Here is a 72,089-nt window from a genome sequence, read left to right as displayed (position 1 = left end):
AGAGCCAGCATATGAGGAACGTATGGACTTTTTGGGCATACGCTGAAACATGCTAGGGGTACTCTGGAATACGTTTCTAATACGCCGGGGTATGTCGGTGTACGCTAAAGTACGCTGACGGCCAAAATGTTTTTTTGAACATGTACAAAAATTTTCAGCGTATGCCGACGTATGAATTTTACGCTCCTCATACGCTGAACACGCTAGAGGTACGCTGAAGGTACGTAACTCATACGTCGAGTACGCTTCTCATACGTTGAAATTGAGTGGGTCAGGAAACCTAGTGTTTGAGGAGCGTATAATGAATGCGTGTCTGACGTGTGTCTAACGAATGGCTAACGTCACGATGGTAGTTTTAACGACAGTCTAACGTACTCAACTTATGCGTAACGTATTCTGAGCGTACAGTCAACTTCTCCCATGTGTATTACATGCGCATTTCCAGCGTATGGGGGATATATATCTATGTAATATGGACTTATATATAACACGGACTTAGATATATATATATATATGTAACACAGACTTAAATATAGATATATATATATTCAATTTATCAATGGTACGGGAACACTGGGGTCAATGGGGTCACACAGGTGTGTGCGCGCGTATGTATGACTTTATGGTATAAACAATTTTTCGAAATATTCCATGCGTTCCTCATACGCTAGCTCTCTACGCTAGAGTGTGACAGCGCCTTTACCAGTACACAATACATGAAGGCCAGTTTGATCTCGGATTGGTCCTTTTTGCTGAACTGGTATAGGGTAACTGCAATCAGACGGAACGGCTGTCGATTAGGTTATACAGAAATATCTGTACCTCCGTATATAATAGATCAGACATTTTTAAAAACACCATTACGTCGAAAAAAACTGAGCTTAAACAACATCTCCATTGTGTGTTCTATTGGAGTCTACATCTTATATTACGGGAATAGTTTGAAATATTTGTGATTTGATAGTCATGAAGTTCTTTACGTTACCGTGTGCACTTTTGATTGTTACTGTCTTGCTTCAAGGTAAATGCTTTCTTTCTTTTTACATTTCCTTTCCAAAATAACAGCGTGTTTATACTTCTGTTTACGGTTGTATCATTAAAGATACTCAACTTCGTATCTATTATTTCGTGTCCAATATTGCGTTCAACAAAAGTCTGTAAGAATAGCAACAATTAATGAGTCCCAGGAATCTACCACTTGTCTTCTCAATTTATCTGTTTATCTATTCAGTATTTTTTTTAAAATTTTTATTTTTTTCTTACTTTTGATTATTACATTATCATCAATTATCATTCGGATCTAATATATGATGTGTTCTATAACATCAAAGATATATACATATCAATACCGCTGAGGAAACTCTTCGAAACTGAAGCCGCCTGCGTACTAATCAAAACTGACGAGCAAAAAAATATAGAAATTGTGATGTAAACATTGCTTCATATAATCTCAAAACAAATCAACATTTCATACTTGTAAGTATTGAGATGATGTAAAGATAACACCCGAAGGGATAAGACAGGTTTATGTACCTGATCAACATTTTGCTGTTGTATTAATAATCTTAATATTTTAGGAAAAGACGTATCACATTTTAATCAAAGACAAAAGGCAACGCGTACAATCACTGGATCGCTGTAGATGGGGACCTTTACCTGACTGAGTGTAGTAAATTATTGGTTTATAATGTTGGTACACATAAAATAGTTATCGTGAATAATACCTTTTTCGAAGATTCTGATGTTCACTAATATGGCTCCAGTTTGAAACCCGCTAATTGACTTTATGCCTCCATAACTTTCACATTCCATGTTAGGCAAACAACTAAATAATGGTCGAATCCTAACATTTATTATCTGGATGGTGAAGTTAGCTGAAGTGTGGTACGAGGTTAATTATACTGTGTAGACAAGGTCACATTGGCGTGGATCCAGAAAGAGCAGCCCGAATAAAACACTGATGTTAACTTATTGTTTCGTTGTTCCCGTTACTAACCAAACAAGATGTTAAAGGGACTATGTTTTTTGTGTATCATATTACTATAGACATTGAAACGCCGTTGTAAACAGTTGTATATTGTTAATAGAGCATTTCATGTCGTTTTAAAACCCCTATATAACAGCTGGTTAAATACCTTAGAAATATATAGTTCTTAACAGCTTCCCAATAGTATGTATTCGAATTGACGTGTGTAAGTTTGCATTTCGGTGATTCATACTTTTGAAATGTTCTTGTAATTTAAAAACATTGCAGCAGATATGTTGGGAATAATTGAGAAATCTACAACAATATATAACCTTTTGTTTTCGACCTAATGATGTTCATCAATAAATGTTGATGAGATCTTTAAGACAACTCCGCCCAACCAAAAATAAAGTAAGAGGATGCACGCACATACACACAATACAAGAGTTTAATTCATCCTGACTTTTGCTGCTGTATATTCGTCTTCATATATTGTTGTTGTATCTTGAAATATTAGACATTTGTCATCGTTTTGTTTGCAGATTTACAAAGTGCAAAATCGCAGTAAGTAGCTTATAATTTGCCATGGTTATATACTGCTGAAGTCTTTAACGCTACAGCTGAACATCAAACGTGTGATTTCTAACTAAACTGACATGAATTCTGAACAAGTTATTTCTCACGTATTAACTTGTTTACCATATCATTTGTCACATGTGAACTTGTTAACCATACCATTTCTCACGCCTGAGCTTGTTACCCATATCATTTCTCATGTATGAGCTTGTTAACCATATCACTTCTCACGTATGAGCTTGTTAACCATTTCATTTCTCACGTATGAGCTTGTTAACCATATCACTTCTCACGTGTGAGCTTGTTCACCATATCATTTCTCACGTATGAGCTTGTTAACCATGCCATTTCTCACGTATGAGCTTGTTAACCATTTCATTTCTCACGTATGAGCTTGTTAACCATATCACTTCTCACGTATGAGCTTGTTAACCATATCATTTCTCATGTATGAGCTTGTTCACCATATCATTTCTCATGTATGAGCTTGTTCACCATATCATTTCTCATGTATGAGCCAGGTTAACCATATCATTTCTCACGTATGAGCCAGGTTAACCATACCATTTCTCACGCCTGAGCTTGTTACCCATATAATTTCTCACGTATTAACTCGTTAACCATGCCATTTCTCACGTATGAGCTTGTTAACCATATAATTTTTTCACGTATTAACTCGTTAATCATGCCATTTCTCACGTATGAGCTTGTTAACCATATAATTTCTCATGTATGAGCTTGTTAAGCATATCATTTCTCACGTATTAACTCGTTAACCATGCCATTTCTCACGTATGAGCTTGTTAACCATTTCATTTCTCACGTATGAGCTTGTTAAGCATATCACTTCTCACGTATGAGCTTATTAACCATATCATTTCTCACGTATGAACTTGTTAACCATATTACTTCTCACGTATGAGCTTGTTAACCATATCATTTCTCACGTATGAGCCAGGTTAACCATATCATTTCTCACGTATGAGCCAAGTTAACCATACCATTTCTCACGCCTGAGCTTGTTACCCATATCATTTCTCACGTATTAACTCGTTAACCATGCCATTTCTCACGTATGAGCTTGTTAACCATATGATTTTTTCACGTATTAACTCGTTAATCATGCCATTTCTCACGTATGAGCTTGTTAACCATTTCATTTCTCACGTATGAGCTTGTTAAGCATATCACTTCTCACGTATGAGCTTATTAACCATATCATTTCTCACGTATGAGCTTGTTAACCATATCACTTCTCACGTATGAGCTTGTTAACCATATCATTTCTCACGTATGAGCTTGTTAACCATATCATTTCTCACGTATGAGCTTGTTAACTTTATCATGTCAGATTATTGCCCATGAATTATTGCATCAACCAGATTATTTCTTGCGAAATATCTTATCAACCAGATTATTGCCCATGAAATATCTTATCAACCAGATTATTGCCCATGAAATATCTTATCAACCAGATTATTGTTCATGAATTATCGCATCAACCAGATTATTTATGTCTGCATTGTCTTTAAAACTTGCTTGCTGGATGAATCTTTCTCAAATTACATACGTAGGTGCCTCATGTCCCTATTACTAGCTTTGCCATTTTTTAATCGAGAACTAATAAAAAATAAAATTGCCGATAACCGACCATTATTACCTCTTAAAAACCCGTGTTGTTAAATATACCCTGAAACTGTCTTTTAGATGGTTCGAATTGATGTTATGATTAAATATTTTTTAGAGATTTCTTTCACTTCATCATTATTTGAAACATTTGTCCAAACTGCTACGCATGTTCAGGGAGAATACAGTGAAACATGATGAGGGGTAGCAATCGAAAATTACTGAAACAAAAACAACAATGTTGATATCAGATTTACCAGGAAACCCCTGTAAAATTAGGATAATAACACGGTGGACGAGTTATGAAACGGTTTGATTAGAAAATCTTTCATGCAAGGTAACAAATTACAATTAGATACTTTTATGAACCTTTAAAGTTGTGTGTTAATTACCATGTCTGTATTGAATTCATCAGATTCATGCTTATAGAGTTTAACATGTCACATTGTATTTGATACATGAAAACCTGAAATATGTCAAATTATTGTGTAATATGATTCTTCACGGTACAAATTAGAACAACGACCAAATCCTCACAATAGTAATACCATGCTGCTTTCGTAATGTTTACATAGAAATCTCATCAACAATCCTCGTTTTCAACGTAATTAGAAAATCAAAAGCATATGTATTTATATTTCAATCTCTTCAGAAATTCTTTCTTTCTTTTCATTCATTTCAGAACTGTCGACTTTAAGTGAGTATGTTTTTGGATTGCATTCTTGAACTGGTATACAACTTTAATAAACATTTTTGATTAAACGATACTTGATACAAAGAGTACACACTCTTTTTTCTAAATTCCCTTCTGTTTTGTATGATGCATATTAGATCATTATTGTGGATATATAAGTAACCCTAACTTTTATCATCAAAGAGCCATAATAATATATAAAGAAAATATAAAAATCAAAAATTCTTAGCACGTTTATTTATTTATTTTTTTTTTTTTTACAAAATAACGGGGTTTGTTATATTAAGCTGAAATAGACAACATATATACAATGTTACAGCCAAACCAGCGGTGGAGTTAAGGTAATCGAATGTACCGAATCCAATGCCGTCGGTACAGCTCTAACAGCCATCAACGGATCTCCAATTGCAAATTTGGCTACAACTTTAGCATCTGCTATTATCAGCATCTGCAGGTAGCGTTGCTTTGTTTTTAACTTTTTATATTGTTATAAAGAAGTATATAATCCCCATTAGCCTATACATTGTATCTAACATTGCCGTTAAACATTGTTTCATTTCACTTACCTTGAGTTAGTCCGAAGGACAGCATATTAAGTTTTATTGCACCCAGATTGGTAACACAGGGTGTATCCCTATAAACTGGGGATGCAAGCACATTCATGTAATCCGTACTTACAATCCAAACCATGTGACAATATCCACTCACTAGTTTAATCACTATTCAACGTTCCAGCCAGAAATTATACCATCTCGAACCAGGTTTGTAAAATTTACTGCAAAACAATTAACCAGTTCTTAATCCTACAGTAACGATTGGTTACTATTCAACAAAAGAATCTAATACAGCACAAGTGATTGGTATTACTAGTGTACATATTAAATAGAAACCCTGAACATCACTTATTTACATTATACCAACAAAATTGAACTAAACCCACTGATTCATCTAAAACCTGTTGTTGCACAATACCGGTCATGCCGACGTGACATCATGTATGCTGATAGGGATAGCATCAACGTTATCTAATCTGTCATTGTCGACCAATCAGACAGCATCCTACAAGGTCGATTTTTAAATGAATGATCTACCACTTTATATCGACAGAACTTATCCACATAAAAGAAAGTCTTACAAGCAAATATAATTTTCATGCCATAATAAGGTGAGTTGAGCATTTTAAATCTTTCCTATAACTAAGCAAAAGCTGGAATAATTCGATGCAATTGACTTGTATCATGATGACTTTGCTTTCATTCTTGAACTGATCAATATACACACACATAATTTCTTCATGAAAAGTATTAAAGTAAAGAAAATATCGGGGTCATATAAAAAATGTACAGTAACTCAAACTTTAAAAAATTCATGAATTTTATAGATGTTTCAAATGTTTTATTTGCATCCGCATCACAAGTCAGTGCCCATAATCATCATGACGCAACAATGATGGGACGCTGAACTTTTTCTTTAAAACTGAAGTCCGACCGTCTACCAGTGAGAACGGGATAAACACTTGTCCAGAAGTCTTATAAATATCTGACGATAGCATACATGCTTTTGTTCTGTTTGATTTTTTGACAGTGCGGTGGAAGCCTACACCAATTGTTTGACTTCTGACGTGCCACAGTCGACAAACACGTACGACATGTTGGTGGACAATACCTTTGATCTTTCTGCTCTTTCATCACTGGGCAACGACCTCTGTGCCGCTGCAACTAATGCTGATGACAATAGTAAGTTACAAGCGAAACTAAAATTGCCATAACCTTAATGTCAGATATTAATCATTTTAATAGTGGAACTGTTCAGAATATATCCATATTCTTTATTGAATTTTGGAATTAATGTGCCTCTCCCATTTGGGTTTTGGCATTTATTTCAATCAAATTGGATTTCCCTCGACCGCTTCTTAGCTTTCAACAACTTAGGCCTTTAACATCACTGACGAGTCCTTGGAGGACGAAACAACTGTATGATGCAGTTTTATTCTATTTTTGGATCATTGTACAATCTCCGTATACAATTACCGTTGAAATATGTACAATTACAATGTGTCTGTACGAAGTATCAGAAACAGTGAAGACAGATCAAAAATATCGAAGTCTATGAGGCCACTGAATAAAATCCAACGTGACCAAAAGTTATGTCAAATTCTAGATGGACAGATGCACAAGCACCATAACTTTATAGATTTCGAAATTTTCATGTACCTGATGATTTCATAAGAACGATAAGTACATGTGTGAGATTGAAGATGAATAAAATTCCACCTGCAGTGTTTACCACCTATTTTTTTTCTAGATCGAACGTTAGATGAAATAACTAACCTGTCACAATAAAATCAATGTGCTTCCACTGATTATCGTCGACCCAATTATATTCTTGATGTCGATGATTTTTTAAAATATATTTTACAGATCTATGGTCAAATGTTTTGATTCCGTTAAAAAAAGCGTCCTAAAAAAACCCTATACTTCCATCAATACTGCTGAACAAGACTGCACTATATCATATCAATTCTAGAAGATAGAATAATTCATCATACTTTTAAAAACTTCATCATTTGTCCAGACCACCAACACAAAACAATTCAGTTTTACTCAATAAGTACTGATATCTTTTTCAAAACAAAAAAAAAAATCCTTTCCCGATACTCGAGACAAAAAATTATGACATAATTTAACAAACGATTTGTGAACAAATTAAAGGTTGTCCTACCATTTTATTGATTCGTTGTAACTGTACGAGAGGACAGTGTAATACGTTGGCTGACTTTTCCAGGGACTAGTCTCCTCGTTAGCTGTTTTGTCGCTGATAGCGCAGGAGCAGACCTGCTCGGCACATGCGCAGCAACCCTTGCGACCACCATACAAAATGGAGCGAACCTGAACAGTGTCACGATCTCATGCGAGTAAGTGATATCGCTATGGAATTCTCAGCAAAGTATACTAATTTTCTCTCTGTAGAAACCCTAAGCCAACTTAATTATGCTCCCCTTCATCCATATGTTGCTTATGTTTATTTAATACAAAGAGGTCACGATCCTCGATGGTCACGATGGACGGTAAGTTTCCCCCCTCCATAAATCCTAAATTTGACAAAAAGGGTTTAGGAAATCAGACTTCATAGAGTATTACAAGTTACAGGAGAGGACAGGAATGAAAAGCTGAATGAGAGGATTAAGGAACAAAAGGCTAAATGAAAAGACCTAGAAGTGAAAGGATTTTATGAGGATTAAAGGAACGAAAGGATGAAATGAAAGGAAAAGAATGATTTATGAGAGGACTTGAGGAATAAAAAGATGAGAAAAAAGCGAGGACTTAAGAATAGGTGCATAGATTAGATGAATACAAGTGTAATTGAATGAAAGAATAAGAAATAGTGGATTCAATGAAAGGGATTGAAGAACTAAATACATCGGAGGCATTTGGTAATGAACGATTAATGATCAAATGAATAAAATACAAAAGACTTTGTCGAAATATCGAAGTGACAAACTATCAAGGATAGTTATCGACAATACGATAATAGTGATTAAAAACCTCATTTATTTGCAGAGCCATAAATACATTTATCGACTGTGCGAGAGATGCCGCAGCCGCTCAAGCAAGTTGTTCCTCTTCTTATGTGACAGACTTCCTACACGATCAGCTGTCCCTCCCAACCATAGCCAAATGTAATCCGAGCGGAGCCACCCAACTGACGTCCTTCGTTTCCGTCGCAATAGCATGTCTCTGTATGCTTTTCGTTATCAGTATCTTCTAAAATGTTAATTTCATTAATTTTGACTGTAGAGGCGATCAAGATGTTTAGTTTCCCTGCGATCTGATATCATACTGACGCCACCGCTGCACTGTACATAATTTATTATCAGATCAGTAGCCAATGTCTCCGCAGGCCACCTCTTGTGCTAAAATGGCACTCTTCCACACAAGTTACTCTTCCACACAAGTTACTCTGCAACACAAGTTATTCTACCTCACATGGAACTCTACCACACATGTAACTCTACCTCACATGGAACTCTACCTCACATGTAACTCTACCTCACATGGAACTCTACCACACATGTAACTCTACCTCACATGGAACTCTACCTCACATGTAACTCTACCTCATATGCAACTTTACCACACAAGTAACTCTACCTCACATGTAACTCTACCACACATGGAACTCTACCTCGCATGTGACTCTACCTCACGTGTAACTCTGCTTCACGTGTAACTCTACCTCACATGTAACTCTACCTCAAGTAACTCTACCTCACGTGGAACTCTACCTCACGTGTAACTCTACCTCACATGTAATTCTACCTCACATGGAACTCTACCTCACATGTAACTACCACGCAAGTAACTCTACCTCACATGTAACTACCTCACATGTGACTCTACCTCACGTGTAACTCTGCTTCACGTGTAACTCTACCTCACATGTAACTCTACCTCACATGTAATTCTACCTCACGTGTAACTCTACCTCACATGTAACTACCACACATGTAACTCTACCACACAAGTAACTCTACCTCACATGTAACTCTACCTCACATGGAACTCTACCTCACATGTAACTCTACCTCGCATGTAACTCTACCTCACATGTAACTCTACCTCACATGTAACTCTACCTCACATGGAACTCTACCTCACATGTAACTCTACCTCACATGGAACTCTACCTCACATGTAACTACCTTCACATGGAACTCTACCTCACCTGTTATTACCACACATGTAACTCTACCTCACATGTAACTCTACCTCACATGTAACTCTACCTCATATGTAACTACCACACATGTAACTCTACTTCACATGTAACTCTACTTCACATGTAACTCTACCTCACATGTAACTACCACACATGTAACTCTACCTCGCATGTAACTCTACCTCACATGTAACTCTACCTCACATGTAACTCTACCACACAAGTAACTCTACCTCACATGTAACTCTACCACACATGGAACTCTACCTCGCATGTGACTCTACCTCACGTGTAACTCTGCTTCACGTGTAACTCTACCTCACATGTAACTCTACCTCACGTGGAACTCTACCTCACGTGTAACTCTACCTCACGTGGAACTCTACCTCACATGTAATTCTACCTCACATGTAACTCTACCTCACATGTAACTACCACACATGTAACTCTACTTCACATGTAACTCTACCTCATATGGAACTCTACCTCACGTGGAACTCTACCTCACATGTAACTCTACTTCACATGTAACTACCACACATGTAACTCTACTTCACATGTAACTCTACTTCACATGTAACTCTACCTCACATGTAACTACCACACATGTAACTCTACTTCACATGTAACTCTACTTCACATGTAACTCTACCTCACATGTAATTCTACCTCACATGTAACTCTACCTCACATGTAACTACCACACATGTAACTCTACTTCACATGTAACTCTACCTCACATGTAACTACCACACATGTAACTCTACCTCGCATGTAACTCTACCTCACATGTAACTCTACTTCACATGTAACTCTACCTCGCATGTAACTACAACACATGTAACTCTACCTCACATGGAACTCTACCTCACTTGGAACTCTACCTCACATGAAACTCTACCTCATATGGAACTTGTACAGGTTGCTAAAATCACAAAATACAAATATACACTATTAATCAGAGAGCTGCAATCGTAAAACATCAATGTAAAGAATGCAGCATTGCCTGTATTGAAAGTTTAAATGGGTGAGTGTATATCTAATTGATATAGCCAGTAAATACTCTCATTATCTAATACGGTAATTTTTAAATATTAGAATGCCCCTGATACCGGTAACCTGTCAATGTAGATATTGTATATGTTGGATAACTCTTTAATAATACTAACAACAAGAAAGTGTAATAAGCCGAGTGGTGTACAGCATATAGTATTTGATAGTTTACATATATCACAAATAAAGAATTTTCTGATCACATGGAGTCTGTGTTAAGTGTTTTACATACACAATACCTCACACAGTATTGACAATTGTTTACTCATACATTGCGCATGGTAATCTACACAGTAGCACAGCGTAGTATATTGTAGATATCAGAGGGTTTGAATGACCTTTGTCATCAGATCTTCGTTACTTGTAAGTCACTTTAACCATTCAAAAGCCTGTTAGTATGTTGATAATTAATATCTCTTCAAATGACTGTCTTTGTTTCGATAATGTGTCAGCTGGACCAAGACAAATCTATTCTTTCATCGAAATTAAATATGCAAAACCAAGCCTTTAGTATTTCACAGCGAAACAAACATAGGATCTTAAATGAGCTTTCGTTTTAAGAGAGTTTCTAAAACAAAATTTAGATTTAAAAAACACGCCGTAACATATGTAATGGCAGAAAATAGACATTTTATCATGTAATTCGGAAAGGCTACATTTTGACGGGTTTTAAAATGAAAAAAATACAAAGCAGATGCAATCAATGATGATTCAACTTCATTGTCTCTTGATATCACCGAGCCAATGACAAACACTACAGAGTATATTACACTAGTATAAATATGAAAATATTATATAAGCGGGTTTAGTGGTTAACAGGCAAATTTTATGCTAAAAGATTTCAAGATTCACTTTCACTTACTTTCACCAATCAGATCAGACTATTTGCAGTGAAAGTATCAGTGTTCTTCTCTGAATTAATTGCAGTTCATAACGAAAGGCAATTACGTGAAATGACTGTATTGTAATAAGTCTTAATTGTCTTAGATGTGAAAATATTATATATAACAATCTGAACAACCTAATATCAGTGAAACGTGAGAAATATCTTATTTCATATCGTGTAGTGCAGGAGACGGAAAGAATATCATTGTTGTACCCACAGGGTAACTAAATGAAAACATCAATTATTCAAATAATTTCGCTTTCAGAATTTCAACTGGCCACCAAATGTGTATTTGGGAAAAAGTGATAACTAGATATGTCAGTATGACATGAATGCCCCCTCCTCGCCCAAACCCAACTAATAATATGACATGTGTTTTTCCATAACACATACACAATATTTAATAGTCTTCAGTAATAACAAACATATTTCACAAGTGTACAGCACTTCCAAAGAATTGAAGGGCGTGTCAATAGCTTTTTGATTTTGTGTTTTTGGTAACGAGCTTTTTGATTTGTCCATTTTAAAAAATGATTTGTGTCCTCTTTTTTCATCGGCTTTAGTCAGCAAAAGTGTTATTGTTCACTAGTGAAAAAATAACACGTTTATCAATGAGATCTTTCTCTATATTTCACCGACAAAAGTGTAATAAATGTATATACCAAATCTAAATTAAAAATGTCTGACTGACATAATGAGAAGGAACTTTAAGTTGTTTGAGGGTTTGTAAGTGCAAGGGGCATAACTCTGTCGAATAAATTCAAGCTTTAGTGACTACTCTTAAAATCAGTGCAAATTAAAGCTTGACGTAGATTTTTATTTGTGACATAAAAAATACATTTAATTGTTGAAAACCCTTTAGAAGTTAGTGCACTGAAATCTGATTTCAAGGATTGCAATGAAAAACTTAATTACATTAAATTTCATTAGAGTACTCAACGTATATGGAGAACAAATGTTTAAAGGGTATTATCATGAAGACATGTGCTGCTCTGTAAGAAACTGTATACACATTTTCACTTGACAATATTTCTCCAGAAGAATTAATTTTACTTTTCCATGTTCATTGGGCATGGATGTCCCAACATATGGAGTATTTTTTCAAGCATTCTTACACCAGAAGAGTATAGGGAGATAATATTTCTCCACAACAGTTTTCATTTCATTTTTCCCCGTTTTCATTGGACATGGACGTCCCACCATATGGAATATTGTTTGGGCATTTTTATACGAGAAGAGTGTAGGGAAACACCACTGACAGTAGTAGAAAGAAGCTAATACAAGTGATATTTCAGTCTTTTAAAATCAAGGAGTTTAAGCAATTCAAAACACAAGTCCAGTGTCATGTGGAGACTACAGGGCACTAGGATACACTATGGAATGGTCTGATAAGTATGTAAGGAAGACTCTACTTTCAGCTATTGGATAATCTGTTCTACAGAATACTTGTTCTGATGTTGACGTTCTTTGCCTTGACTTCTAATATTTCAACATAAATCCAAAAATATCACTTAATTCTGTTGAGGCATTCTAATGTTATGATGCGGAAACCGAATTCGGACGGAAGGACGGACGGACGGAACGGATTCGGTAACACTATATGTCCCCGTCACATTTTCAATGGCGGGAGCATAAAAAAAACAAGGTTTGATATATAAAAGAGAAATCCACATATTTGGCCAGTTCCACTCCTGAAAATGAAATTATTTGAATAATAGACATTTTTGTTGAGTTAGCCTCGTGTGGCTGTATCTCACTGCACACTCCCTACTTAAAAAGAACTTTCTGGATGGACCGTCGACAGATTTTATTAATGCTCTTTACATTTGGAATCTTACTTAAATCAACATTTAATGCAAATCTAATGGCGCTTGTATGGGTTATACAATTTTAGTAGTAAGATATATTCACACCTGTACAAAATCTGATTTGTTAAGAGGCAGTTTATAAAGGTAGGAGGAATGAATTGCAATCCAGTATTCCTTATCTCCCTATGGTTGAACTCCCAGGTTTATAAGACATATGCAACCAATATGCCGTTGGGAAGATATCGTTGGTAAGATTCAGCTAAAGATGTGATTCCGGGTGAAAGTGAAAGCGTAAGTCATAAGTGACTTCACAGATTCAATCACTTCAATTTCAGAGACGGTGGTCTTGACAAAGCGATTGGTATATAAGAAGCGACGTCGTCCGAAAACTGCGCATGTCACATGTTGCCTTTCGTTTCCCACCGTTGTTTCTCTTGAAACCTGCAATGACATCGACATACAAACATGTAAACTCGGACATCGGTAGCCAAGTTTCAGACTTCCCATGACGCTCTTGTACCATGGAAAGCTAAGTTTCAGACTTCCCATGGTGCTCTTGTACCATGGAAAGCCAAGTTCAGACTTCCCATGGTGCTCTTGTACCATGGAAAGCCAAGTTTCAGACTTCCCATGGTGCTCTTGTACCAGGGAAAGCCAAGTTTCCGACTTCCCATGATGCTCTTGTACCATGGAAAAAAACAGAACCACCATCAGCAGCAGTGATAGCAACAGTTGGTTTGTTTACTTTGTATTTGACTTCAAGGTGGAGCATTAGCATGGCATTTTGTATTCAATTCCGTACAAATTAACAGTACTTCAATCTCCAATCTTCATACGTACCCCCAATGAAGGCTTTTCTTTTTCTTTGACCGTTTAAATTCTTCCTCTTCCTGAAAAAACATATCATACATTGTGTAAAACATCATTCTTAAATTACTGCTATCATTATTACATAAAGCCTAAAATATCAAATTTTTTAGCAACACAAAGTCTCAATTTTAAATAAAAGTTTTGCAAACTTTCACAGACAACACATGCCAACGAATGTGTGTTTGTAAGTACTGTAACATATTTTAATTACAACTTTAATTACCTTTCTTCTTTCAACATATCTGTGAGCATCGAAAGCTTTAGCTATCTTGCTTCCGAACTGAAAAAAAAAACAACAGAAAATGTAACGTCAATAGTACTATTGAAAATAAATGAAAAAAAAAATTTAACCACAAGTTGAGATACTACGTCATCAATATATTCAAAGATGGTTCCATCATCTTCTAAAATTCGTCACAAGGGCAAATCTAAACTTTTCATCAATTCAATTCACTCATAATTTCGGATCAACTTTTACTAAGTGAAATGACCAGATATATTTTAGGTGAACATCACCTAAGTTTAATTTCCTACAGGTAAGAAAATTAAAGTAGTAGCTGAAATCGACTCCTTTATCGTTAGGCTTCACTAATGGTAAGTGGTAGATGATCAAGAAGAACTTTTCCGATCATGTCGACCAGATATATATTGGATTATCAGATTCAGTGCTTCAACAGTAACAGCCCTGTTTCCACATCATATCGCAGTTGATTCGACATATAACGGATTTTCGAGGAAATTTCTCTACTCTTGTAAATAGTTTTACAACGTTGGTGTATAATGCTGAGTGTGCTATACTAGAACTTATCCATAGATCATGAACTGCTTTTAAGTTGGCATTCATGGGCAAACAGATAAGGGAAAATCACACATGAAGTGCGTGCCTATGAATGCCAATTAAAAGTAGTTCAATACTTATTTTCCACTATTTTCCATTTTCGTCTTGTGAAAGACTGGAAGGAAACCTCAATTTGTTTACATTATTTGCAATATTCCTACGCCGTTAGCAGTTCATGAGCTGGTTATACGGATTCTGACAAGTTGGAAGAATGGTGTAAGCCATGCAAACATACTTTAACTCTGAAATCATATCGATTAAGTCAGAAAAGGATGCTTTTACTGTGCCTAAATACATTGCTTTGGCACGGACTTCTTAGTAAGTTGTTTTGGCCATAGAAACCTATCGTTTTGGATACCATATACATTTCGAAGTCATATTCTCTCTAGGTTTACATCGACAGTATTGCATACAGTTACTATCTTATATTGTATTATTATTCCAATTTAATTACTTTTGGGTCCCGAATTCCGGAATATATACATTAATCGTCCCTGCTCTTCGGACATACGTAGATATGTATAACCGGACCGAATCGATGCAGCCAAACATATTGAAGCACACAAGCGTTTGATGGACGTTGAAAGAGGAAATCCCCTATCCTATTTTTAGAAAATAAATTATACGGGGCATTCTGCGTGGTGTTTAACGGTAAGTCAAATCATAAAAGAATTTTTAGTTTTTACACTTTTTAATTCAGTTGACTAGCGTACTTCTGGTTATTTTTCAGTACTTTTCACTGTATGATAACTTATGTTGACCCTAAACATGACGGCTCATTGCTTTCTGTAAGAAACACTGTAAACCCAGTCCACTATATTTTGCTTGGGTTGTTTACGTTCCAGATACAGACGCCTACACAAAATTACATGAGTTAGGGTCTTGTAACTTAAACAAGATAATTTAAATATAAATACTATTAAAGTATTTGTAAAATGGGCTATTTTCTCCTTCTAAACTTGCATACTTTCCAGAACCCAGACACCTGTGCACACCATACTTTATATGTATGTGCCACACATAGACAAAGCTGCAGAGAGGTAAACGAAATATGTGTATACACGATACACTTCTACATATACAGTGCAATAGTTTGCAACACAGTGACTGTCAAAATTCTCCTGCTGTGTAACAGTGTTAAACCTCTAAAATTTGTGGCATAGTAATATGATATAGTGTACAAGTCATAAACGTTAACACATATACTTGTGAACAGGTACTTGGATGTGTGTAACTTTGTCAGCTAACATTATGAATATACTAGGTTATTCAGTTACAGGTTGTAATTCAACAAGCCTTAATACTGAAAGTGTCATTTTGTGGTACTTTTACAGGAAAAGATGTGAAATAATGATTGAATCATGGATCTCAATGTAACAATTGGTATTTGTATTTATAATGTAACTGTGTGTTACTAAGGGTCTCCTTCGTTTTACGAAAACTCCAACTCCTGGATCCATTTCAATATTTATTGTTGATGGGTAAAAATTAAGGGCAAACATCTAGCAACTGGATATGAGAAATTGAAATCTTCAAGGAAAACTACTAAAGCACGTCTGTCCTATTCAGGGTCTTATATGAGAGCGCACTGACCCACGGTCAGTTTGACATATAAAAATAGATCTGACTTATGAACCTAGACAAACAGGTTTCATGGGTGCTAAATAAAAATACATACACAGTTATGTAAGAGTTCACTCCCTTTCATTAAAAAATACGCTAGTACATGTAACTTAATATAATTATATAAACAATACTAATATTTGTCATTAAATAATGATACTGTTACAATAATACAACCAGACTGTGGTTTTTATTCTTTTTTTTTGTTATACCGTAACTATTTCTTAAGAAGTTCTGGATGGATCTCTATAAAATTCCATATGTAGGTTCCCTTTGGTCCCTAAATCTAGTTGTGTCTGTTTAATTTTAAGACTAATCAAAACACAAAATGGCTGAAAGTGGTCACTTTGGATTTTGACTATGAAAGTTTGTTATTGCTATTTTTGAGAAGTACTGGATAGATCTTTCTCAAATTTCACATGGACCATCATTACATTTGAGATTGCACTTAAACAAATATTTATCAATATCTGAAATATCACTTGTAAAAGATCAATATGGTTTAACCATATACTTCCTGGGCCCACCTCAACCAAGCTCACACATATGCATACTGTCTTATTTTTACCATTATATGGCATTACTATGTTATAACTTTACCAAAGTCATTACCAACTCATGAAATGCCAACTGCGTAAAAATATTGTAATGTAAACAGATTTAGGTTTCCTTCTAGACATATAACAAGTGCCACATTCCCCTTGGTCCTTAGCTGTGACCGTTTGATTTGAAGACTGAACAAAACAAATGTATAAATAAGGCTGACGATATCAGTTTCCTGACATTGATTATGGTTGAAGGAAGTAGGGCTACGATAGCACGCAAACAGCGTAGTTTGATCTGATATTTGAAATGGCAGTAAATAAACAAATTAATTTATCCTACTCTCTCCTTTTAGTGTTTATTCATTCAAATAGCAAAACGTGTAATAACATCTCCAATCAAGTGCAGTTGTACTCACGTGTACAATAGTCAAATCCTTACTGACCAGGCACATGTTCATCATATATTTTACGGAATGACATAAAACGAAATGAAATTTGCATTTGAAATGCTACAAGAAACGATGTGTGAAGCCACAGATCATATCAATATGACTTTATTATGATTAAATAAACATATGAAAAATGCGGCACTAGAAAGTTTTTACCTGTGACAGAAAACATTGTACAGGCATTGACGTAACAAATCATGCCCAGATGTAGACTATCAATGAAAAATAGTTTCAGCACTTCAATGTCCAAACGCTAAATCTGGCAAAGTGCCCAATAACAGTCCTTTAGTTCACAAGCTCAAAATTAGTTTCTTTCTGAACTGTGGGGATCAGATTTCGTCACATAGTTTGTACTAGTTTGATGGTTTCATTTTTATCATTCCTGAATATGCAAGCAACCAAGCTAAATGTTTTCATGTTTTGTGTGAATGCACTACTTTATTTTAGCGTACAGGTAAGTCACTGCTACCGAATGGTGACACTAACTAAGAAACCAACCTTTAATTCCATAATTAAACTAGCAATTAATCATCAAGACACCAAGTGTTGTGTATACAATGGACCGATACGCCGTAATTAGCCATGTGTTACACACAAGTGACTTTCTACTCTGTATATGTATTGACCAATTTCTTCAGAGGATGTGCCAATGTTTTGACAAGAATTAATCTCAAGACAATGAATTACCTTTCCCTTGCTTTACAATTGAAGGGATTGAAAAATCACTTCAACTCAACCGAAGTTTCGATATAGAAGAGAAAATAATCGGGACTCAAAATTTATTTCGACTCAAACAGAATTTCAACTCAAGCAATTTCAAGACAAGTTTCAACTGTATATTATCTGTGCATTTTTTTAACAGTGTACCTACATACAGGTACATGTGAATATGCATGTACATGAGCCTGAGGTGAAGGGAACATACCTTGGAGTTACAGTTCATCTGAGACTCTGAATTGATCAATGTTTTCACAAAAAAGTTTCAAAGTTTTCATTTGTAAATAAAAAACTCTAACATTGGTCAACTTTATTTTTCAGCATGAAATAAACACTTCGGAGCTATGGATTTGCTGTCAATCCTGCAAAGCAATTTAAGTCCTGCCAAGAAATTGGAAACTGCCATCCTACAAAACAATGTAAACCTGTTAGAGGAAACTTTACAATCTGGGATTGATGTGAATGGTAGAATACAAGTACAGGGAGGGAATACTGCACTCCACTTAGCTTGTCGACAGGGTTTTCTTCGCTGTGTTGCCAAACTTCTTGAATATCATGCTGACCCTGACAGGAACAATGACTTCAACAAAAACTCAATAACTGTGGCCTTCCAGCAAAAAAATTCCCAGTGTCTGTGGTTACTTTTGGAGAAAAGTCGTGGATGGATTAATCTCGATTCATTTTGGTTAGAGGATGGTGTTGCAGGATTACTGTGGAACACCACACACAACTCCATTGATACACTAGTGTCTGTACTCATAAAAGCCACTGCAGATTTGTCACAAACTCGCAGCAATTTAAAGCAAAATTTATTCCTCATGTGTAAAGACACTAACTTGGAAAAATCTTTGAAAATTTGGAGAATGGCAGAAGATTTGGATAGTGAATCATTTGTTACAAATCAAAAATCTCGTTTTAATGAAAATGATGACTGGCAAAAACATTTTGTTAAATGGTTGACTGAATACAACAAAACACCAAAACCATTAACACATTACGCAAGGCTGGTGATTAGGAAAAGTTTTCATCCAAACTGTAACGTGTGTTATGGAGCAAGTCAGCTCCCCATTCCTTTGGCACTGAAACATGATGTGATGATGACATATGATTAGACAACCCGTCTACAAAGACCAATTTTACCTGTGATAACCATCAGAGGGGGCTTCTACTGTTTTTGTGAATGACAAAAGGAAATGGGAAATTAATGATCAGAAACATTCCAAAAGTCTTAATCATGATACCATTCCTTGATCTTGGATTAAGAAATCTGTTTGTACATGAGTGATGATTTGTGACTAGACAGGCCTGAATGTAATATATCCAACCTACGTTTGTATATCCTTTTTTCAGCACATTATTTTCAGGTTATTTATATTTGGTCACCTGCTGTATGTAATTTATCAGTGTTTGCTAAATGTCTTACTTTATCATTAATCACCTTTTTTATAACAAGACAAAATTTCTGATTCTACTGATATGTCACCTCAATCAATTATTGCCCTTTGTTGATTTTCACTTATCATATTTCTGTACCTTTGTACAAAGATAAAGAGTACCAGGGCAAGTTCACATTTGTGAGAGCATGTCCCCTATATTCAATGTAATGGACGTATCTTATTCATTTTATATGTTAAAGTGTCTTCGGCATATACTTTATTACTATTTAATTTTGATAATTTATGTATAAGGTATAGCAGTAATGTGGCACATACATATAATAAAATTATATTGGCCCATGGACCCTGAATGACTTCTGAAATCTTTAAACCTTAACACACTAGTAATCATGATAGACAACAACAGTGACCACAACAAGCAAAGCCGCCTTCAGCTGTTCCCCAAACAGTCCGTTACACACACTACAATTATGTTGATGACCATGTATATAACTCCAAAATATCAACTACAGATATTTAATAAGTTGGCTATCTGGTGGGAAAGGTTTCAAGTAGATTATTTTCAGATATGAAGTATATTTATATATACAAAATGTACATGTAAACAGGAAATACCGGTATCAACAGGACAAAATACTTGTGTCACTAATGTTTCCAAGCTAGCTGACTCTCTTCTGGCAATTGTTTTTGTTACTAAGAGTAAAAAAAATATTTTGTCCTGTTAATATTTTCTGTTTACATACACAATGTTTTCAAGATGATGTATATATATTACTTATAAGGTATCTGAACATCTATTCAATTAACTTTATATATAGGTACTCAGTGCTTACTGTATGTTAATATTCTCCTACGATACTCCTAGGAATTATAAAAAGATGTTCCTATATCATTTAAGGACCACAACAAGCCGTGTCTATTCTTGTTAGAACACAAAGAAATAACATTATTATGTTAATATGAATACATGTACAACCTGAGTAGTAGGGAAACCCTACCACCCTCAACCTTTAATATATCTTTTGTACTTTAGAGAGATTTACAACAATGATATGTACAATAGAAATGTGAAATTGTTCAATATAGTGTTAAATAATGTTTTGTGTTAATGTTTAACATCAGACACCTCACCTCTTTTACAATAGACTTGATTGATATTGTTATATGAGGTGAGGTGTTAAGAGTGGCACAACATTTGTTTTATTGCTAAATATGACAAGTGCATCTGATTCAACACACCAAATCTTTAGCATTATGTCTTTTTGATTTGTTGATAAAATCATTTCAACTCTGCCGACAGATTTTCTCACAATGTTATTTCTAACAATATAAACTATCCTTGTTGCTGGTTTTTTTTCAATAACACAGAGGTTGGGAGTATGTGATACCTTTCAATTATACACAGTACAACATTTTCCCAGCTCACTGATATTTCTGATCAATGTTCAATGGCATGAAAGATATTCTTTTCAATACATGTAATATAAAATGTTTAAGAGAATTACCATACTGACATTTCCTACTGATCTTTCCAAACAAAACTCACCTCTCTAGTTGACAAGTGATCACTTAGTTCCTCAGCCCTCGAGAAATCTCCATCTTTAATAGCGGAGGTAATCTTTGACTCCAACCCCGACTCCAGTTTGTAACAATCCTTATCTGGCCTTCGAAGGTGATCATCTGCAGTCAAATAAGGCTTGATGTTCTCCCAGGATGCACCACCTGATGAACTCTGACCACTGGAAATATCATTATTCACATCTGATATTTTTATTTGTTTCATCACCAATATTTACTTCTCTGTTCAAAATAACATTTAATCATAAAAAAGTGTTGTGGGTCTTAACCATAAAATAACTATTAGCAGTGGAGGTAGCTGGAATCATTATGAGATAATTGGAACAATTTCAAATTTCAGTAGTGCATGTTGAATTACTTACTGGAATTGGAGAAGAAGTTTTATATCCAATTTTTCGATGTTGGCCATATATAAATGTAAATAATGGATAATTTCTGACAAAATTTAGTTGAATCTCTCTGGTGGAACTTGAGAAGTTTAAATAGTTGATTTTCAGAAAAATTATGGTTACACAATATGCTACAAAATGGCTGCCATAATGAACTTTGAATCTGGTCTGTACATGCTAAGAAAAGATGGAATTTGGCAATGCTGTATGCTGTCCCCCACCCTCAGCCCCACCCCTTTCTCATTTAATAAGGGAGCATAATGTAAACTTTCTAATTATAAGTACTCTTGTGTGCTGGCAATTGTATTGTTGGATGCATGCCACTTCCTTTTCCTATTATGTGGTTCAGTGTCATCACATACAGGAGGTCCAAACTTCACATCATGCTGTCGAAGAATGTCTCTGTCTTCTGGTAGAGTTATCTCCTCCTGAACTACAAAACCATTCAGTAGAGATTATAAATCATAACTACATTCAACATAGTAAATAACATTTGAATTCATAATTCTATATTGTTTACATAAATGACAATAGAATGAAAGTCAGACAGGGTTCGCCTACAAGGTAATAATTTTCTGATATCCCTGGAGGATCTATTTACCCATCCTTATAATTAGTTATTAAATAGAGGATCTTTAATGATTGTTTCCATTTCTACAGGGTTTCAATGAATAAGAAAAGAAAGCATGCTAAATGATTAAGCTTGAAGCAATTACAAATGCTGTCAGCAATCCTTAGAATTAAACACAAATTGTACCTTTCTTAAGTAATGATTTCTGCATATACTTCATTCTTTTTTCTGTAGATCTTCTGGTTATGTCATCAGTCTTCCTCTCCAGAACCTTGAATCTCTATAAAGAAATATTTAGTTATAATTTTTCCAATTCCAGCAGACCTGTTTGTCTGATCCTTTCTGCCCTAGGCTATATATACTAAAAGGTACTGGAAACAAGACTTACAGAAAACTAACCCTGCAATATCTTTTGTGTTTGTTCACAGAGTCATGAAGTCATTGAAGCCCTTTCTACAGTTTTTTCTTTATTCTTTCCAAGTATGATTTTTTTTCTGTTTATTTGTTCTCTCCAAGTATGATTTTTTTTTTGTTTATTTATTCTTTCCAAGTATGATTTTTTCTGTTTATTTATTCTTTCCAAGTATGATTTTTTTCTGTTTATTTATTCTTTCCATGTGATTTTTTTTTTGTTTATTTATTCTTTCCAAGAATGATTTTTTTTGTTTATTTATTCTTTCCAAGTATTTTTTTGTTTATTTTTCTTTCCAAGTTTTTTTTTTCTGTTTATTTATTCTTTCCAAGTATGATTTTTTTTCTGTTTTTTTCTGTTTATTTATTCTTTCCAAGTATGATTTTTTTTTGTTTATTTGTTCTCTCCAAGTATGATTTTTTCTGTTTATTTATTCTTTCCAAGTATGATTTTTTTTTGTTTATTTATTCTTTCCAAGTATGATTTTTTTTCTGTTTATTTGTTCTTTCCAAGTATGATTTTTTCTGTTTATTTATTCTTTCCAAGTATGATTTTTTTTTGTTTATTTGTTCTCTCCAAGTATGATTTTTTCTGTTTATTTATTCTTTCCAAGTATGATTTTTTTTTGTTTATTTGTTCTCTCCAAGTATGATTTTTTTTTTGTTTATTTTTCTTTCCAAGTCTTTCCAAGTTTTTTTTGTTTGTTTATTTATTCTTTCCAAGTATGATTTTTTTTTGTTTATTTATTCTTTCCAAGTATGATTTTTTTTCTGTAGTTACATACATGCTGATATACACATAACTCTTCAATTTGGAGGAAGAAAAAGATTAATGGACAGCAGGAAAGAATTATATAATGCAAGAATGTGGTGAAGGGACATTGACATATAACAACGATGCAGGCTTCATTTCACACATCTTAAGAGATCAAAGTAAAACATTCAACAACGTTCTTCAGAAAATGACAAAGGAGTTTCTCCAATCTAAAACTGCCTAAGAAAGAAAATTTGAACTAATCAAGCAAATTTGTCAAAGTCTGATAAAACTGTCACATGTCCAGCTCTGTCAGTGACCACTACTTACAAATACATGTCCAGCTCTGTCAGTGACCACTACTTACAAATACATGTCCAGCTCTGTCAGTGACCACTACTTACAAATACATGTCCAGGTCTGTCAGTGACCACTACTTACAAATACATGTCCAGCTCTGTCAGTGACCACTACTTACAAATACATGAGCTCTGTCAGTGACCACTACTTACAAATACATGTAGCTCTGTCAGTGACCACTACTTACAAATACATGTCCAGCTCTGTCAGTGACCACTACTTACAAATACATGTCCAGGTCTGTCAGTGACCACTACTTACAAATACATGTCCAGCTCTGTCAGTGACCACTACTTACAAATACATGTCCAGCTCTGTCAGTGACCACTACTTACAAATACATGTCCAGCTCTGTCAGTGACCACTACTTACAAATACATGTCCAGCTCTGTCAGTGACCACTACTTACAAATACATGTCCAGCTCTGTCAGTGACCACTACTTACAAATACATGTCCAGCTCTGTCAGTGACCACTACTTACAAATACATGTCCAGCTCTGTCAGTGACCACTACTTACAAATACATGTCCAGCTCTGTCAGTGACCACTACTTACAAATACATGTCCAGCTCTGTCAGTGACCACTACTTACAAATACATGTCCAGCTCTGTCAGTGACCACTACTTACAAATACATGTCCAGCTCTGTCAGTGACCACTACTTACAAATACATGTCCAGGTCTGTCAGTGACCACTACTTACAAATACATGTCCAGCTCTGTCAGTGACCACTACTTACAAATACATGTCCAGCTCTGTCAGTGACCACTACTTACAAATACATGTCCAGGTCTGTCAGTGACCACTACTTACAAATACATGTCCAGCTCTGTCAGTGACCACTACTTACAAATACATGTCCAGGTCTGTCAGTGACCACTACTTACAAATACATGTCCAGCTCTGTCAGTGACCATTACTTACAAATACATGTCCAGCTCTGTCAGTGACCACTACTTACAAATACATGTCCAGCTCTGTCAGTGACCACTACTTACAAATACATGTCCAGGTCTGTCAGTGACCACTACTTACAAATACATGTCCAGCTCTGTCAGTGACCACTACTTACAAATACATGTCCAGGTCTGTCAGTGACCACTTCTTACAAATACATGTCCAGCTCTGTCAGTGACCACTACTTACAAATACATGTCCAGCTCTGTCAGTGACCACTACTTACAAATACATGTTCAGGTAAAACAAAACATGATTGTTCAACTATTAAAATAGTAAGGATATGAACAATCAATTCATTATATAGATACAGGATAAAGCCATATCAACAACATACAATATAAATTACATTATTTATCACAGCTTATTCATGAATTCATATAACCATATTAAAGTTGAAGTTTGTAGCCTTCTCCTTTTTTCTTTGTTTTTCCTCTTTATTACATGTCTTGAAAATTCCTATAAGAAAAAGTGATAATAATAAGCTTGAACATCCAAGATTGTTGCCAACAGACTAAATCAAGAGGACACAACTAATGACCAAAAGGGAACTTTGATATAGAATTGGGAAAAGGTCCATCAAGACTATCTCATGAAATTGTGAGAACAATTTTCATAATCCAAGGTGGCCACCTGTCAGTCATTTTGTTTTTCCAAATCAAAAGGGCACAACTAAGAATCAAGGGGAACTAGAAGTAAAATATGAGAAAGATCCATCCTGTGCTTCTCATGAAAAAGCATAAAAAATATTTCCTAGTCAAAATCCAACATGGCTGATTGTCAGTCACTTTGTTTTTTCATCATTCCCAAAATCTAAAGGGCACAACTAGGGACCAAGGGCATTGTTCATAAGAAATTTGAAAATTATCCATTCAGTACTTCTCAAGAAATAGGGATGACAATCTTTCCTTATTCAAAAAACCCTAAATTTCTGTTTCTAATGAATCCCATAACCAAGAGTCATTAGTAGGAATCAGGGGAAGTCTGTGTGTATTATCTGTAAAAGATCCATATAGCATTCCTGTGAATGATAGCTTTAATAAATCACATTGTCAAATCCAAAGATGGCTTGCTTTCAGCAATATTGCAGGCATGACAAGGGTCAGAGGGAACTTATATAAGAAATTTGAGAATGATCCATCACACATTTCTCCAATACAATAACAAATTATTATACTCATAATCCAAGATGGACACCTGCCTGTTTGTTTTTGGATCTGCATGAGACAGTGCAAATTTAGGGACCAAAATCAACCAGAATGAATATGAAAACTGAAAATGATCCATGGAGTACTTCTCCTGATTTTTTTTTCTTCTACCTAGTGGCAAGTCTAGTGTAGTATGATGACTAATCATATTTGTAGTCAGCAAGTCTAGTCTTGAAGGAAGAAAGTATAGTACTGCCAGTGGTTGTGAAGTCTGGAAGAGGCAAATTCAATTTTGGGGGTAGTGTGAGTGAAGAAAGATATATGGACAGATGTTTTGCAGGAGATAGTATGGAAAAGGAAAGAATGAGAATGTCTAGATGACCAACTGAGTGGTTTTAAGATTGAAGTATATGTAGCTTTTGTATGATCTGTTTATTGATAACATTGTACTCCATAGTCAGACGAGAATCACCTATCTTGTTAGACTACGTCACTTAAGTTGTCCAGCTACAGCATGTCACTCGCACTGAATGTTACATCTCTTGTGTCCATTCATCAAAAATCTAACAGTCTGGTGTTTTTTGTACCGTCTCAATCTGATCTGTCTTTTTTGATGTGCAGATCCTATACTCAGCTTGCATTTTCCAGTTTCTCCTGGACCAGGGCTTTATTGACTTTTCCTTTGATCTTGGTTGAAGAAATTGTTAAGTTACAGCCCAGAAAAACCATGGGAACTATTATATTGGCACCGTTAATAATATCTTGTAAGTGCCCCCTACTCCTGATCTAAAATGATCTTAACACAAAGTACTGAGCCTGATCTACATGATCCAGTACCTGGACATGAAGCTGGTAAAGATGCAGTTCGAGATTTGTGTACAGAGAGAATTTGGCACTTTAAGGATGCAATGCAATTCCCTCTCCCATGTGGCAAGAGATATTGTCAAGGTCTTTCTGCAGGGAGATGGAATCACTGTAGGATGTAATTGTGTGATACATACACATGAACTTATTTTCTGCAAAAAACCTGAAAGATGAACAGATACTTTCCACAATATCATTTATGTAGAATAAATATAAAATGGGTAAATTAGTGATTTATCTTTTGAGACAGGAATGGGTGAATATAAATTCCTTAAAACCTATGCTGAAATCTATATTAAGAATACCCATGTGTTCAAAAGAATCAGCAAGACTTTTCAAACATCATCTAGCAGTTCTAGCAGTTGAGATTGGCAGGAATATTTTTCACATTATTGGAAGCAATGGTTAAGAGGATATAGGAGGTTCTGTTAATCAGCATGCTTCATGATATCATATACTTGTGTTCTAGTATTTTTACAGGTGCTACGGGTCAACAATATTGGGCAGTAGTTGTATTTGGGTCCCTCTTTATAGACAGGTGCAATATTAGTATATTAACGGTACTACAATACTTATTAACCTACATTATTTAATTTTTGTGTAGAAATGTATCCATTGTGCATTAGTTTCAGACAGACCATAAAAATTTGTATCTAGCTAAGCTATGTTGTTGAATTTCAACATGACAAATATTTATATGAATTGAAATACCTTCATACTATAAGATTTATCAAAAAAAACTGATTAGTAAAACCTTAGTAATTTCCTAAAAAAATATCCACTGATATGACCTCATATTGAAATGACTAACATGTGTATCGGAAATGTGTACGCAATTACATTTTTCATGACACCACTATTTCACAGATGCTTGAGTTAGCTCACAGTGACCTAGAAGTACAATGCTGTACAAACAAATTATATTAAATCACCATTTAAACGGGAATGACATGTAGATGAGAAAAAATATTAAATGAAATCGGCATGCGAAAATGGTTGATATCAATGTTTACTTGTGCACCTTTTCTAAGGGCTTAGATTAAAGTGTTCAATGTTTGAGCCATATATCTTGGTAATCTTCTTTTTTATTACAAAAAATATTCAAAAATTTAAATAAATATTTCTTTTCATCTGTCGGTCTGCAATTTGCTAGTTAATTAAAATCAGAAATGAGTCATCAAAAAATCATAAAATTGTCATTTTCCAATATAAGACGTGCATATTTGAACTTTTAAAGTAAAAAAATGGCAAGAAGGCATGGCCTATTATTCCTGGTCAAATTTTATTCACTTGATAGATGACAACAAAACACTGGTATCCAGGGATGGATTGATTGGTTACTTCATCATTTCTGGTTTTTTGATGTTCGACATGTAATGTGTACTAAGAAAAACACAAATTTGCAAATGAAATATATTCTCATAATATTTCAAGGTGAATGGATTTAACCACAACTTTTTAAAATTTTTTCTACAAGTGTGATATGTTACAACAACCCAAATCATCTGGATGCGAGGTCACGCAAAGCAATGATATAGTTCATGTGATACAGCTGAACAAAATGGCTACTCCAAAATACATTATGGTCCAGAACTGAAGTAGAGATGATACAACATTGAAATGCATGTGATGGCTGATTGTATATTAAGCCATATTAAAAAAGTGACCCCAGTTTTTGTTGCAAATGTTCAAAAGAACTTAAGTGAGTATAATTCAAATTATCCCACATTCGAGTAACTGTTACTCAAATGCATGCAGGACATTACACATATATACATGGAGGGATATATAACACAGAGGGATAAGTTCGTTCTCACTACATCTGAAAATTACTTGGTATCTCCTAGCCTGCATGGCATATGTAACACCTGTGTGACTTTCACACATAGTGTTTTTTGTCACTTATCATGAAACAAGAGAGAGAATTAAGAGATATACCAAAATGTACAGATTAGTTACAGAATAAGTGTGTGGAAATCAGGAATGAACCCAAACATATAAATACTGAATTATCTTAAAGATAAAATTTTTATTTTCAAACAAATTTGATTATTCTAATAGTATTATTGATACTTCAAAACACCTTTATTAAGCAAAGTTTGATGTGATCGTGAAAACAAAATCATGATTGTGTAATCAAACTACATCCTTAATATGTAACAGATATTTACTTTATTTGTTGTATAATATAAACATGAACTGTCAGCTCTGGAAGAAATCTTCATCAGAATTCTGAAGACACAGCAACTGGAAGGCTTGCGTGTGATTTCATAAAATGGTCAACACCAAAAAAAAATTGTACAAAGGAACCAGACAGAGAATACCCTGCATTCTCTGTGGGAAAACATAAATAAGCTTGAAGACCTTATGGAGTCATGACAACACTAACCATGCTGTAATAAAAACCTTGTACATATGTATTATTTGTTAAGATCTTGTGAAAGAAATGCAGATTTCTTAAGACATCAATGTCAGGAATATACTGTTTACACCATAGAAGTGGAAGGGGTAACAGATAATACCAAAGAGGAGGGGAAAGCTCAAAGGAAGAAAAGGCCTTTTGAGAGCCTTACAAAGGATCAATTGAACTTAATAAGATTCTGTGTTGAACCCAGAAGGCAACTTATTGGTTGAGGAGACCCAAAGGAGATGCACATGAACTTCATAACTGTGATAGAATTATTTAATATAGTTATAATTGTTAGGGGTAATTATTATGATTTACAGCTTGCTACTATATATACGTCATAATACCATGTCTACTATTAATAGAATAGGGTGTTGCAATTTATGTACTTTAAGGTCTAAGAAATCTTATGTTTGTCATCTTACTGAAGCCCACAGAGGACGAAACTGGTTGACGATTAGTAATAGATCTGAAGAACTCACTCTGATAGTCTTTACTGTAAATAAGATCAAGACCTATTGTTTAATACCAACAAAGTATCATTTAACCTGCACAGGAAAACCTACTTTTAGGTAAATACCAACCAAATGCAGGCTAAGTGAGAAGACATCGTCTTGATTCTGATAAGACTCTAGGCCCAAAACATAACTTCTACGGTGTTAACTTTTGTAACTGTTCACTGATTTGTGAAGCTGTCAAGGCCCCCTACCACTTCTTACTGCTCTTTTCCAGTAATCTAAATGTGACCATATATACATAGCTGACTGACCTGACCAGAGCCATTTTGTCAGCCACAGAGACGTGAGGCTCATTTTCGTGGCAAAATATCTGATGAATAAAAAAGATGTATTACAAAAGTTACACCAATCAATTGGAAAATTACTCAATTTTTAGTAATTAATGCTATCAATATAAAAATAATTTTCTCCATATTTCAGACAGACATATAGGTATGCAATACAGGACGGTATTTCAGTGGTAGATAGCTTAAACATACATTTTGTTTTACAAATAACAAAGGTTAACAAAATTTATTTGTTACAAGATAAGTAGTGTACTTTTGGAACAAAATGGTTTATAAAAACAGCAACTTTGTTTCACTTTAATTTCTTCGCTACAACATCACAAAAAGGCAGACGAATTCTTATCCCTCTGTATTATACGTCCATGATGCTGATATAGGAGTGTGCCTAACCTGCTATTGGTAATATGATCCAAAGAGATATCATATTTGACTTAATTACCTCCCATAACTTAGTTGGTACATTTTTCGGTGCCCTCTCGCTAGACTTTTCATCTTCTTTGCTCTCTGCGTCTTTTTCTTTGCCTTCGGTAGCTACAGGAGGGGGAACCCTCTGATACATCTTCGGTTGTTGAGTACTCTACGATGCCCGAATATCTCAAATTAATTCACTTTCACTTTATCGCTTATTAAAGATATGTCTTTTGCCTACAAAACAAACACTGAAGCGATGCAATGTCAGTCGTGGTCTCTGAAAAGCTTTGGTTTCTGCCATTAGTCGGTCAGATCTCCCCGGTACCTCACCTCTCAATTTGTAGGTCTGTATCTATCGACATCTTATTTTGTTGTGAGCATGTTGAAATATGTTATTACTTGTGAAGATATTGCGATTTTCCCCCACGAAACCTCATTAAAATAAAAATAATGTTTCTTTCGTATATGATGGTACTTGTGTACTAAATTTCAATTGCATTTAAAAATAACAAACAACACAGTAGCCTTATAAAAACGTAAAGGTAGAAGGGTTATGTGTTATTTTTAAATGTTACTGAATTTGAGTCCACAAGTACATGTGTTTTATGGCTGTGTTATCACACAAGTTTTGAAAAAAATGTGGGCTATTTCGAGATGATAGTGTTTAGCCCAGCAAACTGAAGGTTTTGTTATCGTCATGTCTTTGATCTTTGCAATAGTTGAAAACGAAATTGCACTGTAAAATAATGAAGCTAGAAAAAACTTATGGATTGTTTTTTGTTTTTATGAAGGTGAGCTTCTGCAGCAAAAAATACATTGCTTAAAATATTTCTTAAAACCTTTAACAAAGTTAATGATCTATTAATGACTATTTTTTGTCACAGTATGTGATATTGTACATCAAAATAAGTACATGCAAATATAAAGGCCCAGAAGAAAAATATCTTGGTAAAATTCACATACAGTTTTCGGTCTAGTTGAATAATTATTCCATGGCAAACTTCATACAAACGTATGAGTCATCTGTTACAGTACATTGCCAAGAATAAGTTTGTATTATTATTGAATTCCAAAGTCAGTGTCATTTACATTTTAAAGTTATTTCATAAGCACTGATGTATCTTTTATACAGTAACTATTTCAATACAAATAGACTATTGCTGGAGCTGACAAGTTTACATGAATTCAAAGGCATTGGAAAGGTCCAAAAAGATTTGTTAAACTTCTGGGCCAAAAACTGAAACTTGATGCATTTGTAGGTTGATCATCCTTCATTTCCATGCTAAATAAGGCATCACCATAGCATAATAGTTTTCAGTTGATTAGACATGATCCAGAGTCAAGTCTTAGTGAAATATCATAATCTATGTGCACTGATTAGTACTTGGAGATTATCTAAAGTACATATCAGCACCAATGTGATACATTAAAATATGATTCCTGACAGAGTGTCCTGGTTATCTGTGGTCATAGATGGTGTTTCTTGTAATAAATATTGAATCCCGTCATGGAAGGTAAATACAAAGGATATGGAAGACATAGCCTTAACATCGAATCTGTAGCTTTATTCTCTGCTTACATGTCTGTTAGCTTTCATCAGAAAGGTTCTTGTGACAGCAAAACTTGTAATCCGGGAGTACGAGTTTCAGGTATTGAGCTCTATCTCCTATATCCAATGTGATTATCACTAGATAGTTAAGATATTACAGAAGAATTTCCTTAATAATACAGTTTTTAGATTTATTACGTCTATGTTCCTATCTGAGATAAAGAGATGGAAACATGAATCAGTGTCTTTGATTTTATATTTTATTGTTATCTAATAGACACTGATGGACAAAAGATGACAGCAAAGCACACCATGAAAGGATTAAAGTTCATTACTAGAACTTTAAACCATGACAAGATCATCAAGTCCTTTCAGGATAAGCGACAGTATCGAGGTCTTGAGTTGACAAATGGTCTCAAAATTATGGTCATCAGTGATCCAGATACGGAAAAGTCTTCAGCAGCCATTGATGTCCACATAGGTAAGATAATCACACTAGGACTGACATTTCCTCTTTGACTAGTATTTTAGCGCAAACTACCACCAACTACCACTGATGCCCCAAATTATACAAATAGACGTCACTTCATTAGCAATTGATTCAGTGTGATTGCTTGTGCTAGCTGACACAAACTTGACAAGAGTACATTTGTGTAGTCATAACCACTGCTAGTTCATCACTTTAGCATTTATAAGTGGAATTCATGTAGTATTTCAAAAGATAATCATATTATAATCATGTTAATAAACATTTTGTTTTGATTTTGGGCAGTACCCTGATAGATCAAACTCCATTTTCACACAGTATCTTAGAATTGGAACAGGTTCAACAATATTTAGTTGATTTTGTGTGTACTAATGGAAAATTTACCATAATTGTAAAGAAAATATCAATCAAGGATAAATTTTATGTCCAGTCGAGTTTTTGAAAGTTTGACCATTAATTCTGATTATTCAATGTTTGTACAATTTCCATATGTAGAGAAACATTTTTGTTTCATACTTCGCATGATTTTGAATGTTGTTAGTAACCTGGATATAAACATTAATCAGTCATGAGTAAAATAATGAATATATGTATTAAGCACTTGATATAAATGATAAAAATATGGAGTGATATTCAATTAAAAAAAAGTAGGGCTATTGTCTCTCGATACTTATGAAGAATATGGCATTGATTTCTGTGTAATTCAGTTGATTTTGACTATGAGCAAAGGTGTAGAGATTATCAAGGATCTGTACCTTTCTGCTATACAGTATCTATATTTATTTTACAGTCCATAAACATTTATATATTCCAGTGTGAATTACATCATTACTACCAATAGGTAACATTTGCACTGCAAACCACTGAAGTGAATCAATGAAGCCCATTGTAATGTATATTATTTTCCTACAACATGTTCTGTACATCGGTGATGCATCAGGCAATTAATAGACTTTCTGGCATTATCACAACTGCAGACAAAAATCAGAGTGCACCAATTTTCTTTCTTATTGCAGTTGTGCGACTTGTGTTACAGTGTACTTATTTACAGAGATATAAACACTGTATTTTAATTTTTTTTGGTACTACGTACCTGGTATGTTCTTTAATGTATATATTGTGTTGGTTGCCCCTGACAGTAGCCAGATATTTCAATGTATTCATTGGTTATCAGTTTTTTCATATTCATAGCTACAGGTAAGTAACAATTTACTTGCCTACATATTCAAAATGTTGCACTAACATGCAGTATTAGATATGTCATGTATTTTGTCTCATCTTCAATTTTCTTCCCAGTTTGGTGAAGGGTAGGGGAGTTTGTGTTTTGTATTAATTTTCTATACACTGTTTTACACAGGTGCCATGTCAGATCCCTGGGAGGTTCAAGGCCTCGCTCATTTCTGTGAACACATGTTGTTTTTAGGCTCAAAGAAGGTAGGTTAATTATATTATCGTAAAATTTATACAGAAAAGCACTCATCCATTGGGGCACCTGTTAAGTTTTTAGTTTGAACATATATTAAATAGTTTTCTTTTTCTGTTTCTGTTTTACTGCTAGTATATGAAATACTTATATGTATTACCAGATGAGTGTCAGTAACCTTATCAAATTTCCTACGACCATTAAGATTTTAGACTAAAGATGGTTACAAACTGCCAGTGGTGCAGTATATATGCTTAACTGTTAATGGGACCAAGGATGATTTGTTTATATAACATGTTGATAAATCCATAAGGTTAAAAGTTTATGTATTTTGCTCCTAACTGAGATGTACAAATCTTGTATTACTTTCAGTATGAACAGGAGAACTCCTACAAGAAGGTAAAACTTTTTGTATCCGTAAGAATTTATAAAGGTTTTTACATATATACTGACTATCTCTTTGATATAATCACTTGTGTTTGTCTTATTTCCAGTATGAAAGTGAGAATGAGTATGATAAGGTAAGATATAGGCATGGTAAACAGAAGTTTCCCTTATCAAATGTGTGAAGTGAAATTATGTGTTATATGCATGTAATTATGTCCCCATATTGAGATGTAGGTGTTCTGTTTACCTTAGCTTTTGTACTTTTGTGCTTTTGTACAATATTTATCAAAATTTTTAGTTGTAGCTAAATAATTTCTTAGATTTTAGGTACATGATCAAAATTTAAAACTGGTTTCTATCAGCTGGCTGCCAGTCAGCTGTCTTGAGTTTTTTCATTGTTTCCTTCTCCCTAATATCTTCTAAAAGATTGATATGATTTTCATGAAACTTGCTTGATGCTGAGGTCCATTCCATGATTTATATGTTCAGCAAGTTTTGCACATATTTAATGAGTCTGTAATCTGATTGATTGGTTATTTTTTGTACAATATCTGATGCAGGAATTATTCAATTTTAATTAAACTTGCAGATATTTTCATCCTACTCCATCCACTGCCCATTTTAATTGTGGACATACATTTCTATGTCCATCTCTCCTCTCACCTTGTGTTCTGTTGCACCAACAGCTTCAAGTCCAAATATGTCACATCTCGTTTTGAATTATTGTTATCTTGAGAACTTCTCAACATATTGAGTTCTTATCAATCCAATCTTCATATTTAATAGAAAAACATGTTGAGTGGTGTACATGTATGAGACGGATTTCCTCTTATTTACTGCTTTCCATTATTGAATTGTAGTTTCTGAATGAGCATGGGGGCCTTTGCAATGCTTCAACTGGACCTGAACACACTACCTACTATTTTGATGTGGCACCAGACTCCCTGTATGGTGCCCTGGACAGGTATGTATTGTGTAAATAAAAAGTCATCGTGCTTGTCCCAAACATACTTTATTTATGCTTCAACAACCCAAGGGACTGGCTTATTGTTTCTTATAATCAGGGGGTGTGCATTACAAGACCAGGAAATTGTATTGGTTTATAATTTAAGACTATTAAGTATTGGAGAGCTTATGACTGGGCTTCTTGGCTGATAAGTACAATATTTGTACTGTATTTATAATATACTTCTTTAACATTAAAACAATTTTCTTCATATTTTTGGTTGAAAGTTTAATACAATATATTAAAATATTTTAGTTGTACTTTTAATATATATAGACAGTGTCCTATCTCAGTAGACAATCCAGCCAACATCATTCTCAGTAGTTAATCCAGCCAACATCATTCTCAGTAGTTAATCCAGCCAACATCATTCTCAGTAGACAATCCAGCCAACACCATTCTCAGTAGACAATCCAGCCAGCATCATTCTCAGTAGACAATCCAGCCAACATCATTCTCAGTAGTTAATCCAGCCAACATCATTCTCAGTAGACAATCCAGCCAACACCATTCTCAGTAGTTAATCCAGCCAACATCATTCTCAGTAGGCAATCCAGCCAACATCATTCTCAGTAGACAATCCAACCAACACCATTCTCAGTAGACAATCCAGCCAACGTCATTCTCAGTAGTTAATCCAGCCAACATCATTCTCAGTAGACAATCCAGCCAACATCATTCTCAGTAGACAATCCAGCCAATGTCATTCTCAGTAGGCAATCCAGCCAACATCATTCTCAGTAGACAATCCAGCCAACATCATTCTCAGTAGTTAATCCAGCCAGCATCATTCTCAGTAGTTAATCCAGCCAGCATCATTCTCAGTAGTTAATCCAGCCAACATCATTCTCAGTAGACAATCCAACCAACACCATTCTCAGTAGTTAATCCAGCCAGCATCATTCTCAGTAGTTAATCCAGCCAACGTCATTCTCAGTAGACAATCCAGCCAATGTCATTCTCAGTAGGCAATCCAGTCAACGTCATTCTCAGTAGACAATCCAGCCAACATCATTCTCAGTAGACAATCCAGCCAACGTCATTCTCAGTAGTTAATCCAGCCAGCATCATTCTCAGTAGTTAATCCAGCCAGCATCATTCTCAGTAGGCAATCCAGTCAACGTCATTCTCAGTAGACAATCCAGCCAGCATCATTCTCAGTAGTTAATCCAGCCAGCATCATTCTCAGTAGTTAATCCAGCCAACATCATTCTCAGTAGACAATCCAGCCAACACCATTCTCAGTAGTTAATCCAGCCAACATCATTCTCAGTAGACAATCCAGCAATTATTAGGATATATTAGGAAACATGTAGGTGTGGAACAATTAACAAGGGAATGGTATATGTCTGTTGAAATTAAAAGTCATACATAAAAAGTTGAGGTCACTTTAACTGAAACTAAAACAATATATGTATAAACTCCTTGCATCTGTGATGGTATTAGTTATGCATAGGATGACAGCTCTAGTTTCCATTACAATAATCTAAGTAGGAACTCATATTTTCTATGATCTATGTCAACTGTACATTATTAGACAAATGTATGAGATACTGAATAGTATGACATGATTTGCTTTGTTTTAGACTCAGCCAGTTTTTCCTCTGCCCATTGTTTACGGCCTCTGCTGTAGAGAGGGAAGTCAATGCAGTGAACTCGGAGAATGACAAAAATATCCCCATGGATAGTCGTCGATTACGTCTTTTAGATAGATCCTTATCTAAACCTGGTCATGACTGGGGCAAATTTTCATGTGGTAATTAAAAAATTAATATTTAAATGACATTATCAATTAAAAACATGTTTGTGCTTTACCAGGTTTGGATTGAAGTTCTTATACTGTCAATGTTGACTTAAAGTTTTGTAAGATGTTTATTGATATGTTTTTATCCTCTAAATTCCAGGGATTACAATCACTTACCTGATACAATCTCTCCACATCATAAGTGACCATAACCCCCTAGAATTTCAAGGATGATAAATTTGTTGATACAAACCATTAGTGGGTTTAGAATTTTAACATGTCATATGTACTCTCTGCTTTGACGGATGCATTTTTGTATCAGCATCACAGGGCTTCACCAACGAATCAGTATCATTTCATCTGTGCTAAGTCCTCTGTTCTCAACACATTAAAGAAACCATGAAAAATTACATTATCTTTATCTAATTGATCAAAGAGGCTACTTATACTTCGGGCCCCATTAGAAGTGGAGATTTTTGTTATTTGTTTTAAGCTTAGGAGACACTGCTGCTCTCCATCACAACACTTCAGATCTTGGCATTTTCGTTTCTTACTTAACTGCTCTTTCTTTCCTGTCCTTTGTATTCTTCAGTTTATGTGTCCTTGGTCATTTTTCCTTATAAGATCCAGGCATGTTTGCTTTTTTGGCTGGTTTTATCACCCAGTGAGCAGCCATGGTCATTTGGATGCTGCGTTTCTGTGTAGTAGTTGTTGGCTACCTCACTGAAAATCATGCTGGAGGCCCATCATGTGCTTTCCAGAGCAGTTGGATTAAGTGCCCAAGGACACAACAGCATAGGATGGTACTGTACCTGATTTCAGCTCCCTGAACATGAAGTTTCCCGAGTAGAAATTTAACCAAATGTATCTGATCTTCACATCTTCATTTGTTTGATTTTCTACTGTGCAATAGAGACCTCCTGCATGGACATTTTCATTAATTCAAAACTAAGAGAAAATAGTATCTTACAACATGATATAATATACCCCTATTAAAGGTGTTATTTCAATTTGTTATATTAAAGTTTTGTTTTAAAGTGCGTAAGGTTTATGAAAAAGTGATCAAATAAACTTAAGCAACAAAACAATATTTTTGAATTTTTATAAAAATATATGTAAAATTTTTCAGGTACAGAATTTTAGGTATTGAAATAAAGATGTTCATTTGTTTAACTGATTTTAAAGCAAGAACTTTTATTAAATTAAGTGAGTTATATAAAAGTATTTGTTTCTGCTACTGATTTTTTAAAACTTATAAATTGGTAACATTTAATTGTTTTAGGAAACAAGGACACATTAGGAACCATTCCTACGTCTCATGGTATCAACATCCGTGAAGCTCTGCTGGAATTCCATGCTAAGCATTACTCGTCCAATATTCTGTCTGTATGCGTGTTGGGGAAAGGTGGGTAGTCCTATAGAATCTTGTATTACTACAGTGTCATCCAAACACTGCATAGTCTCCACCCCATTTTAAATAAAATTTTGTCTTTATTCTGTCTTCATTCCAGCCATCTCTCAAAGAAAGCATTTTTATGTGATCATGGAATATCAACTAGATCACAATAATAAATAATTTGATCTGTTATTTTAACAATTCATCTCAGCAATCTCTTCTGTACTTTTATATTTCTTACCAAATATGGTGTAGAGGTTAAATTCATTCTTGTCTGATGTGACTAAATCAGCACAATTCATTACATATCTTTGTGAAATTTGTGTTACAGATTTAGGGGTAGAGAGATTATCTAAGGATTGTCATACATATCTTTGTGAACTTTGTGTTACAGATTTAGGGGTAGAGAGATTATCTAAGGATTGTCGTACATATCTTTGTGAACTTTATGTTACAGATTTAGGGGTAGAGAGATTATCTAAGGATTGTCGTACATATCTTTGTGAACTTTATGTTACAGATTTAGGGGTAGAGAGATTATCTAAGGATTGTCGTACATATCTTTGTGAACTTTATGTTACAGATTTAGGGGTAGAGAGATTATCTAAGGATTGTCGTACATATCTTTGTGAACTTTATGTTACAGATTTAGGGGTAGAGAGATTATCTAAGGATTGTCGTACATATCTTTGTGAACTTTATGTTACAGATTTAGGGGTAGAGAGATTAACTAAGGATTGTCGTACATATCTTTGTGAACTTTATGTTACAGATTTAGGGGTAGAGAGATTAACTAAGGATTGTCGTACATATCTTTGTGAACTTTATGTTACAGATTTAGGGGGTAGTGAGATTAACTAAGGATTGCCATACATTTCTTTGTGAACACTGTGTCACAGATTTAGGAGTAAAGAGATTAGCTAAGGATTGCCATACATTTCTTTGTGAACGTTGTGTCACAGATTTAGGAGTAAAGAGTTTAACTAAGGATTGCCATACATTTCTTTGTGAACGTTGTGTCACAGATTTAGGGGTAGAGAGATTATCTAAATATTACCATAAATTTCTTTGATTGACTACATGTGTGCTTTAATTCTCCTTACTTCTAGAATCACTAGATGAATTGTCAGAAATGGTTGTGCCAATGTTTGCTGAGGTGGAGAATAAATCTGTCCAGGTTCCTAAATGGACTGACCACCCCTATGGGCCTGACCAGTTAAAGGTAGGGTTCCACTGTAATATTAAAAGCAGCAATTTTTTTCAGTTTTAATGAGTAGACATAACAATACTATTCTTATACTGTTGATTTTCATTGAAATTTACAGATGCCCTACTGCACCTGACCAGTACTTCTATAAATGAAATAAGTTCCATGATTATATTTGTACTTATGTATTTAGTGAAACATGTTCCTTTAGTTAGTAACCTATTCTTATAGAAGTTACACAATGTACCTATGAAAAAATCTCTAGTATACTTTAGTGCATTTGTATGTCTGTTATGGTGTAGATATGTAATATCACAAGAATGGAATATCATCATCATCTTTTAACAAACTAATTTGTTTGGCAAATTTTACAATTTGTCTTAATTATTCTATATTTGTTTTCAACCAGATATAACCTTTTGAATTTGAGATCGTTTTTTCAACTATCCAGGAAATGTCTGTTTCATATCCAAATATTGTAACTTAAATGAACTTTTGATTGACTTGAGATGATCTGGTTTCACAGACAATATGTTATGCAGTTCCTGTAAAAGAGATGAGAAGTCTGAACTTGATGTGGGCCATACCTGACCTACAGGATTTCTACACGGCTAAGGTCTGTAGTATACTTTTGTTTATATACAAACATTTATTGAATCACCTTTCTGTTTATGATATGTTGAATAAATATACCAAATACAATGCAAGAGAAAAACAAATATGATATCATAACTGTACAAATCTTTGTTTCATTTATTAATTGGCAATTGAAGATATATAAGTATTGACATAAAATTTTCACTGTTTTACTCTTAAGTTTGAGAAAATGCAAAAACATAAAATAATGTTTTGATCACGCAAGGAATTTATTCTGAGCTTGAATTTTTTCAGCCTGGGAACTACATCTCTCATTTGATTGGCCATGAGGCTAAGGGAAGTCTCCTGTCAGAACTGAAATCCAAAGGTCAGTTAGTGTCCAGTTTCTTATCATATAACACTTTGGGCAATAATTTTGCTTTGCGTCATTGGAGGAAAAGAATTTTCCAAAAGGAAATGTTGGTGCCATATATTAGCTTATCTCCTTAAGCTATGAAAAAGAATAGGATTTATTTTGTTAATTTGTTGTAAATGCATGGAATGGAAGTTCATATCACTGAGCAAGTTAATAACAAAATTAAAGGGTTTAGGCCTCAATCTAATTTTCATAATGTCATATTTCAGCCTAAAATGACACAATAATGTATGTAGACTGCAGTACCCTGCCTCTTAGCACACTGATGATTGTGAAAGGTGGCCCTGTCCCCTTTAGCTTAGAACAGTGAATTAGCATATTTTGAAAGTGAAATGTTGTCATCTGACACAAGAATAACAAAATATGCATTCTCCATGCGTCTAAGTTCAGAACAATTGCACAATTCATGTCATGGTAAGACTTTTGAGTAAGGAGTGTTATAAAATTTTGTTTGTTCACAGAAGTATCGTTTGTTAATTGGTAACAGGTATGCCATCTTATAGAATAAACCTCAAATTGACAATGGTTGTATGAGCTTCCATTCCATCTTTATTTCTAAATGAAATTGATCTTAAAGGAAATGATATTGAAAATCAGTTTTGTTATATCTGCATAGTCATATCTGAGGTTGTTGAAGTGATTTTTTATATGTATTGTGTGAATGCAAGTCAAGATCCACTTCTTTTTTTTAGTTATGGTATGTTGACAAAATGTCCAAACAAACAATGACTATATCGTATGACTTTAACATCATGATTATAATGATTGTTGAATATTTTGATAAATAAAAATTCATTCACTTTAACATTTATTCATTATTCAATCCTTTTACAGGTTGGGCTAATTCCTTAAGCTGTGGCAGCAGTTTGGGTGCTAAAGGTTTCAGAATCCTGACTGTTAACATACAGTTTACTGAGGATGGTCTGGGTGTGTAGCAATCTATCATGTTATCTCCCTTTAATAGATATTTCACCTCCCTTTGATACATATTTCATGTGTTAGATAACTTGGATTTACCTAGTGTTGTTTGTAGCAACATTTTAGTGAGAATCACCTTTATTTTGTAAAGGAAATTTGAATGTTTGTGAGGATATTATATTTTCCTTCTGTTTAGGATAATTTGTTAGCCTTCCAAATAGGCATGTGTGGTGTGTTCAGTCAACCATAAACTTTAAAGAAAGCCTGTTTACTATTATCATATGTACATCCCTATCAAAAGCTAAGCTCAGTTTTCACTAAGTACAAGTGCTATTTGTGGGGGTGGGGAGGGGGGGGTGTAAATTTTCATGTATTTTGCATTTTGCTTAAATGTTCTATGAACAAAGCAAGTTTGTTCGATTTAAATTTTTTTTAAAGTAAATACCTCATTGTTACGAAAATTAAGGTAACTCTTTTTCAGTGGCTCATTTTCAAACTCAATTATGAGTTTTATAGGCTGGAGAATTTGGAGGGCAGTAAATTTTTTCAGATATGCCAAAAAATAAAAGTGATCTGCAAAATATGGGTAGTTTCGTAATCTCTAATTTATATTTGAGAAAAAATGTCATTCTCACATCAATTGTTAATTTTTAACAACATCAACAAAGAAAAAAAATCATCTTGTGCAGTTTGATAGATAATTTTAACAACTTTAATTAAAGAAAAATTTTCTTTTTCACATTGATGAATAATTTAACAATACTTTGATGAGTAATTTGAACAACCTCCATAAAGGAAAAATTATTTTTCTAATTTAGATAAATAATTTAAACAGTCTCTATAAAGGAAAATCTAATCCTCAAAAATAGAAGGAAAATGGAAACATATAGTTGCATGTTTTATTCCATCAATATTTACAGTGTGTCAATACTGAGCAGAGTAAGTGACAGGTTTTTCAAAACATTGTGGATAACAATGCTATTAGTATTGTTAAAGAAATAGGAAAAAACAACCCTGTGGTGACCTAGTTTTACTTTTATTTAGGTCACATTGATGACATGGTCATGCTTACATATCAGTACATTGCTATGCTGAAGAGTCAGGAACCTCAAGAATGGATTTTTAGGGAGTACCAGGTATGGATAACAAACCAATGGTAGTAGTTTTACCTGTTAATGGTTTATATTGATCTCATTCATGAAATTTTAGGACCTGTTTTCAAATATGTTAGAGAAACACAGAGAAACAATGACACAAACCTCCATTACTTTTCTTAAATGCATATCATTACTCTTTAAGATCTCCTTTGTCCAGAGTGGATTTTCGGTGTCATATTTTAGTTGAAAATGCCTTTTCCTATAACCTTTCATTATCTACATGGATTCTACTAACATATTTTAATCTATTACCAGGTAAGGCCTTAGGGCATATGGCTGTACTGTTACTTACAAGAACAAAATCAGTGAATACATATTTTATACCAGGCGTTATATTCCTATGAATTAAATCTTTTAGTGAAGGCAATGCAACTAATTTTAAAAGTTGCACACTAATGATGTGCCAGTCCTATGGGGATCATTTCATAAATTATTACATACATCTTCAAAATTTGATTTTGATGTTTTCGTGTTTATTTTTTTTTAATATTTTGTTGAGAAAAAGATTAAATCATTTGCTGTATGGTGTATATCCCCCTTGTTCTTTTTACAGAATATTCGGGCCATGAAATTTCGGTTTAAGGATAAAGAAGAAAGTAGAAACTATACACCATCTGTGTGTAGGTCAATGCAGGCAAGTTAAAGCATTTCTAAGATCTAGAGTAGTTTTTAAGGTCATACAATACAGTATTTGTATGTGCCTGCAGTTTCTGGTGAGGTTAGCTACACTGAAAACCATGTTACTCTGCCTTTAGTTTTTGTGTATTTTAAATCATATCCGGTGTATGACATCTGGGGAGGCTTACAATTGTTTGGGGAAGATGGTTTTTAGGACTGATTTTAGGCTTTTAGCAGAGATTTTCATAAGAAACTCCAACACCGTAATGTTGGTAAGTACTGTTGTAATATTATCTTGATTTTAAAATGGTGTGAAATAGAATATATAATACATCGTACATTACACAACATGTATAATTTGTACTCTAGGAGCAGTACATTTATAAAATATATTTACAGTATCAGTTTGTCTGTAGTTAAATATGTTTAATGTGACTGAATTGTATACACTCAGTGAGGACCATATAGAGCTAATTTTGTTGCTAATGATTTGACGGAAGGGAGACTTTCCTAGTTGTGTTTTGCTCAGCACCTTACATAAGACTGGTCTCTTATAGATATACCCTATGGAGGACACACTGAGTGGTGGGTACCTGATGTCAGAGTTCCGACCAGACCTTATCACCTCAATACTAGACAAACTGGTACCAACCAATATGAGGTAACTGTATAGTAATACATAAGTTAGAACAGTAAAATATCACATCTGGTCAGAAAAAAGTATCAGAACTAACAGGAAGGAAAATATTTGAAAAAAAATGATGTTCTTATTGGGATCTGGTTTGAAAAATTTCAAATATATTACAGGAAATGTAAAGTCAGGGCTGGATCACATAAAGAGATGGAACACTAAATCAAAATGGTTGATATTGATTTGAATTTAATGTTGGCTAAATTAGCTCATAGACTTGTATATAGCAATGTTACAATCTTTTATCATAATATGCATGACTTATGTCTGGAATACAAAGAAAATGATATCCAACATCCGTGTGGGCGGTTCCGTTAATTTTCAGTAATCATTCAAGGATGGATTCTTAAGGAATACATAAGTCTGGTGCTAGAAACATATAAACAATAGGTATTGATGACTAGACAACATCCACGGAAGATCTTCATTAGGTCTTGGATATTGTCTGGTTATCTATACTAATTATTTCTGGAATGTACAACTGTCATTTCCCCCATTGCTATTTATATATAACTAAATTATTATAAGACTTTGGCTTCATGCTACTGAAAAAGAATTCAGAATGTTGCCAACACAAAACTGTTTGATTCCACACACTCTAAGGGGTCAATTAGTCAGGTATATAAGATATTTCTGTTATTTACCTATAGAATCCGAGTGGCAGCTAAGACATATGATAGTATAGCAGACCAAACAGAGCCTTTATATGGTACCAAATATATGTTAGAGAAAATTCCTGAAGAAAAACTACAAGTAAGTTTAGATAAAAAAAATACCTGTGTCGTTATGAATGGTGTTAGCTTGTACTTTTATAAAGTTCCCTTGCCCTAGTAACATATTTAAAGTTTAACTACTAAGTCTTGTTAAAGGTAGACATTTATATAATGTATTAGTGCTATTAATAGATTGTATACCACTTAATGAATAATTGGTACTTTGTTGATATGAAGGAAGGAGAAAACATATTTTGCAATATCTTTGATAATCCTCTTTTCAAACTTAGTTTTCTATCTTATGGAAAAAGATATATACAAGAATTTCATAAATTCTGCAAAACTTAAAAATAAACCCAATAAACTGGCCATACATTTCAAGTGAAATGCCTGCCATACCTGTCTTAATTTGTAACTATAGATCTCAACATGTGGTCACTTGACTTGTGTATATCACCTTAATTATAGGCTTGGGGATGCTGTGGTTTTCATGAAAACCTAAGACTACCTGCTGTCAATGAATTCATACCAGAATCATTTGATATTGTTCCAAGAGAAGTTCAGGTGAGTATGTACCAGGTATTATTGACTCAGTTACTAGTGCCTTGATAGGAAAAAACAAATTTAGAAGAAAGTGTAGCAGTTGGCTTACCTATAAGTATTTTTACTTACCTATAGCATTTTGTATTGTTGGTTAGTATAATGTACTTTTTCCAAAACGACACATTTCAGTTCCATTTGTGAATGAAGTTCCTTTATAATTAGGATTAAATTTGATTCCTTATTTGATGGATTATAGGATTTTGTCTGAACTATTTCTCCTAATGTTGTAGGTTGTATTGTCTGTCTCTGATGACAGTCATTGATCTTCGTATGTGTAGTTCATAATGCATCTTGCAATGTACCACTACACACTGTAAGAGTTTGAATTATTCTTCAGTTATAAGTGTATAATTTCTTAGTCAAGAAATTTAAATAATTAATATGCATCTTACAACACAGACTCCGCTTGAATATAAGTTATCCTTTTAATAGGATAGAAGTATATCCATTTTACATTGTATCATGCTTGTAAGTAGACATTTGATATCAAATGATGTACGGCTATATTTGTTTATCTGACTGATGGTACGATGGTTGTTCCTTTATGAAATAAGGACAGACCTACTAATCTTATTTTGCTTTTGAACAAGTTGTGACTAAGTCTTATGAGGCCCCTCCAAATTTTGTATGAAATGTTAAATCTGTAGTCCTAACAAACTGCCTTAGTTATCAACATAAACCCTTAGTTGCAACAAAGCAACTTTAAACTTGGTTTGTAGTGGTTGAAGGCTAAATTTGCAGTTCTTCTACTCATTTGGGAAGGGAGGGGGTAGTGTTAACTTTAGTGAGATAACTGATTTCACTCACTCTTGTGAGAATAGAATAGAAAAAGAGATGCTTTTTCATTTGGATTTAATCTACAAGCTATGATTGGAAACTACAAATCTTCTTCATGAATTGTTGAGCTATATTGGTATATGCCCAAACTTCATGATTTGTTATGGTTCATAGCTAAACTTGCTGTTCCTCAACTTACATGGGAAGGGAGGTAAGTCTGTCAAGTTGAAGCTCTTGTATCTTATCATGTTTTACAATCCATTTCAGTCCAGTACAGTGCCACAACTTGTGAGGGTATGTTTTGTCATTTCACTTTTATAAATATCTCTGCGTTAATGTAAACTTTTCCTTAATAAGAAACCAGTTGATGGTATCACAATGGAAGATTGTTGTAATGTTGTTTGAACACAATTGTACAGATACAATCCTTAAAGAGTGTTGTTTTGACCATTTAGGACTCTTACTTTCTACACAATACGATTGATTGTACCAATGAACTCATCCCTTTAGTAATGTTTTCTTTCTAGATAGTAAATATGTTGTTTCCACAAATCATCTTAACACTTCATGATAAATAAAAGATGCATCTGCCAGGGCTTTATATCACTGTTTTACAGAAAGTCACAATATTAATAATTTGATACAATCTTTAGGATAGTGACTTGTGTCGACTGTGGTTCCATCAAGACAACACATTCCTTCAACCTAAAGCATCTGTTAAATATGAACTGAACAAGTAAGTATCGATAACACAAACTGTAGACTTCTTTCAGAACCTTGTTTTTATTTTAAAAGTGTACCTGCCTAAAACTTTTTTAAAGATTTGTGAAGTGTCTTCCATACTGAAACTGAATACCGTAAATTTGTGTGTATAGTGCACAGTTTTTTGGGCAAAACCTGTCGTGTCAAAAAGGGGGTGCGTACTATACAGGAACATGCCGTTCTTGGGGTTATCATTCTCAAGTTCTCTGTCCGCCATATTGGATTACCTCCCTTCACATAGTTATATGTAAAAGTCGTCGGTCATATCTGATACATTAAAGATAAAAACAACAAGCAGTTCGTAGCATTGAAGATACTTTTCACTAAACACAGTCACAAATCACTTTTGTTACTATGCACTAAACAAACACAGTCACTGAAATGGTTTGATTTCCTCCTCATCATTGTCACTGTTAAAGAAGAATGCCAGATTAAAGTCTGCCTCGGTAGATTTTTCGTTGTCATGGTAAAACAGGTCGTAATCATCCTCATAATGGTCCTCCATATCAAAATCAACGGTGGGTTCACTATCAGCCCATCCCATTGATGCTTTGATGTCAGTGACCTATGCCTGAGTGCGCACTATACCCACAAATTTACAATAGGTTTTCTGATATGGTATATCTCTTGTGAGATCAGATCTCATGGATATGATTGCTCTGGTTATTATAGAAAAATTCTATTAGCCTATTTGCTTCGTTTCGCTATTCTGTTCCATGTTACATATGTATATTGAAATTTAATTTAAGTATGCTATATAGACAAACCATGTACTGTATCATTGAGCTGAAATACAAATTGCTTGTCAAGACTAATAATCTTTTAAACATTTTAATTTTATGTGCGACTTGCATTGGTAGTACAGATTATCCTTAGCTGTCACATTCTGCAGGTTTCATATAAGATACAAATGCTAATAAAATACCAACTATTTTCAGAGGTTATGGTTTCATTGTTTTTTTCAGCCCTCTGACCTATCTTACACCTGCCAACCATGTTCTGACCAAGCTATTTGTGATGCTGTTCAAAGATGCTCTCAATGAGTATTCCTATGATGCTGAGTTAGCTGGTCTTCACTATGATCTCTCCGCTACCAAATATGGCATAACAGTAATTATTCTACATTTGTATTGTGTGTTTAGCTGGCATTCTATTCTGTCCAGGATAGTGACATACATGTATTGTGTGTTTAGTGACATTCTATTCTGTCCAGGATAGTGACATACATGTATTGTGTGTTTAGCTGGCATTCTATTCTGTCCAGGATAGTGGCATACATGTATTGTGTGTTTAGTGACATTCTATTCTGTCCAGGATAGTGACATACATGTATTGTGTGTTTAGTGACATTCTATTCTGTCCAAGATAGTGACATACATGTATTGTGTGTTTAGTGACATTCTATTCTGTCCAGGATAGTGACATACATGTATTGTGTGTTTAGTGACATCCTATTCTGTCCAGGATAGTGACATACATGTATTGTGTGTTTAGTGACATTCTATTCTGTCCAGGATAGTGACATACATGTATTGTGTGTCTAGTGACATTCTATTCTGTCCAGGATAGTGACATACATGTATTGTGTGTTTAGTGACATTCTATTCTGTCCAGGATAGTGACATACATGTATTGTGTGTTTAGTGACATTCTATTCTGTCCAGGATAGTGACATACATGTATTGTGTGTTTAGTGACATTCTATTCTGTCCAGGATAGTGACATACATGTATTGTGTGTTTAGCTGACATTCTATTCTGTCCAGGATAGTGACATACATGTATTGTGTGTTTAGCTGACATTCTATTCTGTCCAGGATAGTGACATACATGTATTGTGTGTTTAGCTGACATTCTATTCTGTCCAGGATAGTGACATACATGTATTGTGTGTTTAGCTGACATTCTATTCTGTCCAGGATAGTGACATACATGTATTGTGTGTTTAGCTGACATTCTATTCTGTCCAGGATAGTGACATACCTGTATTGTGCTACCCATGGCTGTTTATTTGTGTCGGTCCCATTCTACTCCTTTATATGAAGTGGCATTACTTCACTATGTAGTGGCAATACTTCCTCAGGGTCATTTCTGGAAAGATTTTGGTCAAACTTTATCAACTGAGAATTGTCAAAAATGAGATGACCTTTGATGGGTTAATATTTAAGAAGTCAATGTCAAGGTCATTATCACCCTATCATCACTCTGGCAAGTTTAGTTTTTAATAAATTTTGACCACAAGCAAACTAAATGCCATTAAGAGATCAAATATGAAATGCTAATGAGTTTGTGTTTTGGGGAGTAGGGAGGTTGAATATTATAATAGTGATGTGATAAAAGACAGATAGGATCATTATACTGTCATCTTTTCAGTGTTGAAATCATTAGTTAGCGCTACCCTCGTATAAACTGTCTAATTACCATGGGCTGTACTTGTCTGGCTTTTTAGTTTTCAGAATTTCTGTATAAAGCAGAATTTGTGTCATTGTTTTATACTTCGCACCGAATTCCAAAACTGTATATGTTGAGTTTTACATGTAACATCCATATTACAGTACAGGTGTATTTGTTTGTCATGGAATAACTCTGTACCACTTGAACTGTTTCAAGTGTGAGATATGGGAAAGCAGCCTAATTAGAAGATATCCCTCTGGAAATCTATCTTATTTAATTTGCATTGTACCAGAGACATGTAAGATGTCATTGTTTCTTATCATTCCAGTTGTCTATCAGTGGGTACAATGATAAACAGCATGTCCTCCTAAAGAAGATCATGGACAGACTTACCCAGTTTTCTGTTGACCCAGACCAGTTTGGCATCATCAAGGAGAAGGTAACCAAGAAATGCCCTTCTGGTTAACTAGTGATCATTGTTGTATGCTTTACATTTGGATTGTGTTCTGTAGGGAAACTTACTATTACTGTTTTATACATAAAGTGAGCGAATAATTATTTATAAGCTACTATTTATGTAATCAGACTGACTACATATAGGCATTTGTTTTATTTCTATTTCAATACACATATGCCATGAAATGATTATTTTAAAGTTGGAGAGGATTTATAAGAACTTCAGAGCAGAACAGCCCAGTAGTCAGGTTTCTTCCTATACCTCAGAACTCATGTCTGAAGTACAGTGGACCCATGAGGAAAAACTTCAGGCTCTACAAGGTATACTCTGATTGTTCAAGTTTTATCTCTGTGGATGTTTAAACATTAGACTCATTATACCTAGAACTTACATTACTTTTGTTCCACATTCTATCCACAATTAATTTGGTTGTCCTACAATATATCCACTACGAATATTGAAAATGGTTGTTCAACTACATTATTCATCCTCTGCTAATTAGGATGTTCTGCAAATTTCATGCCATTAATCAGATTGTTCTACAAATCTTATGTTTAATCTGGTTGTCTTACAATTTATCCCAAACTAATCTGGTATTCCAAGTATCTATCCCCCACTACTCTGGTTGTCTTACAATCTATCCCCCACTACTCTGGTTGTCTTACAATCTATCCCCCACTATGGTTGTCTTACAATCTATCCCCCACTATGGTTGTCTTACAATCTATCCCCCACTATGGTTGTCTTACAATCTATCCCCCACTAATCTGGCTATCCCATTATCTATACCCACTAATCTGGTTGTCCCATTATCTATCCCCACTAATCTGGTTGTCCCATTATCTATCCCCACTAATCTGGTTGTCCCATTATCTATCCCCACTAATCTGGTTGTCCCATTATCTATCCCTACTAATCTGGTTGTCCTATTATCTATCCCCCTAATTTAGTTGTCCCATTATCTATCCCCACTAATCTGGTTGTCCCATTATCTATCCCCACTAATCTGGTTGTCCCATTATCTATCCATCATTGCAAGACGATGTTACTTTATGTACATTAAGTGTTCTCATCAGACAAGTATGACCACTGGTATATGTAAATGGTTAAGAGTCATTTAGAAAAACTCTATCAGGTGAAATGGAATTCAACCTTGATTTCTTTCTAGGTACTAACTGATAATTTATTTACAGAATGAACTGATTCAAATTTAAATGTTTAAGATATTTACAATATCTTGAAAAGTGTCATCATTTGTTACAGGTATTACAATAAATATGCTAGAAGATTTTGTCCCAGAGGTGCTCAAGACACTTTACATAGAGGGCCTTATCACAGGCAATGTCACAAAACAGGTAAGTTGACTTATGTCACAATACAGTTAGATTATCATTGATCTAAATATCACAATACAGGTAAATTGTCGTTGATTTATATTACATGTCTTACTCTAAACAAAACCCTGAACACCTATTTTTTACATGATTGGTCTGTGTCACAATATTAGGTAAATTATTGATCCAAACACAAGAAAGGTAAAGTGCCATTGGCCTATGTTTCAAAATAGGTAAATTATCATTAGTGCAAGTTTCCAAAGAGGAAAATTATCATTGAACCATATCACTAAATAGGTAAATTGTCATTGATTTGAGTCACAACAGGAGGTGAATTATCATTGAATCATCAATAAAGGTCGCAGAACTGGTAAATGATTGATCTGCTGTAAAATGATTTATTTTTGTGAGGGTTTTATTAATCAATAAATTCATATTTCCACAAAATCATGAACAACCTATTGTCTTGGTACTTAATACTGGTAGATTTTTTGAGTACGTTTTATTGATGAAAACGATTGTGATTGAAACTGTTTTTTTTAATGGAAAATATTAGATTTTACATTGTACCATAATACAAGTAAATTATCATTGGTGTTTGTTAACATATCACAATCCAGGTGACATTGCAGGTAAATTATTGTTTTATGATTTAGTCATACTAACTTGTTATTGTACATGTAAATCATTTAATATTATGCATCAAGCACATCACATATATACATGGCTACATTGGATGTGATTATGTTTCACTTGTTTGACTGATAATTATATGACAACAGGATGTGTTAGCCATGACAGAGATGGTTGAGAATGTGCTTCAGTCTCAGAGTGGGACACGTCCACTCCCAGTTAGTCAGAGAATGAGGTTCCGAGAACACAAGTTACCACAGGGTAAGTACATCCTCCATTACTACAGGGTAAGTCATCAGTTATCATGGAGTAAGTACATCATTTTATCACACATAGCTGTATAAATTATAACCTGTGTTGGTAGATATTATATATTATTAAGATATCTGTATAAATTATAACCTGTATTGGTAGATATTATATATTATTAAGATATCTGTATAAATTGTAACCCGTGTCAGTAGATATTATTTATTTATAAGATTGCTGTAAAGAACCATTGTAATGGTAAGATGATATGACACTCTATGTTGATATATATCAATAAGGATGTAATGGAAAGAATTTTGTATTTTAAACAGGTAGTTACTATTTGTATGAGCGTACAAATGAGATCCAGAAGAGTTCCTGTACCCTGATATACCTTCAGTGTGGGCCAGAGGACACTGCCTCTAATGTATTACTGGAGCTTCTCTCTCAATCTCTCAAGGAGGCGTGCTTCACCACTCTTAGGACAAAGGAACAATTAGGTTTCTGCTTCCTCATACCTATTTCTAATACTAGTTTATTATGTAAACAACTCTAAATAATGACATTCCTAATCCAATATCATCATACTTTTTAAAACTGGATAAAGAAAAGTAAAATGACATTTCTCATCCAATATCGTCATACTTTTTAAAACCAGATAAAGGAAAGTATAATGACAATTCATATCCAATATTATTGACTTTTTAAAATCAGCTAAAGGAAATTCTTTTGTAATGGAGATTTTGATAAAATTGATTAGAAATGGTTGATTTGTTGTTACAAAACCACATGAACTTCTAGTTCAGTTCACTGTGATTATCATACCCTCCTCTTATGTAAGAGTGGTACATTGTGCGTGTATCCCTGATTAACTTGTGTACAACGTACATCCTTAACCTGTGGACAGATTTAGGTTATATTCATACCATAGCTTCATATCATCAACGTCTTTACTTGATTAGATTTTGGTGGTCATTTCTCTAGGTTAAAGGTCACCCTTAATAGATTTAGATCAGAAGGAAAGCGTGCAGGGATGAGCAGGGTAAAAGACAGTCTGTGTTCAGTTCATTTTTATTTTGTGTATTTTTTTAGGTTACACTGTGCGAAGTGGACCTTTACGCAGCAGTGGTGTCCAAGGATATCGTATCCTTGTACAGTCTGGCAAATCACCGAAGTACGTTGAGGGACGGATAGAAGCTTTCCTCTCCTGTATGGATGTATGTTAAGTTAATGTTGCCTTAGTCATTTTTTTACTCACTGGGTGTGGCAAAGGATTGAGAATTTCATGTCCAGTATATCTATTTGAGTAATTTTAATCTGAATTTTATGTCCAGTATATCTATTTGAGTAATTTTTATCTGTATGTTCTCAGTATGTGGGAGATATACAGTATAATAATTCTGAGGTCATTATCGGGGGTTATGAAGGGATTAATGGAGGTTTGCTCTTTAACTTCTGAGTATGTTATCTATGATAGAATTTATCACAGATGTTCATAAGTTCTTTGCGAGAGGGACCATAACATAACCATAGAAAAAAATTATTTATTGTCTGGAGAAATTATTCTGGTTATTTGTTGTCCAATAGGAGCAGTTAAAGACGATGACAGAAGAAGAATTCCAGAAACATGTTGCTGCTATGACAGTCAAACGCCTTGATAAACCAAAAAACATCCGTGAACAGAACCAGTATTTCTGGTTTGAAGTGAAAAATCACACATATAATTTTGATCGAGGTAAAAGCGTGAGAATTTCTGTTTTGTTTGTTACTATGACTATATCCTGGCCATTTTTTTGAGAGGTGGGGTTTTGTTGTAGTGACCTGTCCTACCCTGCCCTGTCCCCCTATGAGTCATTATTCCATTAGCTTCCTTTCTCTTGGTAAAACTTTATACATGGATTAACTACAACTTTACATTACCTCCAATGAGTTCTTGTTGCATGGTTCTGAAAACATGAACACAGTATTGCTTGTATTTCATCAAATATATCTGACTTATTTGCACGAAACAGGGGCATTTGCTTTTTGAAGACATTTTTTAGTTTCCTAATATGAACATTGACAAGTAAATTTTTCTTGAGATAAGTCTGTTATGATCAGTTTGCAGGTTGAGAGAAACAACAACTTAATTACCTATAAGTTGCATTCATTAGTGTCAGATATTTGTTTCTGTAAGAGGATATAATGGGCTTGTATGTGTATTCACCAGTCCTTGTGTCATATTGTCTGAGGCATGTCTTCATCACTCACTATCTCACTACCTCCTGGGGATGTCAGTTACATTCATTTGGTCCTTCACTCAGATTAGAATTTATTTTAACTAAATTTATCCATAGATAGCATTGAGGTTGCACACCTGAAGACGTTAGAGAGAAAGGATCTTTACCAGTTCTTCAAGGTAAGCAAATACAGGTGTTTATAGAGAAATATATTAATGTAAACTGGTATAACTACAAACAGTGACAGGTTAAACATGGGCGACCATTGGACCAACATGATTTGAGGAAATCAATCCAGATAACAAAATTACTTTTAAAAAGTTATAATGTATTGCACTGAATTTGAAATGTTATCATTGAAATTTTTAAAAAAAAAAATTGATAATAAAACTGTTTTACAGGAGCATATTGCTTTGGATGCATACAAGCGACAAAAGCTGGCTATTCACGTTGCTTCAACATTGGGAAACTGTGACACTAAAGAAGAGATAACCTCAGATCTGGAAAAGAAGGATTCAGATGTTACACCTTCCCAAAATCTGCCACAGGTAAAATGTTCTCTCACTATCAAATGTATGCAATATTGCCTATAGGAAAGGTGACATCATTTTCTAATAAGTTAGTGTTTTCTGTTTTCAAATGAACTAACTTGTTTTAACAACTTTTTATCTCTAAACAAGATGTGAAGAGTCAGCATATTTAGCTTGTAGCTTCTTGGGATGAAACCCAACCAAATCTATGGAAAGAAATGACCTTGCAGGTGGTAGACACTGCATTGGACTGTTAACCCCAAATATGCTGCAACCCGATTGCCATATTTTGATTCATACACATGTACTTGATGTTTTTTCCAAATTGATCAGACATATGAAAATTATGAAATTTATTGAAATATAGGGCTAGTGCACCCTCCCCATCTAAATTTTGACTTTTGTTTTGATTACTTTGGATTTTTCTTGGTTTCCTCTTAGGCTTCAAAATTCAGGCCTAAGTACCACTGACAAGAGCTAGAACAAAAAAATCTGTATGGTGCAGGTTTATTCATTGTTTGGCTCTACTTTATCTAACACTGAATTTGTGTGAAAAGATTCTATTTACTTGACAATGTTTATCTTTTGTACATATTGACTAATTTAATATCACTAGTCATGAAGTGTTCTAGGGATTCAGAGAGTGATAGTGAGCTTAACCCCTGCAGTATTAATGATATATTTGAGGTAACAAGGGTGACTTTTTGTCTTTTTTGAAAATTTTAAAAACCTATAATTGTGATATTTGGCTGATAGGTTCTTGGTATGATGCTATGAAGCCAGAGAATGTTTGCAAAAAAATGTTAACGTTTCAAATAACCAAAGTCAGAGAGGTCATATTTGTTCAAACGCCAAAATGATTTCTGGTCAGTCAAAAGGCCTAGTCTTTATATTTGGCTGACAGTCTGACATGGGATAAAGCCTTTTAATACTGTACTGAAGATACTGTACATTTTCTTGATTAATGTTTTATATGAAGAGGCAGTTAACTTTCAATGTTTAATCCACTTTTCAGCCTGTGTATGTAACTGATGTGTCAGCATTCAAGGAAAATTTGGGGCTGTACCCTCTACCAGAACCTTACAACAATCTAGGCAGGGTGAAGTCTTTCCTTTAAAACACCAGTCTTTGTTGTACAGTAAAGTACATTATTCATCAGGAAAAGTTTTTGTACTTGCTAATACAATAAAGTGCATTCCACAGTTCATGTATCTGACAATACGACATTGATGGACACTTACCTGGACACAAGATCATCCATGTGTGAAGATCATTAAGGTGTGAAGATCATCCAGGTGTGCTTTAGATATACAGAAGACCCACTTAGCTCAGTAATATATAATCCTAATGATTCCTGGCTATAGATGGTAATTTGTTACCTGAGGTTAGTTAAACATGTGTTTTCTATTTCTATATTTGAATCAGTGTAAGAATATTTGTTATTGTTTTACTGTTGTTAAGGATCTTTAACTATGCAAGGCTAATATGTAGCTACTAAATGATCTGGATTGTTAATGGTGCATATATTTTTATTTTTTTAAAACATCAAAAATCCTTGCAATTGTAAGTATTTGAAAACATTTGAAATCTCCCTAATACTTGTCTGTTCCATGTGTATACAATTTGTATATATGGAAAGTTTCTTGTAAAGATGTGTTCTGATATATTCACTACGTGTACTAAATAGGTCATGTACCCATCTTTTAACTTAGATGTGTGTCCAAATCAGTACAATTGTATAGCATGAATCGTTCAATGTGTATAAACTTTCATTGCTTTCATGGTTGCTTTAGAACAACTAATACACAAAACTGATATTTCTATGACACAAAAGAATAGAAACAATATAAAATTTAGATTAATAGAAAGTCATATAATTTGGAAGCCCTCAAATCGCAAAAAAGAAAGTAAACAGTCCTGAACATTTCATATTATACAGGATTTAGGTAATGTACCTATAGTTAAATTTTTCAGTTCACCTGACCCTTATGCTGTGGTGCGGCATCCTGTGACAACTTTTTTCTTTAAACAGCATCTTCTCAATAGCTAAGTGACCAAATGTGATATTATTTGGCTGGTCTGTTCCTAAGATGAATCCCAACAAAGTTTGCAAAAAGAAATAACCTTGACCTGTAATCAAGGTCACAAGGGTCAAATTTGTGAAAACATGTAAATGTATTTCTCATGAACTAAGAGGCCTAGAGGGATGATATTTAGCTGGTATGTTCCTAGAATGAAGACCAACAAAGTTTGATGAAAGAATGACCTTGGCTTGTATTCAAGGTTACAGGGTCAAATTTGTTAGAATCTTTAAACAACTTCTCATGAACTAAAAGTCCTAGAGGCATGATATTTGGCTGATATATATATATATACACCAGGTGAGTGCTGCATGCCCATTGAGCCTCTTGTCATTTATATATGCATGGCAAAATATATCCACTACTACATAGGTTATGTATCAAAGGAAAGATCTTTAGGTCATCTGACCCACTGACCCAAAGAAGCAATATCATGAAGACAGTAGATATCACAACAATGGCAACTTAATAGAAAATTTTGCAGGATTTTTTGGTCCGAGTTCCTTTTGTTAGAACATATTTGAAAACATAAGTGAAATTTTAACTGAATTGAAGCAAACAAATTAAAATCAACACACAAAACAAATCAGCCTTGTGAAATAGTAGCACTACACATGTAGCGGTCCAGGTTGGCTTAAAAACTGGTTACATGTAGGCAATCACTTTTAGCAAATATTAATAGTGAATGGTAGCCAAACAGCTAGAGATTTCCATGCACTACAACATTCAGAGATCCATTACAAAATTAGTGTGTGCACTAAGAACCAAGAACCAACCTAAAATTTCAGGAACTTTAGCAACCCCCCCCCCCTCCCCCTCCTACCTGGGCTTTGCCCTGGACCCACTGAAGGCCTGAAGCTCCTTGCCCATTATTCTGTGTTTACATTATTTTCTTTCAGATATGTCCTTGGTATTGAAACCATATACTGTTGATGTTGGGACCCATATCCATAATACTACAATATATGATGTTCTTTATTTTCCAGGTGTGTTCACTCATTTTCCATATTTTCCAGCTATATTTCAAATTTGCCAGTTGTATTTCAAATCCTACAGATATATATTGACACGAGACATATTTGTGTTATGACTGTGATAGCTGTTAGAGGTAGCTACATTTACAGTAAATTGTGCCGTCCTAGTTTATTTATGCTACTTTTATCATATAACATTATACATTATGTACTTGAGTTTACACTCTACTTTCATGATGATGAATTCTATGGATTGTTTTATCCATTTTGAATTTTAAAAACAAAGAATTAAATGGAACTTTCTCCAAATTAAATGTGCTTTTATTTATTTATCTTGTGTTCCCTTAGTATTACATGAAATTTCTACCATACACCTTTACCTTTTTGGGGTGAGATAACAGAGAATCTTGCATCAGGCATGCACCTTTTTTTAATCTCATTGATTTTGTTGTATCAAAGTTGTATCTTTTTCCTCATCTCTCTTAAAGAGACCTACATTTTAGAAAAAAATCCATTCAGTAGTTCTTAAGAAATAGCAATAACAAATTTTTATTGTTAAAATTCAAGATGATCGCCTTTCAGCCAGTTAGCTTTTTTTATCAAAGCAAAAATCAAAAGGACACAACTAGAGACCAAGAGGAACCTACACTATGGAATTTTAGAGAGACTGATCCAGTACTAGGGCAGTTTAACTTATCAGATAGCAGGCAAAAAATGTGTTATCGGGATTTCTATCAATAACACACAAAACAAGTAACATTTGAGACAATATTACAAGTCATATCCATTGCATCAGGATTATGAATTCTTAGCCTTACTTTTTCATCCCCATAATATCTAAATTTCAAGTCTCAAGGTTGAAGGGTCAAGGTCATCATTATTTTTTGAAAATCCTTGTTAGTGCTCTTGCAGCTTTAACGCTAAGGTATTTTTATCAAACATAATTCCAGAGGTCTGCCACATGCTATCCAGAGCACTTCAGTATAGTCTTGTTAAAGGACTAAACCATGACAGCACAGAATGGGCCATTTACTTACTTTACAGCAGATTTAAGACATTGAAAAAACAAGACACACAGCTTATTGATTAACAAACAGCATTTTCATTACAAATAATTCAACAAATATTTAAAGTTAATGTTTCATACTTGATATGTAAGCAAATTCCAATGTTGGTTTCTATGAACCAAACATCTGTGTCCATCCTCGTCCAAAACATGAACACATGTCCATCAGATATACAATGCTGATATAGTTACCAAATACTTCAATTTTCCAGATTAATCACTGAATCAAATATCTGTTTTCTCCTTCAACTAAATTCTATACACAATGGCACATCAGACCTATAATGTTGTTAAATGTTTCCTGGAAGACAAAGACATGGTAAAATATCTGATACAGTAAACTTTGCTTTCATTGGTTCATTTGTGTTGATGTTTTCATAGTGATATAGGTGAGGAGTTGGAAAACTTCAGCAAGCTGCAATGATTATAAGTAACGATTATCAGTCATCTTCAGTGCATAACACCATTTTATAGAGTGTTTGACTGGGATAAAATATGGGGCAGACTTGTAACTGTAACTAATATTGAGCATTCTTAGTATTGTGTTGATCACAGGAAATTGGGACTTATGTTCTGTTGCCATGAAATTGTTTATACTTAATCAAAAAATACTTGAGGTTGTTGTATTTAACATAGAATGCATTTTAATCAGTCTATGTCCCAAAAATTGCAAAAAACAAACTGTAAAATGGGGGCTGGTTTCTTCAGACACACTCTATAGATCTAATTCTTAGTGGTGAACCATCTAATGTGAAGGGAAGGATTTGTGAACATATCTAACATACAATGTTGGACAAATGTGATATTTTTTCCATACATGTATCCCATTTTGTCAATGAATATTTTGTGGGACAATTCTATTCATTGTAATTACAATTTGCAACTGTCACTAAAAAAAGTGCAACAGCAAGATTGAGTTTCTCTATAGACTTATACACCAAGACAATATATCCAGCAATTTTTGAAATATTTTTATTGGAATGTTTTATAATCAGTGACAATATTACAAACAAATCATCATAATAATGAGATATAAAACAACTTGATGTTTTGATTCAGATATAAACTTAAGTGTGCATCAGAGACATGACATTGGGCCTGTATTAAATTATCAGAGACATGACATTGGGTCTGTATTAAATTATCAGAGACATGACATTGGGTCTGTATTAAATTATCAGAGATGTGACATTGGGTCTGTATTAAATTATCAGAGATATGATATTGGGCCTGTATTAAATTATCAGAGATGTGATATTGGGTCTGTATTAAATTATCAGAGACATGACATTGGGTCTGTATTAAATTATCAGAGATATGACATTGGGTCTGTATTAAATTATCAGAGATATGACATTGGGTCTGTATTAAATTATCAGAGACATGACATTGGGTCTGTATTAAATTATCAGAGATGTGATATTGGGTCTGTATTAAATTATCAGAGACATGACATTGGGTCTGTATTAAATTATCAGAGATATGACATTGGGTCTGTATTAAATTATCAGAGATATGACATTGGGTCTGTATTAAATTATCAGAGACATGACATTGGGTCTGTATTAAATTATCAGAGATATGACATTGGGTCTGTATTAAATTATCAGAGATGTGACATTGGGTCTGTATTAAATTATCAGAGATGTGACATTGGGTCTGTATTAAATTATCAGAGACATGACATTGGGTCTGTATTAAATTATCAGAGACATGACATTGGGTCTGTATTAAATTATCAGAGACGTGACATTGGGTCTGTATTAAATTATCAGAGATGTGATATTGGGTCTGTATTAAATTATCAGAGACATGACATTGGGTCTGTATTAAATTATCAGAGACATGACATTGGGTCTGTATTAAATTATCAGAGACGTGATATTGGGTCTGTATTAAATTATCAGAGACGTGACATTGGGTCTGTATTAAATTATCAGAGACGTGACATTGGGTCTGTATTAAATTATCAGAGACATGACATTGGGTCTGTATTAAATTATCAGAGATGTGACATTGGGTCTGTATTAAATTATCAGAGACATGACATTGGGTCTGTATTAAATTATCAGAGATGTGACATTGGGTCTGTATTAAATTATCAGAGATATGACATTGGGTCTGTATTAAATTATCAGAGACATGACATTGGGTGGGTCTGTATTAAATTATCAGAGATATGACATTGGGTCTGTATTAAATTATCAGAGACATGACATTGGGTCTGTATTAAATTATCAGAGATGTGATATTGGGTCTGTATTAAATTATCAGAGACATGACATTGGGTCTGTATTAAATTATCAGAGACGTGACATTGGGTCTGTATTAAATTATCAGAGATGTGATATTGGGTCTGTATTAAATTATCAGAGACATGACATTGGGTCTGTATTAAATTATCAGAGACATGACATTGGGTCTGTATTAAATTATCAGAGATGTGATATTGGGTCTGTATTAAATTATCAGAGATGTGATATTGGGTCTGTATTAAATTATCAGAGATGTGACATTGGGTCTGTATTAAATTATCAGAGATGTGATATTGGGTCTGTATTAAATTATCAGAGATGTGACATTGGGTCTGTATTAAATTATCAGAGATGTGACATTGGGTCTGTATTAAATTATCAGAGACATGACATTGGGTCTGTATTAAATTATCAGAGATGTGATATTGGGTCTGTATTAAATTATCAGAGATGTGATATTGGGTCTGTATTAAATTATCAGAGATGTGATATTGGGTCTGTATTAAATTATCAGAGATGTGATATTGGGTCTGTTATTAAATTCTAATATAAGTATATGTCTTTTAATTGATTTATATCTTTAATTCTTTCTATTATGACCAGGTAGATTTGTTATAAGAGTAGTAACATTAACCTAAAATGTCAACAGATTATATGTAGTAATACCAAATACACTGATAATTTTCCTTAATTAAAATCTCCTCACTGATAACACCATTTTAACGCAAATACTGATTAGTGATGGTAATTTTACATAAATATTAAATATATGATCTGTATTTCATGGGGGAAAAAAGGTTAAGAAAACTTAATATCACACAGAAATGAAAGACTGTTTTTGGATTTCTCTTGGAGTAAAATATCTTTTACATAAGTATAGAAATATATAGATTAGTATTCATACTGGAACCAGGTACACCAATGACAAATACATCACCATGAGCTGAGCTTAGTTCTCCTTTTGTTATGATAATTCTATGCCAGAGCTGAGCGACATTTGCAGTAAAGACAATTTGCCACTTTGGACTCATATACTGAAATCAATATAATTCAACACACACAAAAAATAACCTAACTTCATAAGACAACCTATATCAAAACTTTACATCAAATATTTTAGGCCTGCTAGAAATTGGGTGAAAAAATATTCTGAAGAAATACTCTAATACCAGTGGGGTTTTTTTTGTCCGTCACAACCTGTGTATTTGGAAGGTATCAATACCACTTGAGTATCTATTTGTTGCTGAATCAAGTCTATATCACAGGTTCTAATTTATATCACAAAGAAAAATACAAAAACTGACTAGAATTTATGCCCTCTATTACCTATTTGGTGGGTTCAGATGTCCATACTACGATGGAACTATTTTTCAGGTTTCCCTGGAAAAACACTTATTTATGAGAAAATGACTCGGTTAAGTGCAAAACATTAAAAAAAATCCAGCTTCTTAGTAATCCTAACTTTCAGGGTTGCTGGACTGTAAAATCTGGAAGATATTTTTGTAAATGATGGATATGTTTAAGTGTCTAATATGTTATCTAATATACAAAGTTTGTTTAAAGTTGGATTTATACTTTTTGAACAACTGATATAAATGCAAAACAAAAGTTGATGACAATTCTGTGTCCACTGGTTTAACAGTAACACTATCCTCTGGCTTCCTAGAGATTTCATCACAGGCAAAAATTTGGATGAATATACTAGGATTTTCTATTCAATCTGTGATAGATCAACATAGCATATAGTTAGACAGTACTCTAATGTTTTAATGTCACTGCATTTTGAAAAAAATATATTTAATGATACCAAACATTCATAGGATTATAGAATGGCCTGTAAATTTGATATCTTTAAACATTACTGAGTAATCTTATATTAATGAAATCAAACCCCTGATTAATCTAAGTAACATGAGGGACATATCAAGATTACATTATCAGTAGGTAATGTTTGTCTTTAATTTTGACATCTAAACGTTGATATCATCAAATAGATTTACTAGTAACAACATATCATATGCTAAAATGGCACCCTCCATATATAGGCTCTCTAGTTTCTGCAGTAAGGAATGAACTGGACATAGAATGATTTATAGGATTGGTGTTGAGGACAAACGAGGAGGAGAGTGACTCTTTTCTCTTCTTTGATACATACAATCATTTATTAATTATAAATTGAATAAAATTAACTCTAGATTTGGAAGATTACAAAACTATAAAATAAATGGCTGGTGACATATAAGAAATGTGACTTAGCAAAACTACAACAAGCAAACGTAACATGATAATTGTCAATATGCAATAGGAAAATACTGATACACAGGATGAGGTCTGAGGTCACATCAGGCTTAAGTTAATGGGTTTTTTTAATACACAATACCTCTGCTTCAGCAAAAACTAGGTAAAACTTCATTTACATCTTTGTTTTTACAAATGAGAGGCATCATCAATCACAGCAGAAATGTATTGTATCTTATTTACTTATTTTGTTTTATGAGGTTGAGTAAAAAAAATATTTTTTCAGGGCAAATTGAAACTGGTCCTGATAAGATGGTTCTATGCATTAATCAAATTAATGGTAAACAAAATGTTATGCACTATACATCAATCTTGAAGTATACAGTGTTATACCAGTACATGAAATAATAAAATGCTTATAGGTGCTCAAGGAGTTATGTCAATGCTTTGCCAAATTGAATCCAAATGATACGCTTGTTGAAAAAAATTTGTGCATCTCACTTCTGACAAACATCAGTGGATATCCAATAGATCTAGCTATTGATAAGAATGATTAGTTTCATAAAAAAATTTACATATCAGTATTAGAATGAGATGATCACATTTTTTTATAATGAGAATTATTCATAATTATACATAAAATGTCAATATATTCTCAATGCATTTATATTTAGAACAATGGTTATCTAAAATTTTACTTTGAATCCAGAGTATTCGAACTCTGAATTAAATTACACATTACACATACATTAATTAATACAGACCAGAATCGTCAGCTGGATAAATTTTTTATGTTTTGAAATCTTAAAAATACAATTTTTCTTCTATTCTTTTAAGACACAAGATTCTGTTTTGTACCAAGTACATTTCATATCTGCACTTTAGACAACAATTAGTTCTGTCATACAGTAAATGTCGAGGAATTTTACAATAAAAAAATAAGCTCATCATAAGTGAAAGTAATTATATGTAATATTTATAAGGCACAGCTTTATCACAAAATCTTCTTCATGCAATCTGACTTGATGTTAGGAAAAACAGCAATTCATACCAAGAAATCCCTTCTACAATCAGATACATGTATAGTCATGCTTCAAATGCGTAAAGAACATGTTGTTGACAAATCAAATGAAAGCATGTTCTTTTCCTACAACACATGAAGGTAATAATGTTGAAATAAACAATTGGCCAAAGGGGCCTGCATCACTTAACTGGCTGTTCAGACATTTAAGAAAGAATTTCAAATAAGATTATAGGTAGTTTCCCTTTTAGGTCCCTTGTGGTCAAAATAGAAGAAGGATTTTAAGAACTTACATTTCCCTAATTGGGCCCACCCATCCCACTCTTAGGGGCCAGAACTGATTCCCTTTCACCTAAGAATAATTCAGACCTACTTTGGGCAACATCCATTCATTCCTATAGGTGGAGTAGGATTTTTAATAATTTTACTCTACTTCCGCTATGGGGCCAGGGGGCTGAGACTTTATGCTTATACAAGATTGATTCCCCTTCATCCAAGAATGCATCTGACTAAATTAGGACAAATTCCATTCATTCCTACAAGAGGAATAGGGTTTAAATTTCTCCTTTTGGGCTCTATCCTTCCTGCCCCTTGGGGCCAAGAACCAGTATTTGTACAAACTTGGTTCCACTTCCCCAAAGGATGCTTTTGACCATATTTGGTAAAAATCTGTTCAGTCATTTATGACTAGTAGTGATATTTTATTAAAAATTGACGGCCCCTGTACAACAGACGCTGCGCTGTGGCATGAACCAGGTGAAAACATAGATTTGGCACTAAACAACACATCTTCATTCTATAAATCACTGACCAAAGTTGGTGATCAGAAATATTCTTTTGTTATTTTCTTGTTATTCAAAGCCAATTTTTCATACAGGCTTTTAAAGTTCAAAATCAGGTTTGAGGTGTGGAACTAGAAGAAGGCATTTTTGTGTTTGTGTAGACAATCATAGATTGTATGGGAGTCCTCTCCACAAGCTGTACATTTCCTAACTCCTGGCCGCCAACATGGTTGTTCGTGCTTTATTGGTTGTTTTACACGTGGTCTAGAATTACCTGCATCTTTTTTTAATATGGCAGCGACCAAAGCATCATCATCTTCATTGTCACTATTGTCTGTCTCCCACTCGATGTCACCGTCATCCTCCTGAGCTGTGGAATTGCCAGATAACTGTGAGGCACCAGCTGTGATTGTGTTATTTGTTGAAGATTTACCATCCCTTGCTATGACTACTGGCTCACCAAAGTCACTGTCTGATCCATTCACATCCATTGACCACCAGTCTTTTGGTTTATTTTTAGTAGAATATTTTTTATCACTTTTTCTTGAGTCTTGCATAGATTTAGTTTCACTTGTCACAGTACTTTTACAAGTATTATCAGAACTGGACATGAAGTCCATCATGATTGAATTCATATCTAACTTTTTCTGCGGGTCACTGCCTACTTCAGCTGTATCCTCAGTAATGTCAATTTGGCCAGCTGGCTGATGAGTGTTTTGGACACTTGTGGCTAGTCCATATCTCATTAAAGGAAATGAACCTTTCTTGTGTCCCTCTTTACGTTTTAATTTAGCAGTATCCTGTCCTTTGATTGCTCTCACTTTATTTTGCTGCTTTAAATCTATTTTTTTGGGTTGTTCATTCTTATCAGTAGTAAAGGCATTTGTTTGACATTTCAGTGATGACACATTAGCATTTTGGTGTGATGATTCAATTTCTGATCTTGTCTTTTCATTCTGTTCAACTGTGCTAAAGGATTGCTCAGGTGACCTATGCACTGCCGGACTATCTGTCCATGACGAGAAGTCTATCTGTACTTTATCAGCATCCTTTCTTGGCTGAGGTTCAACATCAAAGTGTGATGAAATGAGGTTAAGTCTTGATGTTGCCATCTTTTCCTTCATGTCTATAAATCCAGGTACACACTGATCAAGGGGAAGGAACTCTGCACTGAAAGATGACTCATCTGGTGTGAAATAGGCACTACTGTCTCCAGACATATGAGACAGAGGAGTGTGAGCTGATGAACAGCTAGGGGAGGTTACTCCTTTGGTTGTCCGTACTGGGGAGGAATGTTGTGATAATGGCTTTGCCGGAGAAGTTACTCTTGTTGCTTGCAAAGGGGAGGTTACTCCTGTTAATCTTGATTTACTCATTTCTGAGGCAGTGAACGAACTTGGAGTCATAAGTGAAATGGAGTTAACACTTTCACTTTGAGAAGCTCTTGGACTTTGTCTACCTGTTTGGGATAATGGAAATAAAGTGAAAAATTAGTATTAACCTTCCCTTCACAATAAAAAATCTATACTTGGTAAATATAAAGAGACTGGTGCATTTTTCAATAATAGAATATACAGTATGAGTTTCAATCAAGCAAGATGTCAATAAGGCTTGTATCACTTTGCTGGTTGGTTTAGGTCATAAATATTTTTTTCAAAATGAAAAAGGATTTTAGAGCTTTATTGTTTTTTCCATTGCTGCATATCACCACCAGCAGGATTGTGTTCCAAACTTTGGTAAACAAATCCTTTCATCTCTACAGAAGATTTAAGTTAGCTATATCTGTTTCGTATACAAGGCCTTATCAGCGAATCAGAACCTTGGTTGACACAACACAGAGTTCCTATTTCCTCACCCTCCCCTCATTCTCTGCTTCAGTCCAGGTATGGTAAAATTGTTGTATCCCAAATGCAGACAAATTTTATAATATCACAAGAAGGGTTTTTATTATATCCCAACAGTAGAAGGATTTTATTATATCCCTATTATATCCCAAACGTTGAAATATTTTGTAATATCCAAACAATAGAAGGATTTGTTTACATTCCAAAAGCAGAAAGATTTTATTATATCCCAACAATAGAAGGTTTTCAAGATTAGCCTTTATTTTACATACTGAGCCAAACTCCTCTATACACAAGGTTGTGTCCAGCCAGTGTAGGAGATATTACAAAGCTGTGTATTCAGTCAATGGAAGAGAGATTACAAACCTGTGTTTGCATTCAACAATGACATAGTGATCGAGATCCCTTGCTCATGTTTATTTGTAAAATATATACATTTAAAGTGAGCAACATGAAAAACCAAAGTATTGAAACCATTTATCATTTATGTTCAGTTTAAAGTTCTGTTGAAAGTGATCAATATAGTAAGAATTTCGTTGCATCATATTATGAATATTACTGCTCAAGTATGACAAAACAGTGAAACGGTTTATACACATTAATAAAATACAATACAGCATCTAATAGTCAGATATGTAAAACTGCAAGAAAAACAAAAGTAAAACAAGTCATAACCGGTGAAAGTGTAACATCACTTTGAACATTAAGATTTCTAAAAAATATCTTGGAGATTCACTATCATAGGTTTATTAAGGCTTTTTACCAACTGGTGAAAAGACCTGTTGTTATTGTTCTGTTTCTTATCATTATCAGTCTTTTAAAAGTCTCTTATTAGTACTTCAGATGATATTCTATTCAAAGCAATCAGCCATTCAGGTCATAGCTGCCTCATTTGATATTTGCAGAATCAGCTGATAATCAAACATAAGAGACTGGTTCAGGTACTTAATCTGCTAAGCAAGATTTCCCATAGTGTGATAAAAGAAATCAGCGTCATTAAATATGTGTGGAATTTGACATTAATCAAACTTGGGCAAGGTATTAAGGTAAAAAGTGTACCAACCAAGTTTCATAAAAATCTTATCTGTCCTTCAAAAGATATCAGGCAGAAAGCAGCATCCGGACAGAGAGAAGGACAGAAGGATGGACTTTGTTGGGCGGGGGATCATAAAGGGGAGATAACAAACCTGTGTGTAGAGGTTCTGTGCTGGATGGTTGTTGAGGATCTGTCTGACTTCCCACATGTTTTTGATGTTTTGAGTCTGTCTGACATTCAGCAGCAATGGTGAACTTCTCTGATGGCACAATAAAACAGTTGATGTACAAATCCAGCAACTGTTCCTTTGTGGCTCTGTGCGTGGAATAAATTAACTTCCTTTAATATACATGTATAGAGAATTCTGAGGAAATCAACAATGTAAATAAACCCAGTAGGTGAATTACAACAAACACATGGACTGATGGGATGTTTGTCCTTGGCAGATTCTTCACTGTTTTGTTATTGAAGGGTATACATAAGAAATAACACAAGAGATCCAGAGTGATTCTGGCACCCACCATTGTACAATCTTTATTGATTCTTTATAAGTTGGATCTTTTCTCGTCGTTTATCGCAGTTGCTTATAATTAAATGTTGTACTGACAGGTGAATTAATCATATAGTAACAACAATCAACGAGGAAAAATGAGATAAAGTACAAAGAAATACACATACAAACAAAACTGAAAGGAATATGGAGAACCTATGACAAAATGGTGATATTGCTGTCTGAAATTTCAAAATATAACAACACATCAACCATTTAGTTTTTTGATCTGACATTCTCAACATGTCTCAAATGGGACAAAATTTAAGTACGATAAATAACAAATGACAATTACAGAGTGATAACTCTTGTGCACTGCACTTCTCCTTGTTAAGATTTATCTTCCTATGAAGTTTCATGTTGATACCTCTTTAGGTTTTAGTGTAATACTCCATACAAAATTTAAGAATGAAAAATAACAAAGGGCAATAACTCCTAAATCATGTAAAAAAGAATGATGGCTCTGGTGCATTGCAGTTCTCCTTTTTGAGATCAATCTATCTATGAATTTTGTGTTGATACCTCTTACAATTTTTGTGTTATGCTACAGACAAATTATGACAGACGGACAAATAGATGGACAAAGTGGCAACTATGAAGGGAGAGCATAAAAAAGTGATAACAAAAATCATTCAAGGAAGGATGACAGACCATACATGCAGGGTGATTTGAAAAAATGCACCATCTGATGATTGTGGGCTAATAGATACAGGACATTGATATTGACTTACCTGGGTATATCGGCACCTAAAAGCTTGTCACGACATTCCCATTGGATGTTTTCACATCTGTCTACAAATCTATCCTTGAGAATGTCACCAATAATCACCCAGATGGTCTTGAAACTGTAGAGATAAACTTGTTCAAGGTCTTCCTGACCTGTCTGTGTTCCCTGTAACATAACAATACTGAACATTCATATACTGTATAGTATTGAATTGTCAAAGTTTTGACTGTTGTTGCAGAAACGAATAGGTGAAGTTAAAATTTTGAACAAAGTCATTATCAGTTGTAGCCAGTGGATTTTGCTTTGATCTTTTGATCATTTTATAATGTAACTAGTGTCTGTGTATAGATCAGTAATAAATACAAGAATTTCCATGTCTATGAGTTTACCTTTTTGTTAAAATACATCCACCTCTCCACCAAACCCAAAAGGCATTTCTGCACACAACTTCCACTGCAAATTTAATCAATAGTATAAAACATCACTAAGAACAATAAAGAAATGAAAAGCAATGTACACCACTGAATTTCATAACCACTTTTCCTTGCCTGTTGACCACAATTTATCCTGGCTATATCAAAATATACAATCAAAATATATTTGAACTCATATGAAATATACAAAATTAATCCAGGAATAAATAATGTCGCATATAAAAGCATATTGTACAATCTACATTATTTCACAAACCATATCAACACACAGAATACAGTTATAGAATATTCTGCCCTTTCTCTAAGTGATGTTCAGATGATAAATCTCATTGCTTCATTCACTGATTTCAATATTTTTCAATACATTTTTTAAAATTATTTTATTTTTCAATCTGTTAAAATTTCTTTTTATTAACTGCAACATTTTATACAGCCATCATATGTTGTTAAATTTCACACAAACTGTTACCCATTACCTAGTGTTAAGATTTATACTGACTCAACCTGTAACCAATTGTTGTTATATCTCAAAGACACAGTTTATCATTAAATGTTGCAAAAATTCACCTATGATCATCTCTATTAATATTAACCTGCTTTCAATTTTTTTAGATTCTAATTATGAAGCACTTTATCATACATAGATATAAATTGCCAATACTATGACCATCACCCTTCCAATCCTTTGCTCTCAACCATCTCCATCAACTGCTGTAATATTTACCTTCCCAACCCCTCCACAAAATACCATTATATTAACCTCCCAACCACCTCCAACTACTGTTATATTAACCTGCTCACCACCTCCATCAACTGCTGTTATATTTAGCTCTCCACCACCTCCATCAACTGCTGTTATATTTACCTCCCCACCACCTCCACCTACTACTGTTATATTTACCTCCCCACCATCTCCATCTACTACTGTTATATACCTCCCCACCACCTCCATCTACTACTGTTTTATTTACATCCCCACCATCTCCATCTACTACTGTTATATTTACCTCCCCACCATCTCCATCTACTACTGTTATATTTACCTCCCCACCACCTCCATCAACTGCTTTTATATTTACCTCCCCAACCACCTCCATCAACTACCATTGTATTTACCTGTCATTCCAGAACAGACTCAGACTAAAGAGGTGTCCCAATATCTTGCTACACTGAACATGAAATTGCCTTCCCTTCATTGTAACCTTTTGACAAAAAAAAGCAGAAAGACGTGTGATAATTTTATAAACATTTCTTATACTTTGATTAATATTTGGAATAATACACAAAAAAAATGAAATAAAAATGAAATATCAAGATAACAATCATGGTCATTTTGAAACTCGTCATATGTAAAAAAGACGCCTTCACCAAATTTTGAAAATGAAGTATATTGTTTGAAAATTAAACAATAAGTGTTAATCATAGATAATTTTAAAATATTTTACCTTGATGTACATGTCATGTAACTTCTTTATCCCACTGACAATGCACTTAGGAAAATCTTGTGCCACTGCAAATAAGATAGTTATCCTATTAGAGAACTTAACATTATACAGTTTAGTACTGAACAAGTTATATGTTTCATTGTGTCCAGTTCAACGTCCACATCCAGTAAAAAAAAAAACGAAGGGACATAGCTGTGGGTAACTGCCAAGCATTAAACCACCAATGGGGACATAACTCTGGATAACTTCCAAGTATTAATCCACCACTGCGAATGGAGGGTCATTAGTCTATGTAATAAAGGATAAGAGATGAACTAGAAAATGTTGACCAACAATTTGATGGGCTTTTCACCAGTACACAACATCTTACCTAAAGGTCAACCATTTCTACAAACATGATAGCTAACCATTCAAGCAATTGATATATTACATATCTAGACTCTATACTGTTGTGTTACTTGAAAACTTTCTAAATGTGACCCCTTCCTAGAACTGGAAGTTGATATTTGACACATTTTTATGACTATCGATAGCTATCAATCATGCAATATGCATATGCTCAGACGTCATCACTTGTACTGCTTAAAATTAAAAAGAAGCCATTTAAAGATCTTACCAAAATTGACCCCTGTGACCTTGAAAGTGGGTCAAGGTCATTCATATTATCAAACCTGATAGTTACGACTGGGACATCTTACAAGTGAAATATCAAGACCCAAGACCTTGACCAAGAAGTTGAGAAGAAGTTTTTCAAATTTTGTTACCCATAACAGCAATTTTTCAAATCTGACCCATATCAAGAACTGAAAATTTAGACATATTTGATCCCTGTTACCTTGAAACAAGCAGAGATCATTCCTATTGACAAACTTGGTAGCCCTTCATCCCATCATGCTACAGGCCCAATATCAGAGCCCTGAGCCTTCTGGTTAATGAGATGAGGTCA

General features: G+C 34.1%; 3 protein-coding genes across 3 annotated transcripts; 2 read left to right on the top strand and 1 right to left on the bottom strand.

The window, feature by feature from the left end:
* Positions 1-12,161: 12,161 nt before the first annotated feature.
* LOC132544356 (protein FAM204A-like) lies at positions 12,162-30,573 on the bottom strand. Its single transcript, XM_060207941.1, has 7 exons — positions 30,454-30,573; positions 22,492-22,585; positions 22,020-22,167; positions 21,314-21,506; positions 14,422-14,478; positions 14,169-14,218; positions 12,162-13,769 (listed from the first exon to the last, which is right to left on the bottom strand). The coding sequence occupies exons 1-7, from the start codon at positions 30,571-30,573 to the stop codon at positions 13,727-13,729; spliced, it is 705 nt and encodes a 234-aa protein (XP_060063924.1). The 3' UTR covers positions 12,162-13,726.
* Positions 15,663-20,883, top strand: LOC132544362 (uncharacterized). Its single transcript, XM_060207947.1, has 2 exons — positions 15,663-15,687; positions 18,692-20,883. The coding sequence occupies exon 2, from the start codon at positions 18,715-18,717 to the stop codon at positions 19,480-19,482; it is 768 nt and encodes a 255-aa protein (XP_060063930.1). The 5' UTR covers positions 15,663-15,687; positions 18,692-18,714; the 3' UTR covers positions 19,483-20,883.
* A 130-nt stretch (positions 30,574-30,703) lies between the features above and the next one.
* On the top strand, positions 30,704-58,059 carry LOC132544348 (insulin-degrading enzyme-like). The gene is made up of 29 exons (XM_060207933.1): positions 30,704-30,769; positions 32,252-32,455; positions 33,819-33,895; positions 34,379-34,405; positions 35,132-35,235; positions 36,864-37,033; positions 38,304-38,426; positions 39,527-39,639; positions 40,151-40,240; positions 40,516-40,588; positions 41,471-41,563; positions 42,599-42,690; positions 43,265-43,345; positions 43,887-43,990; positions 44,671-44,773; positions 45,202-45,297; positions 46,381-46,407; positions 46,767-46,849; positions 47,841-47,985; positions 49,597-49,707; positions 49,925-50,045; positions 50,989-51,080; positions 51,842-51,953; positions 52,274-52,441; positions 53,034-53,158; positions 53,529-53,676; positions 54,278-54,339; positions 54,562-54,708; positions 55,706-58,059. The coding sequence occupies exons 2-29, from the start codon at positions 32,269-32,271 to the stop codon at positions 55,805-55,807; spliced, it is 2,976 nt and encodes a 991-aa protein (XP_060063916.1). The 5' UTR covers positions 30,704-30,769; positions 32,252-32,268; the 3' UTR covers positions 55,808-58,059.
* Positions 58,060-72,089: the final 14,030 nt, after the last annotated feature.

The sequence above is a fragment of the Ylistrum balloti genome, unplaced genomic scaffold (assembly GCF_031769215.1).
Source record: "Ylistrum balloti isolate Yb309-2 unplaced genomic scaffold, AGI_CSIRO_Ybal_v1 Utg369794, whole genome shotgun sequence".
Lineage (NCBI taxonomy): Eukaryota > Metazoa > Mollusca > Bivalvia > Pectinida > Pectinidae > Ylistrum > Ylistrum balloti.
The sequence above is the reverse complement of the archived record's forward strand: the minus strand, read 5'-3'. Positions and strand labels throughout refer to the sequence as shown.

Coding starts and splice junctions, on each gene's coding strand:
- LOC132544362 (XM_060207947.1), top strand. CDS start 18,715: ATGGATTTGCTGTCAATCCTGCAAAGCAATTTAAGTCCTGCCAAGAAA.
- LOC132544356 (XM_060207941.1), bottom strand. CDS start 30,573: ATGTATCAGAGGGTTCCCCCTCCTGTAGCTACCGAAGGCAAAGAAAAA. Junction 22,586..30,453: donor TACCAACTAAGTTATGGGAG/GTAATTAAGTCA, acceptor ATTTCTTTATAG/AGATTCAAGGTTCTGGAGAG. Junction 21,507..22,019: donor ACAATTGCCAGCACACAAGA/GTACTTATAATT, acceptor TGATATTTCCAG/TGGTCAGAGTTCATCAGGTG.
- LOC132544348 (XM_060207933.1), top strand. CDS start 32,269: ATGACAGCAAAGCACACCATGAAAGGATTAAAGTTCATTACTAGAACT. Junction 51,954..52,273: donor AGAACACAAGTTACCACAGG/GTAAGTACATCC, acceptor TATTTTAAACAG/GTAGTTACTATTTGTATGAG. Junction 54,340..54,561: donor ATCTTTACCAGTTCTTCAAG/GTAAGCAAATAC, acceptor ACTGTTTTACAG/GAGCATATTGCTTTGGATGC.